This window comes from Triticum urartu, chromosome 3 (genome assembly GCF_003073215.2).
Source record: "Triticum urartu cultivar G1812 chromosome 3, Tu2.1, whole genome shotgun sequence".
NCBI classification, from domain to species: Eukaryota; Viridiplantae; Streptophyta; class Magnoliopsida; order Poales; family Poaceae; genus Triticum; species Triticum urartu.
Window position 1 is genome coordinate 666,722,182 of NC_053024.1, and position 72,089 is coordinate 666,794,270.

At 46.5% G+C, this 72,089-nt stretch overlaps 2 protein-coding genes across 6 annotated transcripts; one reads left to right on the forward strand and one right to left on the reverse strand.

Moving 5' to 3' along the window:
* The first annotated feature begins 24,450 nt into the window (after window positions 1-24,450).
* LOC125545785 lies at window positions 24,451-40,872 on the forward strand. Of its 5 annotated transcripts, none has more exons than XR_007300226.1 (4): window positions 24,457-24,842; window positions 29,630-29,807; window positions 31,086-31,222; window positions 33,338-40,872. XR_007300226.1 is itself a non-coding variant. In XM_048709819.1 (2 exons), the coding sequence occupies exon 2, from the start codon at window positions 26,191-26,193 to the stop codon at window positions 27,676-27,678; it is 1,488 nt and encodes a 495-aa protein (XP_048565776.1). In that variant the 5' UTR covers window positions 24,451-24,842; window positions 25,066-26,190; the 3' UTR covers window positions 27,679-28,599. The 5 variants fall into 5 exon arrangements, 2 of the variants coding, with proteins under 2 accessions (XP_048565776.1, XP_048565777.1); XR_007300227.1 differs by lacking the exon at window positions 33,338-40,872 and adding an exon at window positions 32,329-32,464; XR_007300225.1 differs by lacking the exon at window positions 33,338-40,872 and having other exon boundaries at window positions 24,460-24,842; window positions 31,086-31,240.
* On the reverse strand, window positions 30,490-56,921 carry LOC125545786 (MADS-box transcription factor 51-like). The gene is made up of 5 exons (XM_048709821.1): window positions 56,565-56,921; window positions 32,956-33,037; window positions 32,544-32,593; window positions 32,355-32,460; window positions 30,490-30,857 (listed from the first exon to the last, which is right to left on the reverse strand). The coding sequence occupies exons 1-5, from the start codon at window positions 56,747-56,749 to the stop codon at window positions 30,762-30,764; spliced, it is 519 nt and encodes a 172-aa protein (XP_048565778.1). The 5' UTR covers window positions 56,750-56,921; the 3' UTR covers window positions 30,490-30,761.
* Window positions 56,922-72,089: the final 15,168 nt, after the last annotated feature.

Genomic DNA, 72,089 nt, shown 5'->3' on the forward strand with positions numbered 1-72,089 from the left:
TTGCCCCCATTCCCGTTCCCGTTCTCTCTTTGTCTAGATCTTGCATCTAGTTTTTAGGGGCAATAGGCATTGTTCTTCTCGTCTTTTGGCCAAGGCGAGGCTTGAGTAGGATGGAGATGGCTTCTAGGTCCTGTGGATTGAAGTTTGGTAGGTTTGTTTTTGAATTTGGCATCTCCGGTTGTGCCGGATCTGTCCATGGCAGTAGGGAACCGCCGTTCCCCACCTGGCGCGGTACTACCGCCCTCCTCGAGCGGTACTACCGCGCAAGCAGTACTACCGCTGGATGCCCAGTTCCATCTTTTCCTACCAAGTTTGATCCTTGTTGTTTTGTTTGGTGGCTTGTGCTCTTTTCTTTCGTGTTGTTTGTTCTGCTCGTGTGTTTGGTTCCAGGTGGTGATCATCCTGAGCAGCAGGCCCGCCATGTCAACCCCGGTCGTGCCACGTCAAAGCACTACCGCACTTCTGAGTCAGCCGGTGGTTCATCTAGTGCTCAACCGCCGCCAGCAGGCGCAACCTCAAGTGCTCCACCGCCACCTCAGCACACGAAGAGATCTGCAAGTAAGCCAAAGGGAAAGACTATGACTGAGATGACTGCCAAGGAATTTTGGGCAAAGCGTCGCCGCAACCCCTATGAGGAAGACCAAGATCCCACTTTGGTCAATCGCCCGTTTTGGAACCGCTTTTAGTTCGCCATCTTTTTTGATGTGATCAAGGCTAAGAAGAACCACTTTGTTGATGTCCGTTCCATCGACACCGATCCTATGGAAAAGGACCCTGAGTATTTTGGCGAAGCCCTTCAGATGTGCACTCATTTGAACATTCTCAGAATCATGCAGTTCAACAAGGACTTTGATGCCGACATCATATGCCAATTCTATGCCACTGTCCATCTTGGAAATGATGCAGAAAGGACTTTGACTTGGATAACAAATGGCAAGTTGCTCTCTGTCATGTGGAAGGCCTTCATGGAGTTACTTGGGGTGGAAGATCACGGGCTTGAGAATCCAGTCAGCTTCCGTCCTCACCGCAATGTCACCTCCACTCACAAGCAAGCACTCTGGCCCTACTGTTCTCAGAAGGTTAACCCCAAGACAAAGAAGGTAACGTATGAGCTATCTACCTATCTGGACATCCTTCACCGTGTCTTCCGCGAGACTCTTTTCCCGCGCATTGGGAATCTGGATATGGTCCACTCCTATTGAGGGAGTCCTGGATTAGGGGGTATCCGGACAACCGGATTATATCCTTTGGCCGGACTATTGGACTATGAAGATACATGATTGAAGACTTCGTCTCGTGTCTGGATGGGACTCTACTTGGCGTGGAAGGCAAGCTAGGCAATACGGATATGTATATCTCCTCCTCTGTAACCGACCTTGTGTAACCCTAGCCCCCTCCGGTGTCTATATAAACTGGAGGGTTTTAGTCCGTAGGACAACATACAATCATACCATAGGCTAGATTCTAGGGTTTAGCCTCTCCGATCTCGTGGTAGATCAACTCTTGTAATACTCATATCATCAAGAATAAATCAAGCAGGATGTAGGGTTTTACCTCCATCAAGAGGGCCCGAACCTAGGTAAAACATCGTGTCCCCTGCTTCCTGTTACCATCCGCCTTAGACGCACAGTTCGGGACCCCCTACCCAAGATTCGCCGGTTTTGACACTGACATTGGTGCTTTCATTGAGAGTTCGTCTGTGACGTCGCCGTAAGTAAGGATGCCTCGTCTCGTTGTTAAAAACAATATTACCGCCGGGGGAGCTTTGGCTGTCAGCCAAACTCTCCGGCTAGGCAGTTTTGTCGTGACTGCCTGTTCGGCCGCTGCACCGACGATGACTTCTCGGGTCATCAAAAACAGCCTCCATGTCGGCTCGGAAGTCGCCGAGCAGATGGATCCAATAGAGCTCTCTTCCCTAAACGAACTCTTGGATCGCATCGCCTCCTTGGGAGTCGCTACGGACTATGATCGGATTGGGCTTAAACCCGATCAAAGGGAGATTAACTCCATCGGTCACCCATCACGTTGCAGTGGTGGAGGAACAATGCGGCAACTCTTCCTCTATTTTGAGGACTAACTATGTCCGGATTCCTGAGGTCTCCGAGCCGGATACCCGCTTACGGGAGGACATCACCCAAGCCCTGAACCTAGAATCAGGCAGCGGGCCAGACTTATCAGGTAACACTCCGGAACCCAAACTTCCAAGATTGGAAACTCCTCGGCCCCTGGGTCTCAGATCGGGTAGGGGTTCGGACTCAAATCCACCCACCCACCCAGACATAAACGATCTTTCCCACATCAGGCAAGAGCCCCATGAAACAGTACATCATTATTGGGCCAAATTCCTCCTTATGATGAACAAGGTTAAGGACTATCGCGAGGAAGATGCAGTATCACTTTTCTGCAATAATTGCACGGACAAGGGAATTCTTAATGCCTTAAGTCACCGTGACATATCACGCTTCGCTGACTTGGCGTCCATAGTATGAAAGTACTATGCGATGGAAAACGCCTGGAAAACCGAAACAAAATTTTGGGATAATCCGGCTTCGAATACACACCCAGTCCGAAGTAAAAGGGTGCACTATCGTAAGACACCCGAGCTAGTTGCAAAGAAACAAAAACCCTCTACAGGGCATGAAACCATACTGGAGGGATGGCTTAACGGACCCTGCAAAATTCATAGTACAGCGGATACACTACCAACGCACAGCCTTAGAGCATGTTGGATACTCCGGCAGGTGGCCAAAAGTGGTGAGCATCTTCTTATCCCAAACGCCACAGAGCACCATCCCATGGATAACAATACGATGTTAACAGTCTTCGAGACCTTTGCGTCAAATAATAGGCACAAGCAAACACTCCGCAGCATGGCCGAAATCTGCCACGTAGCAGCAATAAATCCATGGAGTGACACGACTATTACCTTCAACGCCAGTGATGAACCTAAATTCCGAACAGCCCGAGCACCAGCCGCACTGGTCCTCAGTCCAATTGTGGACGGCTTTCGACTCACCAAAGTACTCATGGACGGCGGCAGCAGATTAAACCTCATCTATGAGGAAACTCTTCAAAAAATGGAAATAGACTGGAACCGCATTGAGCAAAGTAGCACAACCTTCAGGGGAATCATACCCAGTCGAGAGGCACGATGCGCTGGGAAAATCACACTAGATGTGGTATTCGGTACGCCAGAGAATTATAGGTCCGAAGAAATTACATTTCAAGTGGCCCCGTTCAGCAGTGGATACCACGCCCTTTTAGGACATGAGGCATTCATGATCTTCCAAGCCGTACCCCATTATGGGTACATGAAGCTCAAAATGCTCGGGCCCAACAGAATCATCACCCTCACCAGTGATCTGGACACAACACTTCGCGCCGAAAACAAAACAGCCGCACTGGCCCTCGAGGCATTATCCGAAGCACTCTCGACAGAGGAATTAGCCACGCTACGCTCCACAGTGGACAGGGACGACGTGATACTCGATAAGAGACCCAAGTCCACCTCTTTTAAACCAGCGGATGAAATAGTCAAATTCCAAGTCCACCCAACGGACCCTACAAAAACAGCCTCCATCGGGGCACAGTTAAACCCTGCCGTGGACACCGCACTACGAGAGTTCCTGCGCGAGAATTGGGACATATTCGCCTGGCACCCCTCAGACATGCCAGGAATCCCATGCAGGATGGCCAAGCATAGCCTCAATATCATAAAGGGATTCAAGCCGGTCAAGCAAGCTCTTCGGTGTTTCTCCGAACCTAAGAGACAGGCCATGGGAGAGGAACTAGCCAAGTTATTGGAGGCCGGATTCATCAGAGAAAAAAAACACCTGGACTGGCTAGCAAACCTGGTGATCGTACCAAAGAAGGATAAATCCTGGCGCCTTTGTGTCGATTTCAAGGACCTCAATAAAGCTTGACCAAAGGACCCATTCCCCCTCCCCCGCATCGATCAAATTATCGATGCTACCGCAGGACACGAGTCATTGTGTTTCCTCGACGCATACTCCGATTACCACCAAATCAAGATGGCGGAGTCCGACCAAGCCGCAACGGCATTCATCACACCACACGGTCCCTTCTGTTTCAACACAATGCCTCTTGGGCTCAAAAACGCCGGCCCAACATATCAGCACATGATTCAGACATGTCTGGAGAAACAAATCGGCAAAACAATAGAGGCATACGTAGACGATGTGGTCGTCAAAACCAAACACATCGACTCTTTGATAGACGACTTGAGGCTCACGTTCGACAACCTCCGAACATACGACATCAAGCTCAATCCAGAAAAATGCGTTTTCGGCGTACCAGCCAGAAAGCTCCTGGGCTTCATTGTCTCCAGTAGAGGTATTGAAGCTAATCCGGCCAAAATCCAAGCTTTGTCACAGTTGGCTACCCCAACAGACCACAAACAAATCCAGAAGTTAACAGGTTGCGTGGTGGCTCTAAGCCGCTTTATCTCCCGCTTAGGAGAAAAGGCTTTACCCCTTTATCGCTTCCTTCGGCGCACCAAACACTTTGAGTGGACGGACGCTGCCACAGCCGGATTGGAAGAAATAAAGGCCATTTTGGCAACCAACCCAATCCTGGCCATGCCAAACATCGGCGAACCAATGCTGTTGTACATTGCGGCAACTCATCAAGTTGTAAGCGCAGTGCTCGTCGTCGAACGAGAAGCTGACGGACATAAATTTCCTCTTCAAAAGCCGGTATACTATGTATCCACTTTCCTCACTCCATGCAAATCACGGTACCCACATTATCAAAAGATAGCCTATGCGGTATTCATGGCATCCCGGAAGCTGCGACACTACTTTCAAGACTGTTCGACTACAGTAGCCTCGGAAGTGCCACTTAATGATATTATAAACAACCGCGATGCTACGGGCCGGATTGCTAAATGGGCCATTGAGCTCCTCCCGTTCGACATAACATACAAACCTCGACGAGCTATTAAGTCACAAGTATTGGCCGACTTTGTCGCCGAATGGACGAAGGCCGAACTCCCTAAAGAGTACAGCGCATACTCCAATTGGATCATGCACTTCGATGGTTCTAAAATGTTGGCTGGTCTAGGGGCTGGCGTCGTCCCGACGTCCCCAACCGGAGATACCATTCAGTACATACTGCAAATATTGTACACAGACTCCAAAAACGCAGCCGAATACAAAGCTCTGTTGCATGGTCTTCGGATGGCAGTCTCCATGGGCATTCAACGCCTGGAGGTGTGTGGGGATTCAAACCTTGCAATATCCCAAATAAATGGAGACTTTGACGCCAAGGATCCCAAAATGGTGGCCTACCGAAACGCTGTCCTAAAAATGTCAGCTCGGTTCGAGGGGCTCGAATTTCACCATGTGACTCGGGAAAACAATCAGGCGGCGGATGAAGGAAATATGCCCTAGAGGCAATAATAAAGTTATTATTTATTTCCTTATAATCATGATAAATGTTTATTATTCATGCTAGAATTGTATTAACCGGAAACATAATACATGTGTGAATACATAGACAAACAAAGTGTCACTAGTATGCCTCTACTTGACTAGCTCGTTAATCAAAGATGGTTATGTTTCCTAACCATGAACAATGAGTTGTTATTTGATTAACGGGATCACATCATTAAGTGAATGATCTGATTGACATGACCCATTCCATTAGCTTAGCACCCAATCGTTTAGTATGTTGCGATTGCTTTCTTCATGACTTATACATGTTCCTATAACTATGAGATTATGCAACTCCCGTTTACCAGAGGAACACTTTGGGTACTACCAAACGTCACAACGTAACTGGGTGATTATAAAGGAGTACTACAGGTGTCTCCAAAGGTACATGTTGGGTTGGCGTATTTCGAGATTAGGTTTTGTTACTCCGATTATCGGAGAGGTATCTCTGGGCCCTCTCGGTAATGCACATCACTTAAGCCTTGCAAGCATTGCAACTAAATGAGTTAGTTGCGGGATGATGTATTACAGAACGAGTAAAGAGACTTGCCGGCAACGAGATTGAACTAGGTATTGGAATACCGACGATCGAATCTCGGGCAAGTAAACATACCGATGACAAAGGGAACGACGTATGTTGTTATGCGGTCTGACCGATAAAGATCTTCGCAGAATATGTAGGAGCCAATATGGGAATCCAGGTCCCGCTATTGGTTATTGACCAGAGACATGTCTCGGTCATGTCTACATTGTTCTCGAACCCGTAGGGTCCGCACGCTTAAGGTTACGATGACAGTTATACTATGAGTTTATGCATTTTGATGTACCAAAGGTTGTTCGGAGTCCCGGATGTGATCACGGACATGACGAGGAGTCTCGAAATGGTCGAGACATAAAGATTGATATATTGGAAGCCTATGTTTGGATATCGGAAGTGTTCCGGGTAAAATCTGGGATTTTACCGGAGTTCCGGGAGGTTACCGGAACCCCCCGGGAGCCATATGGGCCTTATGGGCCTTAGTGGAAAAGAGAAGGGGCAGCCCAAGATGGGCCGCGCGCCTCCCCCCTCCCCTAGTCCTATTAGGACAAGGAGAGGTGGCCGGCCCCCCTCTCTCTTTTCCCCCTCCGTGAATCATATTCCAACTAGGATTGGGGGGGAATCCTACTCCCAGAGGGAGTAGGACTCTCCTGGCACGCCCTCCTTGGCCGGCCAGCCTCCCCCCTTTGGTCCTTTATATACAGAGGCAGGGACACCCCAAAGACACACAAGTTGATCCACGTGATCTATTCCTTAGCCGTGTGCAGCCCCCAGCCACCATAGTCCTCGATAATACTGTAGCGGAGTTTAGGCGAAGCCCTGCTGCTGTAGTGCATCAAGATCGTCACCATGCCGTCATGCTGACGGAACTCTTCCCCGACACTTTGCTGGATCGGAGTCCGGGGATCGTCATCGAGCTGAACGTGTGCTCGAACTCAGAGGTGCCGTAGTTTCGGTGCTTGATCGGTCGGATCGTGAAGACGTACGACTACATCAACCAAACGCAAGTGAGTTGTGGGCGATACAAGTCATACTGCTACCAGCATGTCATACTTTGGTTCGGCGGTATTGTTGGACGAGACGACCCGGACCAACATTACGCGTACGCTTACGCGAGACCGGTTCTCCCGACGTGCTTTGAACATAGGTGGCTTGCGGGCGACTGTCTCTCCAACTTTAGTTGAACCAAGTGTGGCTACGCCCGGTCCTTGCGAAGGTTAAAACGGAGTCAAATTGACAAACTATCGTTGTGGTTTTAATGCGTAGGTAAGATTAGTTCTTGCTTAAGCTCGTAGCAGCCACGTAAAACATGCAACAACAAAGTAGAGGACGTCTAACTTGTTTTTGCAGGGCATGTTGTGATGTGATATGGTCAAGACATGATGCTGTTTTTATTGTATGAGATGATCATGTTTTGTAACCGAGTTATCGGCAACTGGCAGGAGCCTTATGGTTGTCGTTTTATTGTATGCGATGCAATCGCGATGTAATGCTTTACTTTATCACTAAGCGGTAGCGATAGTCGTAGAAGCACAAGCTTGGCGAGACGACAACGATGCTACGATGGAGATCAAGGTGTCACGCCGGTGACGATGGTGATCACGACGGTGCTTCGGATATGGAGATCACAAGCACAAGATGATGATGGCCATATCATATCACTTATATTGATTGCATGTGATGTTTATCCTTTTATGCATCTTATCTTGCTTTGATTGACGGTAGCATTATAAGATGATCTCTCACTAAATTATCAAGAAGTGTTCTCCCTGAGTATGCACCGTTGCGAAAGTTCTTCGTGCTGAGACACCACGTGATGATCGGGTGTGATAGGTTCTACGTTCAAATACAACGGGTGCAAAACAGTTGCACACGCGTAATACTCAGGTTATACTTGACGAGCCAAGCATATACAGATATGGCCTCGGAACACGGAGACCGAAAGGTCGAGCGTGAATCATATAGTAGATATGATCAACATAACGATGTTCACCATTGAAAACTACTTCATCTCACATGATGATCAGTTTTGGTTTAGTTGATTTGGATCACGTGATCACTTAGAGGATTAGAGGGATGTCTATCTAAGTGGGAGTTCTTTAATTAATTTGACTAATTGAACTTAAATTTATCATGAACTTAGTACCTGATAGTATCTTGCTTATGTATGTTTGATTGTAGATAGATGGCTCGTGTTGTTGTTCCGTTGAATTTTAATGCGTTCCTTGAGAAAGCAAAGTTGAAAGATGATGGTAGCAATTACACGGACTGGGTCCGTAACTTGAGGATTATCCTCATTGCTGCACAGAAGAATTATGTCCTGGAAGCACCGCTGGGTGCCAGGCCTGCTGCAGGAGCAACGCCGGATGTTATGAACGTCTAGCAGAGCAAAGCTGATGACTACTCGATAGTTCAGTGTGCCATGCTTTACGGATTAGAATCGGAACTTCAACGACGTTTTGAACGTCATGGAGCATATGAGATGTTCCAGGAGTTGAAGTTAATATTTCAAGCAAATGCCCGGATTGAGAGATATGAAGTCTCCAATAAGTTCTATAGCTGCAAGATGGAGGAGAACAGTTCTGTCAGTGAGCATATACTCAAAATGTCTGGGTATAATAATCACTTGATTCAATTGGGAGTTAATCTTCCAGATGATTGTGTCATTGACAGAATTCTCCAATCACTGCCACCAAGCTACAAGAGCTTCGTGATGAACTATAATATGCAAGGGATGAACAAGACTATTCCCGAGCTCTTCGCGATGCTAAAAGCTGCGGAGGTAGAAATCAAGAAGGAGCATCAAGTGTTGATGGTCAACAAGACCACTAGTTTCAAGAAAAAGGGCAAAGGGAAGAAGAAGGGGAACTTCAAAAAGAACGGCAAGCAAGTTGCTACTCAAGAGAAGAAAGCCAAACCTGGACCTAAGCCTGAAACTGAGTGCTTCTATTGCAAGTAGACTGGTCACTGGAAGCGGAACTGCCCCAAGTATTTGGCGGATAAGAAGGATGGCAAGGTGAACAAAGGTATATGTGATATACATGTTATTGATGTGTACCTTACTAATGCTCTCAGTAGCACCTGGGTATTTGATACTAGTTCTGTTGCCAATATTTGCAACTCGAAACAGGGACTACGGATCAAGCGAAGATTGGTTAAGGACGAGGTGACGATGCGCGTGGGAAACGGTTCCAAAGTTGATGTGATCGCAGTCGGCACGCTACCTCTACATCTGCCTACCTTCGGGATTATATTAGACCTAAATAATTGTTATTTGGTGCCAGCGTTGATCATGAACATTATATCTGGATCTTGTTTGATGCGAGATAGTTATTCATTTAAATCAGAGAATAATGGTTGTTCTATTTATATGAGTAATATCTTTTATGGTCATGCACCCTTGAAGAGTGGTCTATTTTTGTTAAATCTCGATAGTAGTCACATATTCATAATATTGAAGCCAAAAGATGCAGAGTTGATAATGATATGAGAGTGCAACTTATTTGTGGCACTGCCGTTTAGGTCATATCGGTGTAAAGCGCATGAAGAAACTCCATACTGATGGACTTTTGGAACCACTTGATTATGAATCACTTGGTACTTGCGAACCGTGCCTCATGGGCAAGATGACCAAAACACCGTTCTCCGGTACTATGGAGAGAGCAACAGATTTGTTGGAAATCATACATACAGATGTATGTGGTCCGATGAATATTGAGGCTCGTGGCGGATATCGTTATTTTCTCACCTTCACAGATGATTTGAGCAGATATGGGTATATCTACTTAATGAAACATAAGTCTGAAACATTTGAAAAGTTCAAAGAATTTCAGAGTGAAGTTGAAAATCATCGTAACAAGAAAATAAAGTTTCTACGATCTGATCGAGGAGGAGAATATTTGAGTTCGAGTTTGGTGTACATTTGAACAATTGTGGAATAGTTTCGCAACTCACGCCACCCGGAACACCACAGCGTAATGGTGTGTCCGAACGTCGTAATCATACTTTACTAGATATGGTGCGATCTATGATGTCTCTTACTGATTTACCGCTATCGTTTTGGGGGTAGCTCTAGAGACAGCCGCATTCACGTTAAATAGGGCACCATCAAAATCCGTTGAGACGACGCCTTATGAACTGTGGTTTGGCAAGAAACCAAAGTTGTCATTTCTGAAAGTTTGGGGCTGCGATGCTTATGTGAAAAAGCTTCAACCTGATAAGCTCGAACCCAAATCAGAAAAATGTGTCTTCATAGGATATCCAAAGGAAACTATTGGATACACCTTCTATCACAGATCCGAAGGCAAGACTTTTGTTGCTAAGTTCGGAAACTTTCTGGAGAAGGAGTTTCTCTCAAAAGAAGTGAGTGGGAAGAAAGTAGAACTTGACGAGGTAACTGTACCTGCTCCCTTATTGGAAAGTACTGCATCACAGAAAACTGTTTCTGTGACACCTACACCAGTTAGTGAGGAAGCTAATGATGATGATCATGAAACTTCAGAACAAGATACTACTGAACCTCGTGGATCAACCAGAGTAAGATCCGCACCAGAGTGGTACGGTAATCCCGTTCTGGAAGTCATGCTACTAGATCATGATGAACCTACGAACTATGAAGAAGCGATGGTGCGCCCAGATTCCGCAAAGTGGCTTGAAGCCATGAAATCTGAGATGGGATCCATGTATGAGAACAAAGTATGGACTTTGGTTGACTTGCCCGATGATCGGCAAGCAATTGAGAATAAATGGATCTTCAAGAAGAAGACTGACGCTGACGGTAATATTACTGCCTATAAAGCTCGACTTGTCGCAAAAGGTTTCCGGCAAGTTCAAGGGATTGACTACGATGAGACCTTCTCACCCGTAGCGATGCTTAAGTCTGTCCGAATCATGTTAGCAATTGCCGCATTTTATGATTATGAAATTTGGCAGATGGATGTCAAAACTGCATTCCTGAATGGATTTCTGGAAGAAGAGTTGTATATGATGCAACCAGAAGGTTTTGTCAATCCAAAGGGAGCTAACGAAGTGTGCAAGCTCCAGCGATCCATTTATGGACTAGTGCAAGCCTCTCGGAGTTGGAATAAACGCTTTGATAGTGTGATCAAAGCATTTGGTTTTATACAGACTTTTGGAGAAGCCTGTATTTACAAGAAAGTGAGTGGGAGCTCTGTAGCATTTCTGATATTATATGTAGATGACATATTATTAATTGGAAATGATATAGAATTTCTAGATAGCATAAAGGGATACTTGAATAAGAGTTTTTCAATGAAAGACCTCAGTGAAGCTGCTTACATATTAGGCATTAAGATCTATAGAGATAGATCAAAACGCTTAATTGGACTTTCACAAACAACATACCTTGACAAAGTTTTGAAGAAGTTCAAAATGGATCAAGCAAAGAAAGGATTCTTGCCTGTGTTACAAGGTGTGAAATTGAGTAAGACTCAATGCCCGACCACTGCAGAAGATAGAGAGAATATGAAAGATGTTCCCTATGCATCAGCGATAGGATCTATCATGTATGCAATGCTGTGTACCAGACCTGATGTGTGCCTTGCTATAAGTCTAGCAGGGAGGTACCAAATTAATCCAGGAGTGGATCACTGGACAGCGGTCAAGAACATCCTGAAATACCTGAAAAGGACTAAGGATATGCTTCTCGTATATGGAGGTGACAAAGAGCTCATCGTAAAAGGTTACGTTGATGCAAGCTTTGACACTGATCCGGATGATTCTAAATCGCAAACCGGATACGTGTTTACATTAAACGGTGGGGCTGTAAGTTGGTGCAGTTCTAAACAAAGTGATGTAGCGGGATCTACATGTGAAGCGGAGTACATAGCTGCTTCGGAAGCAGCAAATGAAGGAGTCTGGATGAAGGAGTTCATATCCGATCTAGGTGTCATACCTAGTGCATCGGGTCCAATGAAAATCTTCTGTGACAATACTGGTGCAATTGCCTTGGCAAAGGAATCCAGATTTCACAAGAGAACCAAGCACATCAAGAGACGCTTCAATTCCATCCGGGATCTAGTCCAGGTGGGAGACATAGAGATTTGCAAGATACATATGGATCTGAATGTAGCAGACCTGTTGACTAAGCCTCTTCCACGTGCAAAACATGATCAGCACCAAGGCTCCATGGGTGTTAGAATCATTACTGTGTAATCTAGGTTATTGACTCTAGTGCAAGTGGGAGACTAAAGGAAATATGCCCTAGAGGCAATAATAAAGTTATTATTTATTTCCTTATAATCATGATAAATGTTTATTATTCATGCTAGAATTGTATTAATCGGAAACATAATACATGTGTGAATACATAGACAAACAAAGTGTCACTAGTATGCCTCTACTTGACTAGCTCGTTAATCAAAGATGGTTATGTTTCCTAACCATGAACAATGAGTTGTTATTTGATTAACGGGATCACATCATTAAGTGAATGATCTGATTGACATGACCCATTCCATTAGCTTAGCACCCGATCGTTTAGTATGTTGCTATTGCTTTCTTCATGACTTATACATGTTCCTATAACTATGAGATTATGCAACTCCCGTTTACCGGAGGAACACTTTGGGTACTACCAAATGTCACAACGTAACTGGGTGATTATAAAGGAGTACTACAGGTGTCTCCAAAGGTACATGTTGGATTGGCGTATTTCGAGATTAGGTTTTGTCACTCCGATTATCGGAGAGGTATCTCTGGGCCCTCTCGGTAATGCACATCACTTAAGCCTTGCAAGCATTGCAACTAAATGAGTTAGTTGCGGATGATGTATTACAGAACGAGTAAAGAGACTTGCCGGCAACGAGATTGAACTAGGTATGGGATACCGACGATCGAATCTCGGGCAAGTAACATACCGATGACAAAGGGAACGACGTATGTTGTTATGCGGTCTGACCGATAAAGATCTTCGTAGAATATGTAGGAGCCAATATGGGCATCCAGGTCCCGCTATTGGTTATTGACCAGAGACGTGTCTCGGTCATGTCTACATTGTTCTCGAACCCGTAGGGTCCGCACGCTTAAGGTTACGATGACAGTTATACTATGAGTTTATGCATTTTGATGTACCGAAGGTTGTTCGGAGTCCCGGATGTGATCACGGACATGAAGAGGAGTCTCGAAATGGTCGAGACATAAAGATTGATATATTGGAAGCCTATGTTTGGATATCGGAAGTGTTCCGGGTAAAATCGGGATTTTACCGGAGTACCGGGAGGTTACCGGAACCCCCCGGGAGCCATATGGGCTTATGGGCCTTAGTGGAAAAGAGAAGGGGCAGCCCAAGATGGGCCGCGCGCCTCGCCCCCTCCCCTAGTCCTATTAGGACAAGGAGAGGTGGCCGGCCCCCCTCTCTCTTTTCCCCCTCCGCGAATCATATTCCAACTAGGATTGGGGGGGGATCCTACTCCCAGAGGGAGTAGGACTCTCCTGGCGCGCCCTCCTTGGCCGGCCAGCCTCCCCCCTTTGGTCCTTTATATACAGAGGCAGGGACACCCCAAAGACACACAAGTTGATCCACGTGATCTATTCCTTAGCCGTGTGCGGCGCCCCCAGCCACCATAGTCCTCGATAATACTGTAGCGGAGTTTAGGCGAAGCCCTGCTGCTGTAGTGCATCAAGATCGTCACCACGCCGTCGTGCTGACGGAACTCTTTGCCGACACTTTGCTGGATCGGAGTGCAGGGATCGTCATCGAGCTGAACGTGTGCTCGAACTCGGAGGTGCCGTAGTTTCGGTGCTTGATCGGTCGGATCGTGAAGACATACGACTACATCAACCAAACGCTTCCATTGTCGATCTACTAGGTATGTAGATCACACTCCCCCCCTCGTTGCTATACATCACCATGATCTTGCGTGTGCGTAGGAAATTTTTTGAAATTACTACGAAACCCAACAGCGGATATCCTCGCCCGCATCAGCGCAAAACGCGATGCGGTTCCCCCAACATCTTTCTGGAAAGGTTGTTCAAGCCATCCGTAGTATGGGAAGGGGACACCGGTAACAATAGTCCGGACCCGGCCAAAATGCCCGATACCGAACACACTGACACAATCGGAGGCTCCGCCACCAAAATAACACCTTCAGCCCACGTAATAATGGCCATCATAGCCCCGTGGACAGAATCATTTCTGGCCTACCTAACTAGGCAGGAACTTCCGGAGGACCAAAATGAGGCACGCTGCATAGTGCGGCGATCTAAGGCCTACAGGGTCCACGAGGGAGAATTGTATAAAAAAGCACTACCGGAGTCCTTCAAAGGTGCATCTCCGAAGAGGAGGGGCGGAACCTTTTGGCAGAAATCCACGCCGGACTCGGCGGTCACCACGCCGCAGCCCGGGCTCTTGTAAGCAAGGCCTTCCGTACAGGATTCTATTGGCCAACGGCCCGGGCAGATGCACAGGACTTGGTCCAACGTTGCGCCGGTTGCCAGCTCTTTGCAAATCAAAGACACATGCCACCTACCGCCCTCCAAACAATCCCCATTACGTGGACCTTCACGGTCTGGGGGCTTGACATGGTTGGACCCCTTAAAGCGGGAACCCACAAGAAAAAATACTTACTGGTCATGGCGGATAAATTCACCAAATGGATAGAGGCCAAACCTGTTAAAACAACCGAATCCGGACCAGTGATAGACTTCATATCTGGGGTCATACACCGTTATGGCGTCCCACATAGCATCATCACTGACAACGGCACAAACTTCACAGCCGATGAGGTCAAACTCTGGTGCAGCAAAATGGGCATCAAGCTCGATTATGCTTCAGTCTATCACCCACAAACCAACGGCCAAGTCGAGCGAGCAAACGGTCTTATAATGAGCGGCATTAAACCCAGATTAGTGTGTTCCTTAACGGAGTCTAACACGCACTGGGTAGAGGAGCTCGACTCCGTACTCTGGGGCAGTGGACCACGCCGAATCGTAGTACCGGATACACACCGTTCTTTATGGTATACGGCGCAGAGGTGGTCTTGCCCTGTGACATAATTCATGACTCACCTCGAGTGCGCATGTACGAAAAAAGAGAAGCCGAGCTCGATCGGCAGGACAGTCTGGACACCCTGGAGGAGGAGCACGACGTAGCCAAAGCCCGTTCCGCATTTTATTAGCAACAGGCTCGCAGATACCAAAGCAGAGAAGTACGGGCCAAAACTTATAACGTTGGCGAACTAGTTCTATGCCTACCGGATAATAAAACGAACAAGCTCGAGCCCAAATGGGAAGTTCCCTTCATTATTGACCAAGTTCTGACCGGTGGAGCATACCGACTGCGGGATGCATCGACTAGTCGACTCGAGCCGAACCCATGGAACGCGGCCAGGCTCCGAAGATTCTACGCCTAGCGCCGGACTCTATGTTCGTCCTCTCCCTTTGTCCATTTTTTACATATACATTATCTGTCTTATTTTTCTTTCTTCCTTTCTTTTATTCTTTCTCTAGGCCTTCAAGGGCCAACTTGTGCCTCGCTTGCACATTATAGATGCGCTAGCCGCGCTCATCATACCTGGGGGCTTCTTTCATAGAAGCTTAATTATTTATCTGGTCCTCAGGCCCCGCACATGTGTCATGCTTCCGCATGTACCTTTTTTCGCCATTATATGCATCGATATGACTTAAGTTTTGGCCAAGCTGGGTTGCCTGCCTCTTGTATTTATGCCCTACGTTCCCGTTAATTCGGCTAGGGCATAAGGGGAGTACCTCTGCGATTGTTATTGCCGGGTCAGCCGGATGTGTACCTCAGACTGGGTGAAGCCGAAAGCTAGCGTTCTTAAGGGAATATTCGGTCGGTGAACAAAAGATGATTTTTATTTATTGTCCATATCTGCCCCCAGATGTTTTTCCTGTGTTTCATATCGCAGTTTAGACATGCACTTTAGGGCATGCTTACCCAGGGAAAGGAACCCCTAACGGAACTATTCTCCCTGGAAGATGTTTCTTACTACCCATGTAATATAACATAACTAGTTGGGCACTTGTCTGTTCAAGCACTAATGACCCCTACGCCTGGTCTCCACGCATTCCCCGGTTCTTATATAACTGAGCGGGTATTTGGATACACTCCGGACTATCGGGTCCCGAGGTTGAAGCGAAAAGGTCTGCCAAGACAAATGATATACAATCCGGTTAGAAGGCATTATACATGTCACTTTCATTACATAGTCATGCAGACTGACTAAATTCCTCTTCTATACCATCCAATAGGCGGTCTAGCTTACAATCCTATTGAGAATACTTTGTGGCTAATTCTACTTGCCCATAAACTAAGCTAATGGGGATCTCTTTTCCTTCGGGCCCCACAGGTCCGACCTCGGCCATGTGATTTGGGTCTGCCTTAGTGTACCGCGTCTTCACCATGGCCCAGGCTTCTTTGGCACCCTGTCGACAGGCCGATATCTTCCATAATCGGAAGCGCCGCCGTGCTCCCTTGAGTTTCTCCGCAAACTCTGCAACGCCCTCTGGCAGGGAGACGGACGGCCACAAGGCCTGGGCAACACCTTGCATCACCTGCCGAACTTCTTCGTGCAAATGTGAGAGCTCGGATAGAAGATCACCCGCAGACCCGGGCATTTCCTCCGCAAGACGACCCGTCAGCATACCTACAGACATAACGCTATTAGTCGGCTTCTTCGCCGAACTCCTTTAAAAGGATTCGTTCAAGCACTTACTGAAAATGCCGCGCCGAAGCCGCTTATTCTCCTTCTCGGAGTCTGCAAGCTGGGCTCGGACGTCTTTTAGTTCCACGCTCAGCTTGATATTGGCGTCTTGGAGATTGTTTTTCTCCCGCCTAACCTCAGTCAGCACGCGTTTGCCAGCCTCTAGCTGTCGCATAACATGCTGGTCCTCCGGATTTTCTCCGGATTCATCTGCAACATATATTGTTAGATCTGCAGCCACGCCGCACACTATATGGTAACCATCATTCTTTAAAGTAAATGTTACCAGCGGGTGACTTTTTCGGTTCCTGCAATGCGGCAACAGCGGCCCGCAGTTGGGTCTTGCATTCCTCTAGCTCCTGTGACAGCCTAGTATTCTTCTCTGTAAGAACCTGCACAATAAAGATGATCCTTAAATCAGTTCTGCTAACTATTTCAAGTCTCAGGGGCTACTGATACATATAAATCGTCAGATTTACTTACCCGTACATCCTTTACATACTGATTCGTGGCTCTGGCTAGACCATCTTGAGCAGCTCGGAGATACGCCTCTCCAGAATTGAAGGCATCAAATGCCTCTGGTGAGAAACAAGCGTCACGGAGTACGGCCCGGCGATGCCTATGATTCATGGCGCTTTCCACTTATGAGTTTGTAGCGGATAATCTATCTGCATCCTCTGTAGGGGGATTATCCGGCGCCCTCCCCATATCGGCTTCCGCCTCTATGTCCGGTCCTGGCGCCCGACTGGTGGAAGCGTGATTAGTAACATCGTCGGACATATTCCGGCGAGCGTTTTTCTGTTAAAGAAACACGGGCGTCATTGTATTTTGAGAAAGACGACAACCACGGAGCGGGGTTTTTGTCATACCTTTGCGCCGGCGTCTCTGTCCTGACCGCCTTCCTTTTTGGCCTACCTGGCCTCGGTGCCTCTTGTTGGCGTGTTGCTGCGGGTTCGGCAGGGCGTCCCGAATGCCTTCCCTATAAAAATGCCATGTGTATATGGTGGGTGAAGTGTCTAAAAAGGGATCCTAGTTTTTGGAGTAGGGATTTTTGGCTTTTCTTACGTGCGATGCAGGGAGCAGTCCGGGATAGTCGGCCGTAATGGCCACCATGGCATCATCGCAGCTTAACTGATAGAACTGCCGGTCTATCAGCTCCACGAATATAACTGAATCTTCTTCAAGTCCGGAGTTGAGGGCCCAATCAGGGTCCTCTGATTGTGGAGAAGGGCTGTTGACCTCCTTTATGGCTTTTCGCAGTTCCTGCTGCAAAGTCGCAAGGTGAATACTTACGACAAAGAATGAGGGAAAAATGGGAGTAGGAAGATATAGCTTACCCAGCTTGGAGGATTGTACATGGAGAATCCATCCCGTGGCTTGATGTGGGTGAACTCCTCTTCCTCACCCTTGAACAATTCGGACAGAATTTTCGCTAAAGCGGCAGCATTGTCCGGACCCTTACGCCCGCAGCGGGTGGCGTCATCCGCCCCGTTAAAACACCACAAGGGGTGCCCACGATATTGAAGTGGTTGCACTCCCCGCATTATGCAAATCGACATAACTTGGATTACTGTCAATCCTGATCGAGCCAGTGCTTTAATCCGGTTCATCAGATAGAGTACTTCTCCATTGTCTTCAGCCTAGGGGCTCCGTGGGCGCCAACTTCAGCGTTTCTTCAGAGGAGCATTGTTGAACTCAGGAAGACCCCGCCAAATAGGGTCCGGAAGGGGAACGTCCTCCATATAAAACCATTCTGAAGGCCAATCTTCAGACGACTTCTTTGGGGTACCGGACAGGTATCGGTATCGGCGATGCGCCATATTTCGGCTCCGCCCACTTGATAAAGTGACCCCCTCGGTGTGTGAGGGACGAGGCAAAATAGTCTTTTCCACAGCTCGAAGTGAGCCTCGCAGCCCAGGAACAACTCGTAGAGAGCAACATAGCCAGCGATATGTAGGATGGAGGAAGGGGTGAAATTGTGTAATTGGAGGCCGTAGAACTCCAGGAGCCTGCGGAGGAATGGATGAATTGGAAATCCGAGTCCCCTTAATAAATAGGGAACAAGGCAGACCCGTTCCCTCATAGAGGGACAGGGAAAGCTCTCCGCTTGCTCCCCGCCATTGTAGGTGGCAAGACCGGCTCGAACGGGCACCATATACGCCGGAGGGAGAAATCCCTTAGTCTGCAGTTCGACTAATCGACTGTGAGGGACTGAACACCTCTCCCCATCGCCGGGCTTAGGGCTACGGGGGCAGGAGGAGGAGCTACGGAGGTCGGCCATGCTGTAATGGATCTTTCCAAACGCACTCTGATGGATTCTCGCTGGGGGAGGATGGTATGGATTGGATCTAAGGATCCCCATCCCTTTAATAGACAATTTATTTATCTGGCTGGGGGGTGAATGTAAAAATGCCCTGGCGCCTCGTATTCATTCGACGCATGGGAGATATCCCTTATTGGGCACAGAAGCCAAGAGGTCCAAATATTTATGGGACCAGACACTGCTTTACAAACGTTCGGAAGATGGAGAAGAACCCGCCTTGCAATGCCGAAGACAACACTGCGTGTCGGATTCATCGTCATTGAAGCCTGGTTCAGGGGCTACTGAGGGAGTCCTGGATTAGGGGGTATCCGGACAGCCGGATTATATCCTTTGGCCGGACTATTGGACTATGAAGATACAGGATTGAAGACTTCATCTCGTGTCCGGATGGGACTCTACTTGGCATGGAAGGCAAGCTAGGCAATACGGATATGTATATCTCCTCCTCTATAACCGACCTTGTGTAACCCTAGCCCCCTCCGGTGTCTATATAAACCGGAGGGTTTTAGTCCGTAGGACAACATACAATCATACCATAGGCTAGCTTCTAGGGTTTAGCCTCTCCGATCTCGTGGTAGATCAACTCTTGTAATACTCATATCATCAAGAATAAATCTAGCAGGACGTAGGGTTTTACCTCCATCAAGAGGGCCCGAACCTGGGTAAAACATCGTGTCCCCTGCTTCCTGTTACCATCCGCCTTAGACGCACAGTTCGGGACCCCTTACCCAAGATCCGCCGGTTTTGACACCGACACCTATCTTGTGGACATGCTTCTCTTCTGCCAGCATGAGAAGGAAGAAACCACTAGAGAGTCCATGGACATTTCTCATGTTATGTGGTCTGAACTTCTGTCTGCCATTTCTAAGCGCAAGTGCCCGATCTATGGTCCTTTCATCATGCTGCTCATCGAGAAGGCCTGGGCACATCATTATCCTAGGGCTGCGGTGGAAACTGGAGAGTTGATTTCTCATGATATCAAGCGTCTGAGGAAGAATGACAACTGGGGCACCCAGGCCCCTCGATCTGATGCTCCACCTTCTGAGGCTGACATGGAGTCCGAGGACGAGGCTGAGGCCGACAAGGGTGAGGACTATGAGCCCTTCGGTGTGGAGCCCTCATGGGCTAAGAGGATTAAAGCGCAAGATGAAGAAACTTTTCTGCATGGAGTCTCTTGGCCAGTACATGTCTCATGTCTCTGAGAAGAAGGCCTGCAGACGTCACAAGGAGCTCATGCGCCAGTTGGGTGCCATTGTTAACAGCGGATCTGAGGAGAGGATCACCGACGAGGAGGAATGGGTTCAGCAGCATTGCCCATGGACCGATTCAGACGCCGAGCAGTTTCCGACCGACGACGGCGGTGCAGACGATCCCGCTGAGATGTGATGTTCGAGATCCTCAGCTTGCTCTCACCTGGAGCCGTAGCAACGCTCTTTGCCCTTTTGGTGTCTCGCTGCCAAAGGGGGAGAGAGTTTAGGGATTTGTGTTGTTGCCGTGTTGCGAGTGTGTCTTTGTGGTTTGTGGTGTCTTGTGTTTTCTCGTCGTTTTGCTTGGTTTGGTTTGGTGCCAGTGAGACCTAAGTTCTAGACATATGGTGTGAAACATATGCTACCTTATCTTTACCTTTATTATCTATGTCTATCTAGCTTTGTGGTATCTTATGAGTTGCATGCTTTTCCTGTTTTATACCCTGCTCTCATGTATCCTATGCTTAGAATTGTTGGACTATAAAATATAGGGGGAGTGTTGATCCTAATGTGTGTGTCTTGCATTCCAAAGGCACTACCAACTAGGTGCACACATTCAGGGGAGCCGGTCTATATTTTGTAGTTCTAAGTATCTCTACTTTCATGTCTTATCCCTATGCAAATCCCTGGTTGTCATCAATCCACCAAAAAGGGGGAGATTGTTAAGGCATATCTCTCTCTATGTAGTTTTGGTGATTGATGACAACATGTTTGCGGACTAACCGTGTGCTTTAAGCTTTTCAGAGATCCATCCTTGGCACGAGATGATTTCTTTCCCCTCAGAGTGTTTTTCAAGACGGTATAGCTCTTTCGTTTCTTGTTTGGTGGACTAGTTTCGTAGGAGTCACCGTACTATCAAGAGGGGGTCCGCTTTGGTATGGCTAGGGTGGAATCATCACGTACACTTCCATTTCACACCCTCTGGGCCTTCCCGCGTCGTTGGAGGTTTGTTTCCCTGCTGGATGGGCAGTCTTTGGCCCCAGCGGTAGTACCGCGGTGCCCAGCGGTAGTACCGCTTGAGGGTCCTCAGCGGCAGTACCGCTGCGGTACCAGGCCACTACCACCTCGACTCGAGGGGGGCACATCTCGTGTCGGGTTGAGCGGCACTTGTAGCGGTAGTAGGTGCGGTAGTACCGCCCTACCACCGCGGCAGTACCGCGCTGGGCACGGTCCCTCCTCTTTCTTCAAGCCCTCCCTGGTTGGGCGGTAGTACCGCAAGGGGGAGCGGTAGTACCGCTGCCCCCTGCGGTAGTACCACCCTCTGCGGGGCTGCTTTGGGGGTAACGGTTGGATGGGGCCCTTTAGTATAAAAGGGGGTCCCCTTCTTCCTCGTTGACTTACCTCTTCCCCCATAAGCTCCATTAATGCTCCAAGCTCCATTTTCGCCCGATCTCTCTCCCTAACCAATCATACTTGTTGATTTGCTTGGGAGTGGTTGAGAAGGCCCCGATCTACACTTCCACCAAGAGAAATTTGATTCCACCACCAATCCCTAGCGGATCTTGTTACTCTTGGGTGTTTGAGCACCCTAAACGGTTGAGGTCACCACGGAGCCATAGTCCATTGTGGTGAAACTTCGTGGTGTTGTTGGGAGCCTCCGATTAAGTTGTGGAGATTGCCCCAAACTTGTTTGTAAAGGTCCGGTCGCCGCCTCCAAGGGCACCAATAGTGGAATCACGGCATCTCGCATTGTGTGAGGGCGTGAGGAAAATACGGTGGCCCTAGTGGCTTCTTGGGGAGCATTGTGCCTCCACACCGCTCTAATGGAGACGTACTTCCCCTCAAAAGGAAGAAACTTCGGTAACACATCCTCGTCTTCACCGGGTCCACTCTTGTTTATCTCCTACCTTTACTTGTGCAAGCTTATTAGTGTTACTTCTCTTGATTGCTTGCATGTTCATTGTTGTTGCATCATATAGGTTTCTCACCTAGTTGCACATCTAGACAACCTACTCTGATGCAAAGTTTAATTTGGTAAAGAAGAGCTAAAAATTATTAGTTGCCTATTCACCCCCCCCCCCGCTCTAGTCAACCCTATCGATCCTTTCACATTGGAGCAAGATCAAGAGTGGAGATAAAGGCGCGCACAACCGAACAAGAAAGGAGTTTTCAGCCCTTTGAAGCCCACATGATGACATACAAGGACATGGACGAAATATACAAGATGCCCCTTTGCAAAATTCGTCCATGGCATATTATATGTGTTGCGCCACCTTATATCTAGGCCAGGCCCATGTAATTTTGAAATACCTCTTGTAGGTTGTTATTAGAGTCTGTATCGTAAGGGAAACGACTCAGGAGGTATTTTTAGTCCCACCTTGCCAAGGATGGACCAAATTTCCTCTCTTTTCCCCTATAACTACTTCCCTTAAGGCACCACTTAGACATGGATTTTGTTTAGATTAAATTTCACCGTAGTTGCAACTCGCTTTCTTCATTTGTGTTCAACGACTAGACAAAGACATTATAGAACCCCACTTTGATAAAGCATTTCTTATAAATTTACAATATCCAGATTGCAATCTCAATTTCTAGCTTATTGTTCCTTTGCATGCGGGAAATAGACCCTCGTGGTCGGGCTGATCATACTCTGGCGTGGTCAATAACCTTCCGGAGTTGGTTTAGCAATTGCTAAGGTGCAATGTCTTTGCACGTTCGTAGTCGGATCGTCAATGTCAACTTCCACCAAAAACAGTAGCTACCTCTCATCGAAATATCGGGACACCTTCGCCTCTATCTGCCCGTGCAGCTCTTAGACCTTTTTATAGTTGGATATTGGGTGATGGCACCAAGATTTTGCTTTTGGCATGACAACTAGACAGGTGGTTACACCTTGAAAACTCAGTTCATGGATTTTTTTTACCAACAAACTTGTAGTGTGCCTCGGATTTGGGATGTGCAGGATCTCAAACTCTCATTTAGGAGGTGTGTAGATGCTAAAATTATGAGTAGAATCTTACTATAAGACGGTCATTTGTGTGTGTGTGGGGGGGGGGGGGGGCTACTCTATGCTAGAAATGGCTCTGAAAATTTCATATTTTTACATGGTTGGATGTTAAGAACAAGATACTCACTAGAGATAGTCTATTGAAGAGCCAACATGTGGAAGACCGTACATGCTTATATTGCCACGAGCTTGAATCTGTTTTTCATCTCATGTTTGAATGCATTTTTGCTCAAGCTATTTGGGAGGTGACGGCTAGAATTTTTTAGTTTTCCTGTTCCAAGCTCTGTTTCTAATATCTACAATATGTGGTACAGTTTGGTTTGGATGCTTTGTTGCCCCCTTTTTAATAAAATGGGGCGGGGAAACAAAATTCATCTTCTACTCCCAAGCTCATTTGAGCTCGGGATGAACACTGAAATCAGAAAAAAAAATATGAAAAACATTTTAAAAAAATCTGAAATTTCTTTTTGGGCGCAAACATTGACAAAAGTTTTACGTGCCCATAAAGTTTCATCTTGAAAAGATATTTGTGAAAGTCGTGGTAAAAACAAAACAAATCGGCACCCCAAAATGCTTTCGAATTGGAGCATCAATTTTGTTTTGTTTGCCACGACTTTCATGAATGTGATTTCAAGATGAAATCTTGTGAGCACGTAAAACTTTTTTCAATGTTTTCATAAAAAAAATTGATTTTTTAAATCGGATTTTACTGTTCACCGGGCTCATTTGAGCTCGAGCTAATAACTCCGCTTACGCGTGGAAACCCCTTTCGTCACAAATATGGCAAGGGCAGTTTTGCATACGGACAAAACTTCGGCTGGACCAACGACTCACACAAATCATCTCTGTCTCCGAGATTTCACATGAAGCCCATGCTGCCCGCTGGACGCAGGAGGCAAAATTTGGTGTTTTGGTCATTTTCTAAAAGTTAATCGAGATCTGATTGTAGTTTGTAAAATTTCAGGATTTAACCCTTTTGCTACCACTAGGGTCCATGATAATAGGGTGTAACAGCCTACCGCCAGGGACCTTGGCGGTAAAAAACACCCTACCGCCAAACAGGTTGACGGTAGCCTGTACAACCTATCACCAAGGTGCCTGACGGTAGTTGCGAGCATGCACTGTGTTTCATACTTAGGAAAATTTTACGGTAGAACATGCAACCCTATCGTCAGGCCTCTCGCGATAAAGAAAATGGTCAGATCACAAATTTTTTGCAAGGCAGGATCAGATCTCCATCAAATTTTGGAAAAGGGTCAAAACACGCCACTAGCCCCACTAGCAGCTACTCGATGCATTGCACGGAGCATCCCACGAGCCGCCGCGTGCCCCAGCGACAAACTCCCAACCCGGCGTACCTCGCGTGCCTGCATACGGCGCTGTGGAGAGGCGTCAGGGGCCGCTGGCCAATGGTGGGTCGACACGCCGGCCCGCGTTTGCTTTCCTCCCGGCCGTGCCGCGACGTGGTACTACCCCACTCCGAGCTATAAAATGCGGCGGAAAACGCCAAGGCCTGCCCCCCTCTCTCTCTCTCTCTCTGCTTGAGGCTGCGGCCGGGAGGCAGCCAAATGGCGACGCGCGCCTCCACTCCGGTCCTCCGGGAACCTGCGCTGCGCACACACTGCATGCCTCCAGGCGTCGCCGACTGAGTGGTAAGAAAAATATCTTCTCCTCCCTGTTGTTGATGGTTTTCTTGCCGCCTTGCCTTGCTTTTTGTCACCTTCCTCCTCCCATTTCCATCTGCTCTGCTCTTGCCTACTTTCGTTTTGCCTCGGTTCGTTCATGTCTTTGCCTTGATTTCTTGGAGAATCATCGAGGTCGTGTTCTCTTGCATCGTTTGCCGCCATTGGTTCCTGAACTTGCTGATCTATCTAGATGCAGTCCGGGATTACAATCAATTGCAGCAAAAGAAGAAGAAAAGCTGGGGCAGATCTCATATTGTAGAGCGTGCGTGCTAGGTGGGAGGCGCCGGGAGGAAGGTGGAGAGAGGCGCAGTGCGGTGTGGTGGCCGTCGTCGTCTTGGGTGCCAGCTTAAATGGGCAAGCAGACTTTGAAGTAATGCCGGGGATCGAGTCCGGCGCGCTGGCAGATGAACCGGATGACATCCCACCGCTCCGGCCACCGCCGCACGGGCCCTGCCTAGGATGCAAAGCACGTCCGCGCCATGGGCTCCGGCGTTCCGTCGGTCCGCGCTGCGCAGGTGGCGACGCATGCAGGCCGATCAGGCGTGTTGCCGGACCCCGGACGTGGCCTTCTTGCTTTTTCGAGGCTCTTCTGTCGTGTTGTATAGTATGACTGGCCGGCCCAGAACATTGTAGAACATGCCAAAGATTCCCGCGGTTTTTTCACCCTTGCTTGCTTCTCTCTCCGCGTGCATTCATCAGTACCTGTCCAGTCCAGTCTAATACTTCAACGAGGAGTAGCTGCTTGACCCCCGGCACAGCCCAAGGGGCACCCACCGCCTTCGCCCGCCCTGCAAAGGTGGGCGGCCTCTTTGGTGAAAGGCCTGTCGTTTAGTGACCCGAGGGCATGCCCGATATGGGACGGACGTAGCACAGTGACTCTCTGGCCGGTCGAAACGTATGCCTCTTGCACTGCACCTGCCACGCACGTGGGTGCGCGTGGGCAGCGAGCGGCGCGAGATCCTAGGCTGCTTATTAGGGTATCTCCAGCCGCGTCCTCAACAGGCCCTTCTCAAGCGATTTTGTCACGCCGGCGTAAAAAAAAAGCCCAGTCGCGCCTTCAGAAGCCCGTTTTTCGCTAGCTCGGGCAAAAACTGGTGCCGGCGGACCCAGGCCGAACCCGGCGCCCTGGGGGACGCTTGGGGAGCCGGCGCAAGCGAAAAAGGCGCGTGGGCCCGCCCAGGCGGCAACCCGAGGGCCTTTTCCCGCCGTTTCTTGACGCTTTTCCCTCGCATCTCTCCCGCTCGCTCGCCTTCCTCCCGCCATTCTCTCCCTTTCTCCCGCCAAACCCCCTCCAGCTCGCCTTCCAGTCGCCGCCATGCCGCCGAAGAAGTACGCCATGCCGCGCGCGGCGGCAACCACGACTGGCACCGTGGCCCAGCCGAAGCAGAGGAAGCCGATGGCGCCGCCATCGAAGCCACCGGGCATGTCGAGCGCCGAGTGGAGGGTGGAAGTTCAGCGACGCGACGCAGTCACCACCGACCGGCGGAACAGGGCCATTGCCAAGAAGGCCCGCGACAACGCGGCGCGTGCGGCGGCGTCTTCCTCATCGGTCGACCACGCAGGGATGATGAATCCATCCGCCGTCAGCCACGCCCAGTACGCGCCCTGGGGACAGCAAGGCGTCGGCTCTCCATGGGGATCGTCGTCGCCCGGCTACGCCGACGGCGACGCGCACGGGGGGTTCAACCCAAACGTGACCTTCCCCCATGGCCACCCCGCGACGCGCACACCCTCGCCCGCCTTCGTCGGCGTGCAGTACCCTCCATACAACTACTCGCCGCCCGCCGCCTACGCGTCCACACCGACGCCCCATCTCCGACGTGGTCCGCTGCCCTTCTCGCACCTCGGCGACGCCGACGACACAGGAGCCGACATGGACAACATCATCGCGACAGGATCGACCGCGGCCGCCGCGTCTCCCGGGTTTGCCACCCAGGACGAGGTAGTGGATCTCAACGGCGACATGGAGGTCGAGCTCGGCTACGTCTACGGTGAGGACGCGCACGAAGCACAGGAACCCGAGGAGGAGGAGGAGGAGGAGGAGGAGCCGGCTCCTGTTCCGATGAAGGGGCGCCAGAAGAAGAAGCGGGCGGCTAGGTCAGGCGAACCGCGCATCAAGTGGACGTCCAAGGAGGAGGAATGCCTCGCCGAAGCATGGAAAGTCGTCTGCCTCGACCCGACCACCGGCGCGAACCAGAGCTTGGAGACGTACTGGGACTGCATCAAGGCCGAGTTCGACGAGCGGAAGCTCGTCGACCCGTACTTCAAAGGCGTCTACATGCAGCGCGGCTCCAAGGCGATGGCGAACCATTGGGGGCGTATCCAGTTGGCATGCAACAAATGGCATGGAATCGTCGAGGAGGTCGCGGCTCGCCCGGAGAGCGGCGCCAGCGTTGAGGATCAGCTACGCACGCTGTTCGCCCGCATATCTTCGTCGGCTACGCCCGCCGCCCGCCAACTGTTTGTTCCTCCGCGCAGCTGCTGCGTATGTTCGCCATGTATCGGGGCGACAACCAAGACGCCGACTTCAAGCACCTCAACGCCTACAAGCGCATTGACAAGTGCGAGAAGTGGGCGGAAGTCCGACGTGCCCTCGACAAGGCCAAGGAGACATACAAGCCGGACGCGACGACTCCGGGCGCGAGTGAGGGGCGGCCGGACGGCCACAAATTGGCAAAGAAGGGGAAAAACGCCGACGTGGCAACCGCGCGAGTGCAGGAGTCCATCGAGCATTGCCTCGCCGACGCCCAGGCCCGGGCCGTCCTACGTGAAGAGAAGACCGAGGCGCGATGGTCGTCGCTGATGAAGAACAGCGCCATCAAGCTCGACCTGCTCCGGACGAACGTCGCCGCGAAGAAGAGAAACACCGACATGGCTTTTCTGATGGGCGGGGCGGACATGCTCCAGAGCGACGACGAGGAGCTCAGGGCGTGGTACATGGCGGAGCGCGGCCTCATCCTGAATCAGATGCGGACGGCAACGCCGACGACGCAAGCTCCCGCGCCCACGACCACACGGACGCCAAGCCCGAACGACGCCTCTACGTCGCCGCCCAGCAGTGCCGAAACCGCGCCGACACAGCCCAGCACCGAAGCAGCTCCGACACCGCCGAGCCCGAACACGCCGACTCCGCCAACGCTTGGAGCCGACCCCGCCGAGTGAATCATGCACGCGAACTTGCGGCGTGCGACGCTCTGTTTTTTGTAACGCCAGACTACGTCCGATCGCCGGATTTGTGGCGTCTTTTGAGGGCGGGAACGACCAAGTTTTAAATTTCCCGCATCCTGGGGCCGGCGCTTGGGGGCGTGACTGGGAGCTAGGTCGCCCCCAGGGGCCGAACTAGCGCCGGCACGCCCCCAGGCCGCTCTATTTAGGCGCCCTGGGAGGCCGAACGGCTGGAGATGCCCCCGTTGTGCCCCCCAGTAGGCGTTTTTTCGGCCTTCTAGGGAGGCCTCCGTGAATTTTTTCTTTAGGGGTGAGATTTGTTCCAGTCGTCGCCCCACCCACACACCTGCCCAGTCCACGTCCGCGCCGCTCCGGCCGCGCCCACGCCGTGTCGTCCGCCAACAACACGCCCACGCCGGAGTAGAATAGCTGGAGGAACTGGCTGGATCGGTGGGTGGAGGAGAGGTACATTGATGACGAGAAGAGCAGAACAGCCGGAGCTACACGACGATGCCGGACTCGCCGTCCAGGGACTCGACGACGGCGCAGCAGTACGTGCCCAGCCCGTCGTTCTACGCCTACCGGCGGACCTCGCGGGGGAGCTCCGCGTGCCACGGCCACGCGCGCAGCCTCTTCGGCGGCTACTCCTCGCCCGGCCACGCACGCTCCTCCTCCGCCCCGCCCACGCGCGCTCCGGCCGCGCCCCCGCCTCGCCAGCTCCGGCCAGTGGCCTCCTCGAGCTCGCTGTATGGCGGCTCCGGCCAGCGGCCTCCTCGAGCTCGCCCTGCGGCAGCTCCGGCACGCCCGGGCCGGCGCGCGACGAGCAAGGCGGCAGCGCGCGGCGCGCGGTGAGCAGAGGCCGGCGCGCGGCAAGGAGGCGGCCGGGACCAGCAGCGGGAGTGCCCGCGGGATCCAGCCGGAGTGGCACGGTGGAGCCTGGCGGGGAGGGGGCCGGAGAGGCGGTTGCCGGCGAGGGAGGGAGAGAGGATGGGAAGGGCCGCGGCGAGGGAGGGAGAGAGGTTGAGGAGGGTCGCAACGAGGTAGGGAGAGAGGTTGGGGCGGGCCACGAGAGAGAGGTTGGGGAGGGCGGCGTGGGAGAGAGCACGTGGGTGGGGCCTGGGAGAAAAAGTATACAGAGCCGAGTGGAAGGCTGACGGTGGGCCAATGACATGCAAAATCTTCTCTCTCCGCCCCCAACAGCCCCCCGGTGGTCTGGATTCGCCCTGAAAGCGCCGGCTGTATTTTTTATCAAATCCGGCGAAAAATAGGATCTTGGGGGCGTGGCTGGGACGATTTTTAAGCGCCGGTGTCAAAAAAATGGTCTGGGAGGCGTTCCTGGAGACTCGGCTGGAGATGCCCTTACTACGCGCCGTGCGCGGCACGGAGAGCGACTCTTTGGCCGCTGGTCTGCTTCCTCTCTCCCCCCGCCATTCCGTTTTGCTGTTGCTGCTTTTGGACTTTCTCCTCCCCTGCCCCTGTTTTGGACGACAGTATCTACGAGTTCTCGCTGCATCGCATGGCTCAATGCGTGTGCTCGAGTTCTTTCTTGCTGCTTTGGCTGATTTATATTACACTATTGCAATGTACAGCGGGGTCAACTAGCAAACATTAGCGACGGCCAGGAGGGAGGAGGACGTTTGTAGCTCCATTGGGCGTGCCGCCGTTGCCGGTGCCGGTGGTGACCGGCACTAGCTAGCTGGAGGCCGGATGGGCGTTCGCGTCGTACGTGGGGGCCTGGCCGTTCATCTGAGGTGCGCCGCGTGTCAGGTGTGTTTCGCTCCTGTTCTTCCATTCCATTCCATGATCAACATGCTTTATGTACAGCATTTACATCGATTTAATAAACACTAACATCGAGAGGACGAGAACAAGGGAGTAGCTCAATGGTTGGGTTCGCAGTGGTGCCACCCAGCAACCAGAGTTGGACTCATGTTGGGACAAATATATAATTCTCGCTAAGGAGGCGTCAAAATAAATTGCCATTCCAGTTTTTTTTTCCGTCCGCAATTACCTCCTCCTCCGCCACCGATTCCTTCTCTGCTCGCCGCAGCTCCCGTCCCCGTCCACTTCTCAAAGCTGCGCCGATCAAAGCTTGGCCACCCCAGAAATGGTACATCAACAGGCCCAGCCCAAAGCCCACATGTACACCAACGATATAGAAGAACAAAGAGAGGCTGCAAATATTCTGTGCATCCACAAAGGCTACTACTCATATATTCTCACTTGTCTCGTAAACAAAACTTATATATTCTCACATAGGCATCGGCATCATGAAATCACAAACAAGCCTGATACTTTGCTTAATGCACACATGAATGTGATTTTTTTTCCCAACCAGGCAATGCCCCTTTTCATTAATTGCTTAACAGAAATACAGACGTCCGTCTCTGCAGTTAGACATGAATATGATCCTCACCAAGTTAACAGGAAACATCTGCATTCCGTTATATAAAGTGCATCTGCATAAACTGATTTCCCATTCAGTTGCTTTCTTTTGAGACAGAGATTATTCCGTTCCAGATAACAGGACTTGTTGACAACAGAATGATAGGTTGGCATAAATATATCACAGAGTCCGAACGAGGCACAAGGCAACCTTTTATTGAATTTGCAACCTTCTGCCTTGAGTCATACAAGCTGCAGCCCTGACAACTCTTCGATACCCAACAACTGGGGAAGAGTTGCATCTGCAGCAGAGCATCCCTTGTACAGAATGCAGGCTCAAGTCCTTCCTCCTTCCAGTCCCCTAGGGCCATTGGAGTTCTGGGCGCAAGCACTTGCACTCGTGCTTGCGCCGCTATTTAGTTGCGCCAACATCTGCAGAAACAAAGCAAAGCTTGTAAATACTCTTTGTACATGGATTCAGATGATCTATTTAGATGCTTACATTTTGTCTTGTTTAAATTTATCAACTATATTGCCTTGTAAAATGTCATTGTGTAGATTTAACTCTCCAACCAGGTTCTGTTTCAACACCTAATTTCCTGTTTGCAGGTAACTGACAGGAGATCTATACTGATGTCTCCATTTTGTCTGTCATTTCAGGCAGTCTGCAATACGACCGGCTTACTGATGCTATGGAATAAGCTAGACAATTCGCAGAATAATTGAATAGGAACCCACTTGTCACTGGCCTACTAAAACAAAATTCCTCACAAGGATTTCATTATCTTCGGCACGAGGTCAGATTTCCCTCTGCATACGTGTGTCTGTTGCTTGAATTATATCCACAAGTACAGTTCTACAGACACACACACACACAAAAGTACAGTTCTACACAATCAAGGGCTGTAGCACACAAACCTTTATGCCCTGTTTGGAATGGATATAGCTTTTGTGTGGGCACCAGTTTGAACTAAATACCTATCAGGATCTTGGTAGGTTGGTAGGGGAATTTGGGAATTGTCCTGACCAAAAAAGGGGAATGGGGATCGAAAGATTGAGGCGGATAAGCTAGGGTTCTAGTACAGGGAAACGTAAAGAAGGTCACATAAGAGTTTATAAAGAACTCGTGTGGTGAATCACAGGTAGTCTCAGTTACAGTTTACTGGAAGGGATTAATACAAGACTGAAATGAATTGAAACAGGGAAAGGTAATTTGCCCAGATGGCTTCTGGCCGTTGGATCTAAAAGTTCCTGACTGTCCGATTAACATAACTCTTTGGAGGTCCAAGAATACGTCTTCTCCTAGATTTGACGCCTTCTCCCCTGTTTCCAGACTGAACTTACTGTAACCTGGCGCTTTGATTCAGACCTGCATAATTTGGGATACTGACAATACCGATGCCCACACATACATCCATTCCAAACAGGTCCTTATGCTGAATTTAGAAAATCTAGTAGTAGCAGTTAACTCCTGAGTTATGATGAAACTATCATAGGCAGTCACATGCATAGTAAAATATCCAGTGAGCTCTTTTTGCTCTGCCTATCATTTACCAACACGTAGGAACTAATATAACACACACATTCAGCCCATTATCTCAGGATGCAAGTACTTGATTGAACTTTTCTATAGTAGAATTGATTATCAAAATGGAAACTACATACCCTACACCAGTAGATAATAAAAATATATACTCAGTAGGAGAAAATATTTCCTTTAAGAAACCGAGAGGAATTAATTATGTCTAGTTAGAGCATCAAGATAGTGATGAAGCACTAAGCTGCTGAATTAGTGAAAGAGGGCCCTTGATGAAAATAGCTGAAAGCAGAGCCATTTTTCTGATGGAGCAAGGGTCTAACAGGAACCAGAGACTTGATGCATTGACACAAAAGTTAATTGCAGGTGTCTACAGAGCCACTGAAGTGTACCTTCTTGGATTTTGTATTCCTCAAAGCATCTGTCAAGAGTTTCTCCAGTTTCTCCAGTTTCTCCAGCTTAGTGGCATCGGAGTCATCAGCATTATTTTGAAGAGACCTGCAGAATTGCACATAACCAGCTTAGGAAAAAACACAGTAAATAACATACCAGGAGAGATTATGAAAGGTCTCGATGGCTACCAGGAAGCGATGTCTTCAAGCCTTGACTGTATGTTTGAAGGATCACCATCCTGGTTCAGAACCAAAATATCATGTCAGAGATATGTAAGTATATAAACAATCATATGATTTGACTACCCTGGATACAAAATGATGTAAGTACAACCTAGTCTTAGGTTATAGAATATAGATGGCTTATTTGGATAAACTAGTAGCTACCAAAAATAATCCATATTTGTATTCATTTTGCTGGTCCTGTGCATAGGCGACATAATCCTTGATTACAAATGCTTCATCATGCTAAGGATATTTCTATGGAAACTTCAGAAATATAGACTGATTGAATCCACACTATAATGCTTGGCAGTTATACAATTTACACCTAAACAAGCTCTAAGATATGCAATAAGAAAAGCTATATAGATTAATTTACATTTTTGTTCCTTGCATCGCCTCCATTCACGTTCATTCCGGGTCCCGCAAATCTCTGATAGCGATCATATGTAGCTTCTATGCTGAAAACAAATGTAGCGCATTAACGTTTGGAAACTCACTGTAATAAAGCTGAAAGACTCTGTTCAAACAAAAATTCTAAGTATTGAGAAGAAACAGCAAAATATAATTAATTTCTTTCTCTTGAATAATTTGGTGAATACCTGCATATAGGTTCATCATATCTTTTACCTGTCAAACAAAGTTCACACACTTTTATATTACTTTTCTCCTTATAAAACCAGCTACTTTTGGACACTTGTTTAGAAGCTGAGATATATTTAGGCCTTTTTCTTAGCCCGTTTGTTGCCCTTCAAGTGCAGTGCTGTCATAATGAGGACATCAATTCAAGGGACGAGTAAAGCGACGGCGATACCATTGAGATGATGGAGTTGATGAATTTAGGCATGTTTGTTGAGGTTTCATTGAAGTGACATAGTAGAAAGGACTGAATACTGAACGACCTACATCTTTATTTGTGAGAAATAATTAAATGTTTAGTTAGTGACTTTTCAGACGACTCAAAGTAATGTTAGTGTTTTTTCAGACGACTCAAAATATACTATATATAGGGATTAACGAATATTTGCCAATGAACATTCCGTTTTAGGGTATTTGTCGAGATTATTACAAATATAATAGTTGTTGTTATATTTTTTTTGAGTCATATGAAACGTCATGTAGTTCTAGTAGATTTTTTTGTTTACCAATTAAAAAATTCAGTTATGAAAACTAAAAAACAACTATTTCCTGCTGTTTATATTTGAGGTGTTAGCCGATTCAATATTTGACATGACAATTCTCTAAAGGGGGGTTGTAAAGTGGTATGAAATGTTGTAGTAGTAGGGTTAGGTAGACATAGGTGGAGAGTTCACTCCTCCGACTGAATCACCCCTCCATGGGCCCGAGGGCTCTTTGCCTACCCCAAGACGTTGTCTCCTCGGGGTTCTCCAAGGTCTTATCTCAAGAGTTTGGGCCTTTGGGGAAGGTGTATAACGCTACGGCTGCTGCCACCGGTTCCTGGTTGTTATGCCTATCGGTATCTAGACTGGACCCACAGACCAAACTAGTCTTTTCTACGCACTTTGTCTTCACTCATGCTCACCCGGGAAGAACTTCTTAGTCGGTCATCCTTCGTCAAATTACCCCAGGCCAGGCATGCTTAATCTAGAGGTTCTTTGGAGATGAGCTTTCGGAAAAGAAGATGCACCTTGCTGATATGCGTAGTCTATCATTCGTATTAAGCGTGGATGTCACATACACCCCCACTCAGAGGAATCGACGTCCTCATCGGCCTAGCAATGACTGTTCTCTTTGGCAAAGTCTATGCGCTCAGTACCAGCACATGTGGCATGTCATGTGCCATGACAGGCCACACATGCCCGTGCCCCTGAGCCACACACGCTCGTGTAACCGCAAGGGCCGGCTCTGATACCATTTGTAACACCCTGACAACCATCAGTGGTCTTGGTCGTTATGCCAGGTGGGATCAGCAATGGCCCCGCAAGTAGTCTTTCCTAGATACTTTGTCCTCACTCGTGGTCACCCGGGAAGAACTCAGCGGTCGGTCAACCATCCTCAAATTACCCCGTGCCAAGCACGCTTAGTCTGAAGGTTCTTTGGAGATAAGTATCCAAAAAGAAGGTGCACCTTGTTGATATGAGTAGTCTACCATTGGTATTAAGCCAGGATGTCACAAGGTGTTTGACCTAGAGTACAATACCCAACCAGTATAGTTACTTGCCCCCTTCAGATACATTTTTTCGAGTTTTAAGCTAGGAACCACTATAAATTCCTTTTGAACAATATTATTATCTTCCTTTTAGATTTAAGAGTGTTTCATCTTCACAAGCCCTTGCTCGATATTTTTCTTTTGTTCCATAACATTTGCACTATTCTTCGAGAATCGCTAGAACAACTAGAAAAAACAGGAACCTCAACAAGACCTCCCTCTTATCCACCTAAGAGATAGTTGATCTGGAGAGCTAAGACGGTAAGGATGCCCTTATTTCCATTCTTGGCAGAAGAGACCAATAATTTCGTGTAGGCCAAGACCACGGAAAAAGTCAATTTGCCTAACAGAAGCATAATCCATACTATAGGGCATTACTTGGTACAATTAACAGAGTTGTGACAAATAGGTTTGTGTCACGAAAAAAGAGCCAACCTTGATTATCGAACTACCGACTCGGTTCATCATGGATTCAGTGCGATGAGCTCAAAGATGGTGATAGGCGATTCAAGCAAAAGGGAGGCATCTATCCTTGTAGTGGGAGGGGTCTCTATACTCCGAGGTGGATCAGGCACAAAAATTAGCTTAGACCTCCACGAAAGCCTCTACATAGCTCGAGAAATAGGCCTACATGATGGCCATTATGTCTAAATGGGTGGTACAAGTATACAACTAAATATGCAGCAGAATATGTTGATATCCTTAAATTTCCTACTTCAGTATGACCCGTTACAAATATTTTATCAAACACAAACACATCTATATCACCACAATGAACATGGAAGCTTCCCTAGGTCTCGAGCCTCGCCTTAATGGAAATCAGTTTTGCACTCCTAAAGCCTTAACAAGAGCACTTCAAAGGTGTAAAAGGGTTGACGCAAGAGCTTGTTCTTGGATGTGCTCGCCCACCATGCAAGCAAACTATTGGGTAGCATGGATATGGTTAGCTCATGATAATGATCCTCATCATCATTTGTGCAAATCCTGGATGAATGTGAGCCACAAGAAAACCAAATCCATGCAAAGACACTTTAAGCACTTGAGAAAGGACTCATGAGTGTATTGTCACGGTTGGGAAGCATCATCGCCGTCATGGCCCATGAAGCATCCTATCAAGGGAGTCTTTGAGAACACCCCAAAAGGAGTCGTAAAGGGACACACTATGGGAGTAGTGCTTCCACACTTCAGAGGTCATTGGTGACACTGAATGAATCCTTTTTCTCCACATCTTTCTATAGGAAGGCCTCCTTATTGGTGGCATACCAATGCTTGTCCATAGTTGGACACATGCAAGAGGAAAAGGATGAACTCTATCTTAAAAGATAAATTCTAGTAGATGAGAAAATACACTAACAGTGCATATAATCTAGCTAAGGAGTTTTGGTGATTAATGGCGAGACAAACAAGGGTACTAATTATTTCATATTAGGTCACTATGCTAAGTGGAAACAAAAATTGGCAACTCCTCATAAAGAAGTTTGCCCAGAGCTCAAATAGTTTGTAATTTTCTAGGATTTTAGTAGATCTAATATTCCACATTGAATCTAAGGAGTACCATACAACCAAGAGTCACACACATTATAACTAGAATTAACACTTACAAATCTTCAAGCAATCCCTCGTGGTTTAAACACTTACTATCTCATGACAAACACTTTACGCTTTCCTGATACCTTCGGGCTAATCGTTCAAAACCACCTAACATAGTGATTTGTGTGAGTTGTTGACTAAACTAGTTGTTTTCCAAAGTTTCTTTTTGAAACTACTTAGTCTTATCCATAGCAGATAGGCTATGTCGTTATTCAGACTTCTCTGTTAGGCATGCTTCCCTTGAGGTTTTCCCTGTCTAGTAGTTCCAAGCTAGTAAGTTTTGCTCCAACCACAATATAACTTTGGCACATTTGAGCGATGCTTTTTTGGAACCTCCAATTGGGATTTAGCCTTCCACCAAGATGTTTTCAGAGGGTGCTTTGTTAGGTCAAATACCTCCATGCAAGAACTATTCGGTATTTCCAACTGCCTCCTTTATGGCTAGACCATGTTTTTTTAACGTGTGGCACCTCTAAGTTATCTTCATCTGATACCTTCAGCTAGTTGGCTTCCAAAGGTAATTTTGGACCACCTGGCTCTCCATTTAGCAACGGAAGGCCTTTCATTCCTTAATATTTTGTCATTTCTGGTAGTCCAAATATTCCAACATGCAATAAAAATAACCTAGACAGAAAAGGCTTTGCAAACTCCTTCCTGGCCTTGTTAGCAATAGCACACATATCATTTCCACCAGGCCAACAGACTTGTAGATAATTCTAGATCCTCATACTGAAATTACACATGAAGAAACAAAGATATGTGTCCTCTCTGGCATGTGTTGGGCATAGAATGCAATCCATTACACCAGATATATTCCAGGGCCTTCTTTGCAACATGTCCTTCATATTTAACGTGTCCATTATCATCATCCATGCAAACACTTTGATATTTATGGTGCAACAATTTTTGCAAATCACAATAGGATGGAATTGGAAATATTTGGAGAATGAACCAAATCATAGTACATTTTAGGTGTAAAACCATCATAGTTTCTCCAAAGCAAACATCATTTTTATCTGGTTGCCTATTCAGAGAGGATAGCATCTGCTGAATATCATGCAATTCCTGATAAGCAACATCAGATAGGGGTAGATGAAACAATGATAAAATGTCATCGCATTCCAACACCTCCTTCATAGTGATGTAAGGATCTTTAGCATAAGAGAAAAGCCTCACAGTGATGTAAGGATCTTTAGCATAAGAGAAAAGCCTCACAGTGATGTAAGGATCTTTAGCATAAGAGAAAAGCCTCTGGAAGCTTTGTTGTAAAGGAATAACAGGCCTGGAGTGCTGCAAGAAATCATTCCAGAAAAGTATTGTGTCACCTTTGTTTACTTTTACCCATGTGACATTCCTGAAACCATCAACCAAGTTGAGAATGTCCTTCCACCAGTGAGAACCACAGGCAAGAATAAAGGCATGGAGGACACGGCAGAATTAAGCAGCTGCAATCGCCACCTTGGTCTAAGAAGGATGAGCTTGCAATCAACCTCCTCTACATACAATCAACCAAAGGCAGCAACTCCAAAATCCTAGGCCTAGTAGTGCCCACAAAGAGACCTAGATAAGTAAAAGGCAGCTTTCCTAGTTGGCAACCAAAAACTCCAGCAAGCCTTGAAGCCTCCTCTTCATTAATATTAATTGGCAGTAATGGAGATTTATGATAATTAACTGCAAGGCCAGTAGATTTGGTCAATGTAGCTAGCAGTTTCTTCAAAGCAAAAAAGGTGAGAGTCCACAACAGGCAGGATTATAAGTGTGTCATCGACATATTGGATTATGCGAAACTCTTTGTCATGGCATGGTATGGGGAGATGCGGCTCACCCCTTCGAAGCATCATGTTTACGATAGACTGCAATAAACCAGCAACAAGCACAAAAAGAAGGGGGTAGAGGATCTCATTGCCCGACCCCTCTATGCCATTTAAAATGCCTTCCAGGTGTAGAACTGCACGCACCAGCCAGTTCACCCAAACGCTCAAGCTGGTGGAGAAAGGAGGGCTATGCATTTATACGTCAACACTCCCCCTCACGTGTTGCTCCCTCAAGCCTAAACGTGGACCGAAAGTGGGCTGCAATTTAGTTGCACCAGCTGGGTCTTGAACTCAAGACCACTTGGCTCTGATACCATGCAGAACTGCACGCACCAATCAGTTCAGCCAAAAGCTCAAGCTGATGGAGAAAGGTGGGCTATGCATTTATATGTCAACACCAAGTACACCAATAAGTAGTATTGATGAGGTTTCAGAAGCTAGAAATTCCTTAATCCATGAGATCCACCTGAGATCAAAACCCCGAGCTTGAAGGATTTGGAGGATGGCCTCATGTTTAATTGTGTCAAATGCCTTCTCAAAATCAAGCTTTAATATCACAATGGGTCTCTTAGACTGGTGTAGATATTCCAAAGTCCAGGACAAACTGTCTTGAACAGTTTTAGACATTATAAAACCATACTGATTCTTGTGCATAGTCCATGATGACACCCTAAAGCCTTCAAGTTCTGGAGGAGCCAATAGTTTGTACAAGGCCAGAGATCGCCTACTCCGTGAGGAGACCTACCCCGAGTTAGGCTTGGACCGGGTGTCCATGGTCATGGCGATAGGTGGGCTTTAGACCTTGGCGGTTGGAAATCAAGGCCTTTGTGATCTTAGGACTTAATTGGTGTTTGATCCTCCACCAATGTGGGCGTATGATGATTGCACCAATACATCTTCGTGTTTGGAAGCCCTATCTCTTGCCCCCTTTACTTGTTGCAAGTTTTGCTTCCACATTACTCTCTTAGATACATAAACGATCCTACATGTAGCCCAAATGTTATAGCTTGTGTTGCGTGAGCGGAAGTAGGTTCAAATTGAGAAAATGTAAATCTACTAACATGGCAAGGAAAACTTCCCTCCATCAAGTTTTGTACATAATGGCACAATAGAATTATGTCCTTAGGAACTAAGAAGAAATACACCTAAAGAAATCGCCAATGGGCATGGCAGTTGATACACACAAAAAGTGGCTAGGGGGCAACATCTTGTAAGATAGCCTTGAACATCCCCTCATGAGCCAAGGTAGGTCCACATTTTGCAGAAATTAAATTCCTTTTTATATACCTCCAGGCATTTGTTTGTTTGTAAGTCTGAGGGCTAATGGGTAATGTTTGCTTCAGAAAGGAAGCATTGTGCCAATCCATACCCATTAGGACTTGAGTTGGGTTTAGGCCTCATAAACTAGGCCATTTCCACGAGGATAAACCAAGTTCCTCAAAAAATATAATTGAAGTAGCATTACATCAAAAACCATCACACTCTCCAAGGCCCTCGTAACCTACGAGCTCAGGTTGCCCATTGGCTCCTTTGATTGTTGGTGTGCCCAGACAACCTGGTGAATGTGCACACTAGCATACTAGAGAAGAGGGGGGGAGACCATGACCATGTGGGTAGCTGCAACTCAAGGACCTCTTCACCTTATTGTACCATGCGTCATTGTGGATCCCTTGAGCATTGAAGGAGAGGACATCAAAGCACAAGAATTATGACAAAGCAAGTATTATGGCAAAACTAGATGACTTGAGAAGAGGAAGGGCGCCATGATGACATGGGTGGCTACAACTCGGGGGCTTTGAGGTGGTTTCATCACACACACACACACACACACACATATATATATATATATATATTGGACGCCACAATCATGAACAACAAAAATGGTTCTAGTGTCAAAGATATGAGGGTATCCAAGATGAAAGGAGTAAGAACACAAAATATGATATGTGACAATGGGTTCTACTTGAGATAGAATCATTTGGTGGAGGGGGTTGGCGTAAGAATGAAGTTTGCCACAAGACACAAGTCGAACTTACAACCTAAATAAAGACATGACTTAAATGACCAAAAGTACACCTTAAACATCACAATGTCTTGTCAAGTTACCTTCTGAAGTTTGGATCGAAGTCTACATTAGATTATAAGAATATATAGACTAGAATTGCTAAGGAAAACCATAACATTTCATCAACACAATATATCCTAACACTGAAATTTCTCCATATAAAAGACTAAAGTTTAGCTTTAAATATGCAGGCTTGGGGACAAAACCCAATAAAAGCTTTATCTTTCCTAATCAATAGGTTCGTATTTTTATGAATGCATAGAAATACATGAAAAAACACTTAATTATATTAACATGAAATTTGGTGAAGGGAGTGAAAATTAGTGCAACACCATATATTCTCTTTTATAAAACAACTAATTCTTCATATATTATTAAAAGTTTACTTTGTGGTCAATATTGAAAAGCATAGATACACTCGGGTGACTCTTTATAAGGTAGAATATATTAAAATTTTGTATGTATCACTAAAGTTATTTTCAACCAAGTAAAAGGAACATCTTACGAAATTAAACTTCAAATATGAAAGGAGTTCACACTGAAGTACTAAAAATTGCAATATTCACTTGAAAAGCTAGTTTACAAAGGAAAAATGTTCAAACGAAATCAAGTGTCTATATATGAAAGAATCATGCGAACAAAGAATATTGGTACATGATAATTATATATCATTGTAGGCACCATCAAGACGATATGAAGCAAAGTTCCTGTAAATCCTGTTGTTGCAGCAATTTCCACTTGAGAGAATATTTATCGCGTAGAATTTCCTATGACACCTTTTAAAACGAAGTTAGACCGAGAAATGCAAATGAACCATCAAACTTTAGAAATCACATTACCATAAAAATCACCAACCAGCAATCAGATCATTACATGCTATTGTAATACATCTTTGCGCAAGATGTTCCTTTTCAACAATTTCCATAAAAGATTTTGAAACGACTACAAAGTGACATCCAGTCCATAATTGAAGTACTAACAAGGTCAAATAATTTCCGATGCACTCGCCTATTTTCAATTCATAATGTAAAGTTTACTTGCTACAAATTATGTACTAAATTTATAACTCTTACTTTCAAAAAATTCTTCTAAATATACATGTATTTACATGTAGAAAATATTTGTGTTCATTAGACATGCACCAAAACATTTTGCAATATATATTATAGTGTATAAACAATAACCGCATGTCACATTTAGGAAAAATTAGTCAAGTATCATAGCATCATCTATCCATTTGCTCAATTGCCAAGCACAAAAGTTATAACACCTGCTAGACACAAAGAATAGGCTTAATGTAGACATCTTATAGGTAAACACCACTTTTTATTGAGCTTGCACGAATCTAATTGGATGATAGAATGATCTATCTGCATTGGATATCTAGACAATATCTAAGATGATATGCGACATCATCCTCTCCTTATAATTACCCGTTACATAGACAAATTTGATATGGAGGCAAAGAAAACAGTGTAAGAGGTGAAACATCATCCTCTCTCCTCATCACCATGCCTATGTAGACAAAAACGTTAATGTGAAAGTCTAAGAGATGGCACCGAATGTAGGGCACTAAGAGAGGCCATATTTTGACACACTCTCCCTAGCCCAAGTCTTTTTCCAATGATAAATATTCCTTATGAAAGTTCACTATGGGGTCTTTCCATGGATATAAGGTCATTTTAGATAATTTATTGACTAGATTTTATTACCATGAGTAATTGGGATAATCGTGTTTGATAGATCTATTGTATTTTATTATTATCAGCACATCGAATTGGCGCAATCAGTATTTAGTCAAGAGGACATGCCTATGTTGTTGGATGGTCAGTGTAACTCGATTGGTTGAAGTCTCGAGAAAAGTGGTCATATTGTCATGTGAAATCTTAATGCATAGTTCTAAAAAAAGAAATCTTAATGCATGTGTAACATTCTTGAGGACTAGTGAGTTCTTCAAATGGATTTGAAATGACCTACAAAGGTTATGATTGTGATTTTATAGAGTAATGTGGTTAGCTTCTTGGGAATCATATGATGGAGAAATGTGGTTAGCTTCTTGTGCACTAATTAATTACATGAAATGCTTGATTAATGATGTTGACCTGTTCATCCTACATGTTGTTTGTTGGAAATGTTGTATGTATAAGGGTATGCTACTTCGCATGATTGTTATGACAGAAGGACATTATCTATTCACCTAACAATGGGTGTTGACTTTGTGGATACTGATGTTAGAACTTGTATCTATTCACCTAACATACAAGACATTTTCTTTGAGTTTTGGTAGAATTTCATCAGTTCAGACTTTTGGTTGCGTTGGCTAATGCATGAAGCTTAACATAGTATCAAAGCCTAAGGTCTTAGTCAAGTCCTGGCTTTCACAATTTATCCAAGTGGATTCACATAATACGATATAATGTGATACTATGCATAATTTGTTTTTGCAGCATTGATGTGTATGGTATGGCCCATTATGTATGTGATGCATGTGTGTATTTTTCATGACATGCGAGTCATGAGTACCTCACCCAGGCTAAAGCCAATGAGCTATCATTAATTGTGTTAACGCCCTATGTGTCAACTTGTGATGAATCCATTTTTTCTATGTAATTTATTACTATCTGTTAGGGGTAACAACTTGTATTAGTACTTGGAGGCACATTGTACATGGACCATACAGATGGAGATCATCATGGAGAAGTGGAACAATGGTGATGGAGATCACCCCAATAATGTCAGGTGGATTTATTCATGTTACTTTACTCATATGCATGTTATATGGTAGAAGCAGAATGGCCCCTCGCAAAATATTAAGTAAAACGGATGCCCTCCCAATTAAGAACCTATTAGGCAACCCTCTGTTCCTCTGAATTCAAAACTCCACTGCTCATTTATCAACTCCCAACTCCACTAGCATATTTTAGAATTTGGAAAAACGTTCGACAATCAAGTCCAACTCCTTACCTGCATTTTTGCTGACGGGACCAAAAATATTAAAGTATTGGTATTGTTCAACAACCATTGTTCAACCAAGCTTCACAGTTACTCAACACAATGGAATGTGCACTAGAGTTCGACAGGAAAATAGGCTTGGGTCCTGACCTTGACAGAAGTGTGTATGAAGGCGGTGCCCTGGTGACAGAAAGCTATGCCTTAGTTGTGCTAAGGGTGTGCTCGATTTTATTAACTCTGTCCCAAGGCCTTCAAATCTTCTTTTTCAACATAGTTGACTCAGGGCCAGGTTTGATTCCCTGAGGTCCACCTTAGTCAACCTTGAGTCACACAACTCAATCTTTGAGTTTATCAAGATCATTGGTCGCCATGTCAAGGCTCTTCTTATCGCAACCGATAACGGCCTTCCTGCATCCCCAGACAATGGTGACCCATTCAGCACATGGATCTTGAGGCAAGAGTATGCATAGTTGGGCATGACCATGAATTTGAGTGTCAGCCGTCCAAGTATGTGGTTGAATGTTGTCTTGAAGTCCATGACCATCGAAGAGCACCTTCTCAGTGAGGAAATTGCGCACAATGGTGAAAGAAATGGACAAGGTAACATGTCTGATAGGTTTGGTAGAAGATCCACAGACTTCATTGGAAGAATTGCCTACCCAGCTTGATTGACAACCTTGGCATTTATTGGCCATCCAGTGCGCAAGTGAAAGTGACGCCAAGTGAAATCCTTCCGTCAATGAGCACATGGGCGAAGATTTAATTAGCTATCACTTGGGTGAGACTAAAGGGAAACACCTGGACTGAATTGAGTTTTCGGGGTTGTTCTCTTGATCAAAGATGATGGCGGTGTCCGATCATTTGGTAGCTGCTTTTGGGAAGTCAATGATGGCTAACAACTGCCTTTCGACAACCTTGTATTGCTTTCTAAACACGTAGGAAGCCGAGCCTCCTGAATAATATATGGACCAGAATGTGGTTCAAAAAAAGGGTTGGTGTTGTCTCCTAATTATGTATCCACCTTAGCGATCGCCAACTCTTGGCCTCTTTTTATAATGATTCACTCCGTTCGAACTACCTCAATGTAGGTGCAAATTTCTTGAGATTATGCTTGTGAGTTTAATGCACGAGGCACCACTTGTCAAAGTCGTCCTAGCCCCATGGTGTGAGTTGGAGAGCTACAATAGGGGTTCTTGGCCGATTGTATTCAAGAGGGGGGAAAGGGGGACGCACCCTCCCACTTCTTAGCTTTTCATGAATGGATGAAGGTCATGTGTTCCCTATCAGCTGATGGAGAACTTCACGATCCGACACCTTATCTAGCCCAAAAAAGATCTCGAGCTACTTGGCCTCTGCGACCTAGCGACATTTTTTGGCTTATTAGAGTGCTCCTTATGGATCGATGACACAGACTCCAACGTCACCAGCCCTTCTGATGCGAACGGTCATGGCCGCTTCTTTTAGCCGCTCTTCCCCTTCTTCCTGGCTTTGGCCTTCTTTGCCACGAAAACCATCGGGAGAAAGGGTCATCCGAGCATTAGAAAAATTCAGTAGGAGATTCAAGGTTAATGTTTTTCCTAGATCCAAGGTGTTAAGCCCCTCAACGAGCAGTTTCACAGCCATCTCGGGAGTTGGGTTAAAGTCTATTGGAGTTTCGTTCCGACAACGACGTCGAGGAGACGGCTAGATTGTTCAGATGAGCACGTGAAGGGGAGGTCGGAATGGTAGATGGGATGTTAGAGAGAATTTACATAGGTTCGGGCCCTCCTTGAGGGAGGTAATACCCTACTCTTGCCTTTGTTATTCTTCTCTATTCGAATAAGTTATCTCTCTCATGATTACTAGAGTGCTTCTTATAGAAGAAGGCTCATCCGCTTCGCATGTCCCTAGCTCCGCCTTATAAACCGGTGGGACTAGCGTTGCATTATGGTCCCTAGGATGGGCCCAGGGTCAACTACTCAGGTAGCATCATCTTGGCCCCTTTCGGGGAAGGGTGACGCGAGAGTCCTCTGTATCTAGGAGGAGAGGACCACCATCCAGAAAAATGTCATCCATGGCATCAAGGGCCGAGCCCTGTCATCCTTGCGTTGTGACCTCATCAGTAGCCCCCGAGTGTCAAGTGATCTCCTCCTGTGTAGGTTACCCGGGACTTGTCAGAATTTCCTTAGGCGCCTCCCGAGTGTCCTTGGGAAAGTCGGGGCGGTCATGGAGGTAGCAAGGGAGGGATGTCCGTGTCTTCGACTTTTCTTTAGAGGATCTCTCCCCCCACCCACCTCTTGTCCAGGGTATCCCCTTGTCCTTGTTCCCACCTTACCTATCCTATAGGAAGGAGCTCGTCTCGAGAATCCGAGGTCAGCCCGTCCTTTCTATCTTTGAGGTTATAAGGCCTTTGGGTATGGGAACCAAATTTGGGGATTTTCCTTTCGGGGGCCTCCTTAGTGAATTCATCCATGGTGGTACGGGATCTTGGCCTATTTGTTAGTAGTATCCCACGTTCCTTCGGAGCGTGACATGGAGGCGTCTTCCCACAAACATGTTATGCGCTACCAAATAGGCTCATCCTATATCAAGGCATCAATGTGGTTGTGGGAATTTGTGAGGGAGGGTCACAAGAACTTGACCTTCAACCTCCACCGCCTCGAATGGTTGTTTCGGGTGTGCACCCGCGGAGTATCGGCTAGGGACCTCGCTGTCGAGGCGCAACCATGTTGGCCTGAGGTGTTGGCTTGTGTTGGTCTTCATAAGGCGAGAGGGGCCTCCCTTGGGAGTGTCGGGGATCCTATGTCGTCAAGATCCTTTAGTCCAATATCGATCTTGTGGGCAGGGTGGCGATTCATTGCACTCGGGGTAAGCGAATCGCCTGATAGGTGCACCCATAACTAGTTGATTTCATGTCGCCTTTATGAGGAGTTGTTTCGAGTCTTGTCTTGTAGCGTTGCTTCGGGCGACGGTTGGGTTTTCATTCTCCTATAAAAGGCGGATCGTTGCTTCAAGGCCAGCGATTGGATTCTCGTTCGCCTATAAAAGGTGGGTTGTCATGGGGGAAGGGCACAATCTTCCCCCTTCCTCTTTTCCCATTGCCCTCGCTTCTCATGGGCCCGTGACAACTTTGCCTCCCTTGTGGTGAATGGACCCAACCAAGGGTCCGACGCTGGCTCCTGTGGCATGCTTTGATGCGGGGGAAGACGATTCTCGCTTTGATGCAATGAGGACAAAGTATCACATGAGAGCAACGATGCATGGGGCATTATTGAAGCGAGAGCTCATGTGCAACGAGGTTGATGAGGACAAGGGGCGGTTGGCTTTGACAATCATCTCCTGATAGATCGATGATGCGATGCTGATGTGAAGGTGGTTCTGTACTGGTTCCTTACAGCTATAAATAAGGGGAACACCCAATCGGTTGCAGTTATCGCAACACCAAAATGAAAGAAAAAATAATTTAGCTATGTGAGGCAACAAGTCACCAAATAGCTTGTGGAATTGTAAGTGTTCTGTGTGTGTGAGAGAGAGAGAAGATGAGTGATTTATTTCCAACACTTCAGGGTTGGAGTCTAATTCGGATTATGATCCATGTAGACTGTCTAGACGTCTATATCAAAAATGGGGTCAGGGGGGCGTTTATCAATCATGGTAAAACTTGGTAGATGGCGACTATATATCAGATTAAGCTCATTGTGTTTACTGACACTTATGTTGACTAAAAGTTTCTCTTGCTACTTGCAAATATTTTACATTATTGTCCAATGTATTTGATCAGCAGTACTTTTGTGTGTTTGCAAATGGATATTTCATAGTTTAAACCTTACTCTATTGGGCTCATTGCATATTAAGTTGGTCACTAAAGATATCTGACAATTCTTGCAATTTTTAATAAGTTAACCAAAGTTATGAAGTTAAGAACAAAGATATACCAAATGAACATGAGTACTCTATACTAAAGTTCGATATATGTGTATGTATGTGTATAGGTACATGAAGGACCTCACGGAAATTGGCAATGTCATGGATTATGATAACCTCATTTGGCTAACGAGTTTTTCTATTAATATATTTGACTAACCAACTTTTCCTTACTTCCGCACCTACTTGCTCGTGGTAAATTTCAAAATAAGTCCACCTAGTGACATTTTAGTAATTGGAACTAAGCATAAATAGTATATATATATATATATATATAATTTAATAAACTTACTGTTGAAGACTCTCCATTTCTTAAACAACTTCTGATTTGAGTTAATCATATTAGTGTATTACAACTAGACTGATACTATTTTGAGATTGCGTGACTAAGTGAATATATGGTGATACATCTTATGTGTTACCGCCGCATGGCAGCACAGTGGTGACTCAGGTGTAGTGTCACAAAAGAATGTGGTATCACAAGATATTCTCATGTGACATTGTATTTGGCATGAGATTGGGTCATGTTAATCCTAATTGCATAAGTAGTTTTGGCTTATTTTATTGTTTGGCTCATAGTTTTTATGCAACCTTTTCAAAACATGTTGTGGAATTAGTTTACCGTGGTGTATCAACCAAACAAGAAGCGAAATAAAACAAGGAATTTCATATACTCTTGTTATTTTCTTTATATATTCAATACAAAGATTTTGTATCAAAAATTTATATTTTAACGAATGCCTGATGGATGGCTACTATTTTTGTAGGCTTGTGACTCACTCTACATTGATAAACCTCATTGGCTAAACAATTCTTGCCTAATGTAATGTTTGACTGCAAACTTTCTGTTTTTATAGCTACTTTTCAAAACAAACACATTTAGCACCATACAAAATGAGCTCTAAGAGCATGGCAACCCGCCTCTCCTAAATATGTCCTCTACACCCCTTTTAGGGGGGGGGGACTCCTTACTTTGGAGACCCGTTTGTTTTGCACTCCAACCATCTCCCCTATAATCTCCTCCATATCTCCTGTTTTTCTCTATATTGAATTAAAAAAGATAAAGAAAAAATGGTGAACAGCGAACAACAAACTCCAAATAGGGTTCGGTGATTGGTGGTGGCTCCAATGAACTCCGGAAAAGCTCGAGTGAACTTCGCCAGGTGGCCACGATGGCCGACGGCAAACTCCGACGAGTGGCCATGGTAGTTGATGTCAAACTCCGACAGTCGATGGCGAGAAGGATTGTTCATGGCAGTTGGTGGGTAAGGACGGAGGAACCCCACTATTGCTAGCATGTAGGGACAAAATGGAGTAGGAAGGGGAATTGTTGTTTCACAGAGGTGAGTCGCGATGGAGTGAAAATTTTGGCATTTTCCCTGAAGTAGGTGACACAACGTGCTAGGGAGTGTCTTTCTCTAATTGGCTTTTGCAACCAAACATTTGATTTTTTTCCGTCTCATCACTAGTAAAAAAATTGATGAAGGTGCATTGTCTCTCAATTATTGTTTTGGTGTTGATGGGAATAAGATTAGTGGGATCTAATGTCGTTTGTCAAGATTATCTCAAGATACTGGACTGCTGGTGATTGTCTACGAACATTAGTGAGAAAAAGGTGATGGCTTACAAAGGCTCTGAAGTTTTCCGGTTTATTAGTCGTAGGAAAGCCACAATATTAAGAGGGGTTGTGATGTTGAGAGTGTTGGGGAAATCCATATCATCATATACATTACCTTCCCCACTAGCCTTCGGTGAAATTAGGGAAACCCGAGAAGAAAGCACGTGCCTCTGGTTGACCCGGGTGCCCGGAGGGAGGGCAACCTCTTTGCATACTCAGGGTGCCCAATCTTCTCCAGGTGTTTCACCTCTGAGTAGTCCAGGTGCCCGGGCCTTAGCCTCGGGTACCCAGAGCCCCCAGTGGGGTAATGGCTCTTTTGACCTTAGGGGGGGCAGCAAGTATATATAAAAGCCCCCTTCTTCCACCTCTCAACCTAACCATTGTTCAAGTTGCTCCAGCATTCCCCAAACCCTAAAAGCTTTATATCGTCCATTCCCTCCACCCAAACACTTGATTACTTGGGGATTGGAAGAAGTTCACTCGATCTGCACTTTCACCAAACAAATTTGTGTTTCCCCAACTAGTTCACCAACACTTGTTACTCTTGGAGCTTCGGTGACTAGGTGGTAGTGGTTCATATGGAATTTTCCTTACGAGTGTTGTGCTCCGGAGACGTATGTAAAGAAGTGGTGGTCGCCTTTAGGACCCACCCTAAGTGATTCAAGGCTTATCGGTTGGGGGTGCTCGAGGGAATATGGCGAGCCACCCGGTGGTGTTTCGGTGCCTTCATTCTGGCACCACTCCAACAGAGATTAGCACTTACCCAAGGAAGTGTGAACCGCGAAATAAAATCCGCATTCCCGACTCACTTGTGGTTAATCTTTCACGCACTTTCCTTTGCTTTGTTTGCTTGTGGGGTTGCTAATTAGTTTATTGGCTAGCTTACTTTGTTTTCAGCTTGCTTGACAGTTGTGTTCATCTAGTTGCATATCTAGATATCCTACTTTAACCACAATTATGTAAAATTGGTAACTAAGCTTCAAATTTGTTATCTCCTATTCACACCCCACCCTTCAAGTCGACTGAATCGATCCTTTCAACGACCATTAGTAGCGGTCCCTGAAAGCACTTGTGGCCCAAGAGATCGAAGCAACCTATCATACCCCCATGGAAGGCGGTTATTCTTGTTACAGGGAGAGCCAGAGGCGGTTAGAATTTTGAAACCGCTTGCATGAAAGATTGGAGTCCGTTGGCACTATAAACATCCTTTAATTTTACACCAGCACAGGTGGTTTCCCTCTAGAGAGTGTATGCAGTTTGTGAGTACCTCAGGGCACAACCTTCCCCTTCGCCTTGTGAACGGGTTCTCATGCACCACGTTAGTCATTTTTCATCTAGTTTCCTTCCCTTGCACGATCCAGGGCCAACCTCTAGCACCATCGTTGCAACATTCACCTCGCTAAGCATGCCACATTTTTTGCGCTTCTTCGCTGGTGATCGCCGGTAACCTATTCCTCCATCGACTCATGGCAGCACGGTGACAGAACGACCCATCCGCATGGTAGGGGGCATCAGATCCGCTCATCCGCAGCAGTGGCAGATCCAGTACGGTAGCGTAACTCCCAAGTGTTACCGCCTTCGCAACAATGAATTTTTGTAGGGATAGTTGATGTATGCTTATAGATTATTTTATATTGTTAGTTGCTGCTTATAGAAGTACTTTTAGGATTAGAGTTAAATTATTCTAATGGTGTTGCACTAGCCAATAGACCGATGATGAAAGCTATAACCTTCAGGCATGCCTATGCGTTGAAGAATAACTTAAATTCTTTAACATGCTAGCCAATGCAGTTATGTCTTTGATGTAGAAATTTAAGGTTCATTATGTTGTCTGACGTTTGAATGTTCTATGTATCTCTAAATTAATTACCAGTCTAGCTGAAAACTAAATGACATGTATTCTCTTAAAATAGATATTCCTTTTTAGTTCCATTGCACACAAAAACTGGCTCTATATTAGAGGTTTTGAGAGAAAGATTTTGTTGGATCACAACAATAGAAGAAACCAACATAGTCCATTAGGTTTGCCTCCACCACATACTTCTTGGAGAAGTCGGGAGAGTTAGCAAAATGCATTTCTTTCCCTTGAGTAATTGAAAGGACACTCAGGAAATGACGAACATGATTTGGACAAATTTGAATGATGTTTGTCCTCATGGCACCACTGCCTAAGTTGGGTATTATCTTCTTGACAAAATACATCAAACAAATAAATATCATGTTTGTGATCTTAACATTTATGTATATCATAGGGTGTATTATATTTTAGTTGCATTGCACACAAAAAAATAATAGGATTGGAGTATGTACAAATGACTTCTTCATTGCACTAGTCATCATATTTTAAGGTTAACTAAGTCATCCGATTACTTATTAATAACCAAGTTTGCTTGCATTCGATTTGAAATCAGTTAACCATGTCTTTTATATGTAGATCAATTTTTAGCTGCGCTGCACAAAATGAACAGGCGGTTATTCAGCAGTAGGTTTTGTGGGCAATGTCACCACATAAGAAGATCGTCCGTGGATACGAAATAAATCAAGCCAGCTAGTGGCCGCATATGTCCACACCCTAGTGTCGGGGAAACGACACCTATGGGATCACGTGGATCCCTTCTACGGTTCGGGAGGGAAAGAAGTGTGCACCAAGAGCAGATCCAATGATCAACACGATAGATTTTTACCCAGGTCCGGGCCACTGAGAAGCGTAAAACCCTAGTCCCGCTTTAGTGCATTGAGAGTTCTTGAGCTCTGGCTAGCTGCTACGCATGAAAACTGGGCCAGAAAGTCCAAAAGTCCGTCTCTGTATCGCCTTGGGCCTCCTTTTATACCAAGGGGTTACCATAGTGGCGTACAGTGCATACATGAGGAGTAAAGTTGCTACAGTGCACATGCTTATCCCTGACGTCTTAGGACAAACACATTTAATGCGCTATTTACGTGTCCCTAACTTTCTTGGGGACGGAAACAGAGCTCGTCCCGTCCGTCGCCGCCTCACCTTATCTCGACACGCATCCAGGATGACGAGGCTCGGTGGGGCCAGGCTGGCAGGCTAGTCGCTGCACTGGAGCGGTGGCAGGGCGGTGGGATCTTTGCTGTATGCGAGTCTTGCCGAGGCCTCGCGGACATCTTGCCGGGGCCTCGCAAACATTCCCGTCAAGAATCTTGCTAGGAACTTTGCCTTTTGGTCTTCACAAAGATCTGCATGCCACCATGCAAACGCCCCTGGATCTTGGTCTTAACATTGTCGATGGTGTCAAAGCTCTCAACCTCAAGGGGGGTGGTCTTGCCGGGGCTTCGCTTCGCAACCCATCCCGGCAAGAACCTTGCCGGGAGCCCAGCTTGTGGTTTTCTTTGGTCGTCCCGTATTTGCTTCCAGTTGTCCCCGTCGGGCCTTGCCGCGGGTACGGCTGCAGCTGCCCGTGCACAAGTATGGGGTACTAAAGGGCCCAAACTTTAGTACACCGACACATAGCTATTGTCTTTGCAATGGATTAGACTTAGGCATGATAGTTTTTATGTACATGCATTTAATCAATCAATTACTATCTTATGTTGTCTTTGACAAATTTTGTTCTATGCAAAATTATGTTTTGGTTACACTGCACAAAAGAAGATGAGCAGTGACCCTGCAAATTTACCTATTGGAGTAGGTGTTTTATACTTTGTTTTTAGGTGTTTTTTAGTCTGCTTAGCTTTATGTCCTACACAGGAAGGCGGGGTGGCCGCGACTCTCTTAAGATGGAATAATGTTCTCCCTGCCTAGCCCTAGTCCCGGCCGTGCGTCCTCGTCGTCGGAGGGTGTGTGGAGGTGTGTATCTAGTGGATCTCATAGGATTCAGTTAGTGTTTGTCTTCGGTGGATCCGGGTGGACCAGTCTTCGCTCGTCTATGTTTATGTGTCTACTGGTTGTATCCTTCCAATCTATACTTTTGTTTATCGGCGGTGGTTCGTGTTCTGGTGTGCTGGTCCTCTAGAGTCATAGCAGGACGACTTGTTGACTATCTACCACAACTAGGTGCCTTTGCCTTGCTCCAGTTCTTGTAATTGTCACTAGGTGATCTGCGGACATAGTTATAATTATTGTTACTTATTGTGTTCTTTGTACTGTCATGGTGTTTGATGGATGTGAAATTCTTGCTCCTATGCTTTCAGTAGATGTCGGGTCTCGTGGTCAACTTCGACAAGAGTGAAGTCATGGTGTTGGGCTACTCGCCTACCGAGTACCAGAGCATTGCTGAACGCCTCAATTGCCAGTTGGGCTCCTTCCCGACGTCATACCTCGGGATACCCATTAGTGACTCCCAGCTTTCCCTGGCGGATCTTCATCCCGCAGTGACTAAGCTCCAACACCGTGTTGAACCTTGGCAGGGCCGTTGGCTGTCCAAGGCGGCCCGGACTATGCTCATCAACTCTTCATTCTCCAGCTTGCTTTTGTACATCATGAGCTTCTATAGCCTCCATGAGGCCCTCCACCACAGGATCGCCAAGTATCAGGCGCATTTCTTCTGGGCTAGCGATGGCGACAAGCAAAAGTGCCATATGGTTCACTGGCCCAACATCTGCAAGCGTTGTGGCCAAGGCGGACTCAGGATCATGTCGTCCAGACGCATGAACATTGCCTTGCTAACTCGTTGGTTGTTGCGGATTGCGAATGGGGAGGGCGGCCTTTGGCTTGACATCATCCGGAACAAATATCTCCATGGAAAACCACTTGCCTTGTGTTAGCGGACTGGCAGCTTGCAGTTTTGGCAGTCCATCATCTAGTTACTCCCAGTCCTCCGCAACGGGACCTCCATTGCGGCAGGGTCGGGGGAGACTACCCTTTTCTGGTTTGACAGATGGGTTGGGGATCGCCCCCTCGCCGCCATATTCCCAGACTTGTTCGACATCGCGGTCGAACCTAGGATCTCCATCGAGATGGCCCTTATTGACTTAGGGCGTCTCGCGTTTCAGAGGCCATTTGGGCCCTCGGAACTTGCCGCATAGGAGGAACTCCTTGAGTGCATCAGGTTGCAGTCTCAGGACGTGGATCTACCGAGTGATCACATTTCCTGGCATTTGGAGCCCTCGGGTCGGTTATCAACCAAATCCCTTTATCGGGCCATTGCGGTTGCCTTGCCACCGCGCCCCTAGTTTAGATCTAGGTGATTAGACTACCTCTGAAGATCCAGATTTTCCTCTGGCAATGGATCCGGGGCCGAGCGCTCTTTGGCGTGGAGGTGCTCAAGCGGAATGGCCCTGGAGATGGGCTCTATCCCTTGTGCAGCACGGAGGACTCGAATCACATCTTCACATGTGTGTCGGCACAATTCCTTTGGAGTTGCTTCCGCGAAATGGTTGGTGGACGTTGGTACCACAACAACTTCCTCGACTTCTTTGAGGAAATCCAGGCCTCCCCGCAACGTGTCCGCCACATTAGGTGGCTGGGAATCAGGGTTATCGCCTGGACGCTTTGCACCGTCCGTAATAAACTTGTGATCCAACGTGTTCCTATTCGACGTGCTATCGACGCAGTTTTCGAAATGTGTGGCTATTTGAAGCTCTGGCAGCCGCTTAGCCGCCCTCAGGATCGAGACGCCATCAACATCATCATTGTTGATCTTCGCGTGATGGAACTCCGCTTGGCGCCGCCGCACCCTCCTCCACCCCCTGAGCCGGATTAGCCCTTCGTGGCTTGTGTGTTGCCGCCTTTCTTTTCGTTTTTTATTAAGGGCTTATTGAGTTGTGCCCTCAGCAGAATCTTTTAGCACTCTATTTGTCTGCTATCTTTGCGTGCGTGTGCGATGTTAACATTTGTTGGATCTTGTGGCTCTCGTAGTTTGCTTTATATATAAAGCGGGGTGAAAGCCTCTTTCGGTAATGTTTGATGGATAGACTAACTTTATGAAAAAGAAGTGTTTTAAAGAGTGGGTACGAATGTGCATACGCATCTCGTTATCCACTTATCCTCAGTGTTTATAAATAAATAAAGAAGTAAAAAAGTTGCGTGCATACTTCCAGTATAACGATTTTCATGTGTTAAACGCCGCAAACGCCGCCACAGCGAACCTCCTCCCAGTGGTCCTCCCCTCTCCGCTCGACCCCACAGTGAATGTCAGTTCGCATCGGATCCAGGGACTCGAATGCTCATAACAGTTCGCATCAGATCCAGGACTCGATCACTCACGCCGGTGCCTTCGATCCAGCAACTGGATCACTCACGCTGGCGCTCCAACAAATCAAGCCGGTGCCTTTGATCCAGCGATTGGATCACTCACGCCAGCGCTCCAACAGATCGGGTGGATGCCTTCGATCCATCGCTCGCGGCCGCGCTCCAACTGATCGATCGGGCCGGTGCCTTCGGTCCTAGCGGGCTCTGTTCTGTGGCTCGGGCCAAGTCAAAGGATGTGCCCCCGCATGGTCTGGTCGCAGCCTGCCCACCAGATCTGATGGCGGCCAGGTTCTACTGGCTGCTGGCGTCCAGATCAGACCAGGAGATGTCCGCTACAGCTGGATCTTCGTCATGAAGGATGTCGTGAAGCCGTTGTTGGTGCGTCTAGCGTGAAATTGGTGATGTTACGGGATGCAGCCGGAAGGCCCTTTCGTGGTTTTGGCGGCTCTCGCTCTGGCCAATTTGCTTCGACGGTGAGATGCAATCTACAAATGACAACTTGACGCAGAGGGTATGGTTGTGCAGTGGTGCCAAGCCCCAACATTGCTCTGAGATTGTGGAAAAGTGGTGGCGACAACAGATGATTGACTCCGAGTTGATGGTGCTTCTTGAGTACCTGGTCTCGAGCTCCGGGATGAAAACCCTAGGTCTGACCATGGTTGGTTATGACTGGCAATGACGATGTCTTCCATCGTTACCTTGTTGAAGGCATTGCTTGGATATGCTCGGACCCGTTCTTCTGGGTGAAAACTTAGAATTTGACCTTTGGTGGTTGGATCCGGTGACGATGATGCTTGTGCGGCATTTCCTTTCTAAAGGCGTTGCTGTTGAAGAATCTCGTTGTCTTCGTGGTGTCAAGAGATAGTTGGTGCGGATATGGTCGCTCTTGTAGTTTGTCGATCGCAGTTGTTCGCTTTGGTGTCATTTTCTTTTTTCTCACTTAGGCAAAGCTTTAGTCTTGTATGACTTTGCTACTCGCCTTTGTGTTTTTGTGTGTGTGCATTCTATCTATGCAGAAGTCGGGTGTGTGCTCATTGTGTTTTGTATCCACTTGATGCTTCATTTTGAGTTAATAGAATCCGCCCTTCATCGGGAAAAAAAATGTGTTAAACTCAACAGTATAGGCCTGACGTTAACTTCCGGTGCTTCCACTGTCGGCATCTGGCGATGGGAAATTCGTCACCGGTCAAAGAGGACGCACAAACAAAAATCGTAATCACCAGGCGGGCAGCATGTGTTGGTTGACCATGCAGGAGCCAACAAAAGGCAACAGGCTCAAGTGTCCTAGGCGGAAGAATACGAGCGCACGGTCCACGCCATTAGAGAAGGGTTTTTTTTTTTTTTGCGAGGACGCCATTAGAGAAGCTTCCCCGGCGCAGTGCAATACTACGCTTTTCCCTCGAACGAAGCAAAACGCCATCTCAAAAGCAGAGCACATGCCCCTGCTCACGCTCATGCAAGGTGGTGGTACCAATACTAGCAGTGCACAGATAAAAAAGCCAAGATGCTAGGCAGGTTCGTGCAAGGTGGAAAGCCTGCCGGGGATTGTCTCAAGCATATGGCGTGCGCCCCGCAGAGCAGCCGTCTGCAACCGTTAAGCTAAGGGGAAATCGTAGAAAATCGACCGAGCGCACGCCGCGGTCCGCGGATTCTACCAGGCGAATCCAGAGTACTGGCTTTGAAGAGCAGGTAAAAAAAAAGTGCGCGGCGGCGAGCGTGCACCTGGAGGAGGAGTACTCGTAGAGCTTTCCGGCGGGGGAGAAGACGAGCAGCGCGACATCGGCGTCGCAGAGGAGCGAGAGCTCGAAGGCCTTCTTGAAGAGCCCCGAGCGGCGCTTGGAGAAGCACACCTGCCGGTTGGTCCGGTCCTCGATCCGCCGCAGCTCCACACGCCCGCGCCGCGCCATCTTCCGCCGGGAAAGCAGTCTCCTCCTCCTCCGGCGCCGCTCGCCTCTCTTTTTTCTCGCTTCCTGGTTGGTAGGGGTCGGGGAGTGTGGCGGCCGCGGGGCGGGCAGAGAGGGGAACTCCGGCTCGGGCCACCGTGGGGGAGAGGAGGCGTGAGAGGGACGGGTCGTGGGGTGACGTGGGTTCCATGTGTTGACGGATTGCTGTACACCTCAGACGGGGCTCTCTCGTGGTCCCTTATCTTGGGCTCCCAAGCAGCTGCCTGTCCCCCATTCGGAATCGAGAACGTCGGTATCCCCTGGGCTTTTCTGCTGCGCGCACACAGCCAAGTCGTATTAACATGAACCGACTGATTATTTTTCGGCAATGACATGACTGACGGATAAAAAACCAATACTTTACATGGGGCCACTGGCAACAATATTTTTCGGCAATGACATGACTGGACTAACGATACTTTATGTAAATTTATCCTAATTAAAATTGCATGATACTGCTTGGTGTCCAACAGAGAGAATCCAAGAGACGCTGTTTTGCTTATAAAATTCAGTGATCCAGAGCGCAGCGCACCGTGACCATGAGCCAGGCAACCTTAGTAAATTCCAGATTGGGAATGCGGGGGATGAACCTGGCCCTTTCAATTTCAAACGAACAGGGACGGGCGCGCGTCACAATTCGACTGCTGCTGCACGACCGCTTCCACCCATCCTTATCCACCCGGGCTCCACGCTGGAAAAGAACGGGCCGAGCCAGGTTGGAATGTGTGGACGCGGAGCGCTCCAGCTAGGAATCCCACGCGCTCGATCGAAAAATATCTGCCTGCTCGGGCTGCCGACATATCTGCGCGGGCCATGGGTACTTAGCCGAAACTAGTTAAATTTTGCGAGGATAGACCTTCGGTGTCACCTTGGGGAAAGCTCACCAAAGCAGGATTTCGGGCAGTAGTAGAGGTGGTGAAACTTTAGATGTCAAATGCCACCAATTTTTCTGCTCAAGTTAGAACGTATAGGATACCCTGGAGGGCAAGGGCTGCTTTGCGTCGCGTGGTCCTCGGCCTCACCTGCTTTCCTTTTGTTTCTGCTACTACTACTACTGGGCCCCGGCGCAGGCAAGTACTCCCTCCGTTCTAAAATATTTGTCTTTTTAGTTATTTCAAATGGCTACCACATACAGATGTATATAGACATATTTTAAAGCGTAGATTCACTCTTTTTGCTCAGTATGTAGTCACTTGCTGAAATTTCTAAAAAGACAAATATTTAGGAACAGAGAGAGTATTAGAAAATAGATACCTCAAAGAAAAAGTATATAAAAAACATAAATACTTAAACGCGCAGCTGCGCTATCTGAGCGTTGCGAGCGCACACGTGTAATCTGTGTGATGCATGCATGTGCTGATGCTTTGACTATTTAACACAACAGTCAACAATTCGTGGCAGTGTGTGGGGACTGTGCTAGCGTGCATGTAGATAGCCATCGCCGATGCACATGCATGTGCTAACTTTTCACCGTTGGTTTCCCCGCGATGTGCTCTTCAAAAGTAGATCCCATTTGAATATGTTTTGATGATTTTTTAAAAGTAACTTTCATGCTATATGAGGCAACTTTAGTGCTAAAAATTTGCAACTTTGATACTCCCTCCATTCCACAATGTAGTGCTTCCTCTATCCACGTGTTTTAACTTTGACCGTAAATTTAACTATCGAGACCGATTGCGGCGGGAGTAAAAATTATATCAGTGAATTCGTATTCGAAAGAAGTTTTCAATTATATAATTTTTTTCTTCTGCCGCAATTGGTCTCGTTGGTTAAATTTATGGTCAAAGTTGGACCTCGGGAAGCGCGAGCGCACTATATTTTGGAATGGAGGGAGTACTAAAGAAATTGCATCGTGTGTATAAGTGAATTCACCTAGTAGCCTCCTAATTAGTTGTGTCACTCATGTAATAGGTGGTTATCATGGTCCAGAAACTAAGTTGTAGATTGTTTAGTTGCCTACCATACTGTAAAAGTTGCTTACCATAGAGTGGAAACTTCTCTAACATGGCTTCAGAAACCAAGTTGCCTAAGTCGCTAGAAGTTGGCTACGAGTGATCCATAATTGCCTAAAATACCATGGAAGTTGTCCATAAGGGACCTAAGTTGCCTACAATGTCAAAAGGTTTTTATGGGATCTAAGTCATCTATCATGATTTCAAAATTTAAAACTATGTGGGGATGGATGTGAAGGAAATATGCCCTAGAGGCAATAATGAAGTTGTTATTTATATTTTCTTATATCATGATAAATGTTTATTATTCATGCTAGAATTGTATTAACCGGAAACTTAGTACATGTGTGAATACATAGACAAACAGAGTGTCACTAGTTTGCCTCTACTTGACTAGCTCGTTGAATCAATGATGGTTATGTTTCCTAACTATAGACATGAGTCGTCATTTGATTAACGGGATCACATCATTAGAGAATGATGTGATTGACTTGACCCATTCCGTTAGCTTAGCACGATGATCGTTTAGTTTGTTCCTATTGCTTTCTTCATGACTTATACATGTTCCTATGACTATGAGATTATGCAACTCCCGAGTATCGGAGGAACACTTTGTGTGCTACCAAACATCACAACGTAACTGGGTGATTATAAAGGTGCTCTACAGGTGTCTCCGATGGTACTTGTTGAGTTGGCATAGATCGAGATTAGGATTTGTCACTCCGATTGTCGGAGAGTTATCTCTGGGCCCTCTCGGTAATACACATCACTATAAGCCTTGCAAGCATTGTGACTAATGAGTTAGTTGCGGGATGATGTATTATGGAATGAGTAAAGAGACTTGCCGGTAATGAGATTGAACTAGGTATGAGGATACCGACGATCGAATCTCGGGCAAGTAACATACCTATGACAAAGGGAACAACGTATGTTGTTATGTGGTTTGACCGATAAAGATCTTCGTAGAATATGTAGGAACCAATATGAGCATCCAGGTTCCGCTATTGGTTATTGAACGGAGACGAGACTCGGTCATGTCTACATAGTTCTCGAACCCGTAGGGTCCGCACGCTTCAAGTTCGGTGACGATCGGTATTATGAGTTTATGTGTTTTGATGTACCGAAGGTAGTTCGGAGTCCCGGATGTGATCACGGACATGACAAGGAGTCTCGAAATGGTCGAGACATAAAGATTGATATATTGGACGGCTATATTCGGACATGGGAAGTGTTCCGGATGGTTTCGGAGAAAACCGGAGTGCCGGAGGGGTTACCGGAACCCCCCGGGGAAGTATTGGGCCTTAGTGGGCCTGAGGGGAGAGAGAGGGCTGCAGCCCAGGAGGTGGCGTGTCCCCTCCCATGAGGAGTCCGAATTGGACTAGGGGAGGGGGGGTGCCCCCTCTTTCCCTCTCCCTCTCCCTCTCCCTATCTTTCCTTCCCCCTTCCCCCTTCCTAGTAGGACTAGGAAAGGATGAATCCTGCTCCTACTAGGAGGAGGATTCCTCCTCTCCTTGGGGCGCACCAAGGACGGCCGGCCTCCCCCTTGCTCCTTTATATATGGGGGCGGGGGGGGGGGGCACCCAAAGACACACAAGTTGATTGTTCCAAGCCGTGCGCGGTGCCCCCCTCCACCATAATCCACCTCGATCATATCGTAGCGGTGCTTAGGTGAAGCCCTACGTTGGTAGCAACATCATCACCGTCATCACGCCGTTGTGCTGAAGGAACTCTCCCGTGAAGCTCTGCTGGATCGGAGTTCGTGGGACGTCATCGAGCTGAACGTGTTCTGAACTCGGAGGTGCCGTGCGTTCGGTACTTGGATCGGTCAGATCGTGAAGACGTACAACTAAATCAACCGCGTTCTCATAACGCTTCCACTTACGGTCTACGAGGGTACCTGGACAATACTCTCCCCTCTTGTTGCTATGCATAACCATGATCTTGCATGTGCATAGGGAAATTTTGAAATTACTACGTTCCCCAACAGTGGCATCCGAGCCAGGTTTATGCGTAGATGTTTTATGCACGAGTAGAACACAAAGGAGTTGTGGGCGTAGGTGAAAGAACATGCGGTGCCCCCATGTTTGATTTTGGTAATTGATGACAATCTCTATGGACTAATGGTTGCCTTGAGTTATATTTGAAGGTTCTGTCCATAGGCTTTTCTTGGAGTACATGTGTTGGTTTCAAGGAGAGTTTGTGTCGACCAAGGTGCTATTCAAGGAATTATCCAAAGATTGGTCATTTGAGAGTTGAGCTTATTGCAAGCATGTCTTGAAGAAGAAGATTGTGTGATCATTCATGTTTACCTTCAAGACATCATCCAAACGAAGAGAGTTGGAAAGATTCAAGGTTGATCAAGACTAAGTCAAGAGTGAATCAAGTTGATCAACTCAAAAAGCGTAGAAGATGTATTGAGAGGGATCAAGTGATCCCATGGTTTGGTAAGCATTGTCCATTATGCTTTGTGTACTAACCCATGCTCTATGTGCGAGTTCTACGTGAGGTTAGGTACGTGTTCATGGGCTTGTGTCAAGAGGAAGATATCACTCAACCCATGGAGAGGATGACATCAAGTGGTGATCGTCATCAAGATTGCCGTGTGCAAGTTCAAGTGGATCATCGCGAAGAGATCAAGTGCTTGAAGCTTGCCGGCCATTGTGGTGACAATGGACTTGTGAAGATGTGCCGAAGAGTGGCTCACCCATAGTGGACTATGGGGGAGCAATCATCTAGTCTTCATCGTGCCAACGCAATCAAGTAAGGTGGTCCAATTTGAGGGAGTCAAGATCGTCATCATCTAGCTCAAGTGGACCATGTGCAAGGCAAAGGTTTGCTCTTGATAGGTTTTCTATTTTACCGGTCTCATGGTGGTAGTTTGGAGACCGGGTTATAGGATCGTTTGCCGTAGTCTCATGGTGGTAGTTTGGAGACCGGGTTATAGGATCGTTTGCCGTACTATCAAGGGGGGCTCTCAAGTTGGTAGCTTGATCGTATCGTTAGTAGAGAGCTCAAACCATTGCATCCTTGCATCATCTTTCTTGGTTCTTGTTTGGTTCTCTTTGTGAGTCTTAGAGCTTATGGTCATCTTGATGACAAGCTTGAGTTCATCGAAAACGGAGTTCGCATGCATCTTCTATGATTTCGATGTGGAGGGTTTTGCCGAATTCTTCTCGGTTGAGGTTTCACTCCTCTTTTTGGTAAGGCCATACCTCCCCTGCCTCCGCTGTTTTGATGTCGTCTTGTTTCCAACAAGCTTGAGTTTGCTCAATTCGGAGCTCATATGCAGAAGTTATGGCAGTTCTTGTTTTCTTGAGTGTGGTTTTGTCAGGGTCCCAGTGGTAGTACCGTGGTATCCAGCGGTAGTACCGCTGAGGGGTCACAAGCGGCAGTACTGCTCCGCAGCGGTAGTACCGGAGTACCGGCGGTGACTCCGCAGCAGTACTACCGCTGGCTTACCAGGTCCCTACCGCGTCGCTTCGAGGGGTCTTTTTCTGTGTCGGATTGTGCGGTACCTCGCTGCGGCAGTAGTGCGGCAGTACCGCCCTTCCTCCGTGGTAGTACCGCCCGGTTCCCTCTTTCCCTTTACCCTTCGTTCTGTGCGGCAGTACCGCCGAAGGGAGCGGTAGTACCGCTTAACCCAGCGGTACTACCACCCCAAGGTTCATGTTTTGTTGCTCCTTTTCCCTGTTTCTTCCACCTGAGCGGTAGTACCACTCGTGGAGCGGTAGCACCGCTCGTGTGCGGGCTGAGCACATAACGGTTGGATTTTCCCCCTCCTATAAAAGGGGGTCTTCTTCCCCAATGAACCTTATCCTTTGAGCTCGTGTTCTTCCCCCATTGTTGACCTTCTTCGAGCTTGCTAACTCTCAATCCCTCCATGGATTCTTGCTAGTTTTTGAGGGAAAAGAGAGAGGAGATCTAGATCCACATTTCCACCAATCACTTTCTCCTCTATGTGAGGGGAACCCCTTGGATCTAGATCTTGGAGTTCTTGGTGTTCTCTTTCTTGTTCTTCCTCTCATTTTCCTCCCTAGCATTAGTTGCTTCGGTGGGATTTGAGAGAGAAGGACTTGGGCACTCCGTGTGCCCTTGCCATTGCATTTGGTGCATCGGTTTGAGTTCTCCACGTGATACGTGGAAGTTACAAGTTGAGAAGCTTATTACTCTTGGGTGCTTGGTACCCTTGAGCTTGTTCCTCTTGGGTGCTTGGGCGCCCTAGACGGTTGTTGGTGTTCGGAGCTCAATCATTGTGGTGCAAAGCTCCGGGCAAGCGTCGGGGTCTCCAATTAGGTTGTGGAGATCGCCCCGAGCAATTTGACGGGTACCGATGACCGCCCCCAAGGGTTGCCAAAGTGTACGGGTTTGGTGACCGCCCTCAAGGGTCCCTTGGTGGAATCACGGCATCTTGCATTGTGCGAGAGCGTGAGGAGATTACGGTGGCCCTAGAGGCTTTTTGGGGAGCATTGTTCCTCCACACCGCTCCAAACGGAGATTAGCATCCGCAAGGGTGTGAACTTTGGGATACATCGTCGTCTCCTCGTGCCTCGGTTATCTCTTACTCGAGCCCTTTACTTATGCACTTTACTTTGTGATAGCCATATTGTTTCTTGTCATATATCTTGCTATCACATAGTTGCTTATATTTCTCAGCATAAGTTGTTGGTGCACATAGGTGAGCCTAGTTGTTTTAGGTTTTGTGCTTGGCAAATTAACCGTTAGGTTTATTCCGCATTTGTTCAAGCCTAAACCGTAATTATTTTAAAACGCATATTCACCCCCCTCTAGGCGACATCCACGATCTTTCAGTAGGTATATACATATTGCTTGCCGTCACTAGTTGATTCTTGATTCAGCGGCATCGTTGGATAAAGCGGCCCAGACTGACATTACGCGTACGCTTACACGAGACTGGTTCTACCGACGTGCTTCGCACACAGCTGGCTAGTGGGTGTCTATTTCTCCAGCTTTAGTTGAATCGGATTCAATGAACATGGTTCTTTCTGAAGATCAAAAAGCAATCACTATACCGCGTTGTGGTTTTTTATGCGTAGGTAAGAACGGTTCTTGCTCAGCCCGTAGCAGCCACGTAAAACTTGCAACAACAAAGTAGACGACGTCTAACTTGTTTTTGCAGGGCATGTTGTGATGTGATATGGTCAAGACATGATGCTAAATTTTATTGTATGAGATGATCATGTTTTGTAACACAGTTATCGGCAACTGGCAGGAGCCATATGGTTGTCGCTTTATTGTATGAAATACAATCGCCATGTAATTACTTTACTTTATCACTAAGCGGTAGCGATAGTCGTGGAGGCAATAGTTGGCGTGACGACAACGATGCTTCGATGAAGATCGAGGTGTCAATCCGGTGACGATGGTGATCATGACGGTGCTTTGGAGATGGAGATCACAGGCACAAGATGATGATGGCCATATCATATCACTTATATTGATTGCATGTGATGTTTATCTTTTATGCATCTTATTTTGCTTAGATTGACGGTAGCATTATAAGATGATCTCTCACTAAATTTCAAGGTATAAGTGTTCTCCCTGAGTATGCACCATTGCGAAAGTTCGTCGTGCCGAGACACCACGTGATGATCGGGTGTGATAAGCTCTACGTTCACATACAACGGGTGCAAGCCAGTTTTGCACACGCAGAATACTCGGGTTAAACTTGACGAGCCTAGCATATGCAGATATGGCCTCGGAACACTGAGACCGAAAGGTCGAGCATGAATCATATAGTAGATATGATCAACATAGTGATGTTCACCATTGAAAACTACTCCATCTCACGTGATGATCGGACATGGTTTAGTTGATATGGATCACGTGATCACTTAGATGATTAGAGGGATGTCTGTCTAAGTGGGAGTTCTTTAGTAATATAATTAATTGAACTTTAATTTATCATGAACTTAGCACCTGATAGTATTTTGCATGTCTATATTGTTGTAGATAGATGGCCCGTGCTGTTGTTCCGTTGAATTTTAATGCGTTCCTTGAGAAAGCAAAGTTGAAAGATGATGGTAGCAATTACATGGACTGGGTCCGTAACTTGAGGATTATCCTCATTGCTGCACAGAAGAATTACATCCTGGAAGCACCGCTAGGTGCCAAACCCGATGCGAGAGCACCGCCAGATGTTATGAACGTCTGGCAGAGCAAAGCTGATGACCACTCGATAGTTTAGTGTGCCATGCTTTACGGCTTAGAACCAGGACTTCAATGACGTTTGGAACGTCATGGGGCATATGAGATGTTCCAGGAGTTGAAGTTAATATTTCAAGCAAATGCCCGGATTGAGAGATATGAAGTCTCCAATAAGTTCTATAGCTGCAAGATGGAGGAGAACAGTTTTGTCAGTGAGCATATACTCAAAATGTCTGGGTATAATAATCACTTGATTCAATTGGGAGTTAATCTTCTAGATGATTGTGTCATTGACAGAGTTCTTCAATCACTGCCACCAAGCTACAAGAGTTTCGTGGTGAACTATAATATGCAACGGATGGATAAGACGATTCCCGAGCTCTTCACAATGCTAAAGGCTGCGAAGGTAGAAATCAAGCAGGAGCATCAAGTGTTGATGGTCAACAAGACCACCAGTTTCAAGAAAAAGGGTAAAGGGGAGAAGGGGACCTTCAAGAAGAACGTCAAGCAAGTTTCTGCTCAAGTGAAGAAGCCCAAGTCTGGACCTAAACCTGAGACTGAGTGCTTCTACTACAAATGGACTGGTCACTGGAAGCGGAACTGCCCCAAGTATTTGGCGGATAAGAAGGATGGCAAGGTGAACAAAGGTATATGTGATATACATGTTATTGATGTGTACCTTACTAGTGCTCGTAGTAGCACCTGGGTATTTGATACTGGTTCTGTTGCTAATATTTGCAACTCGAAACAGGGGCTACGGATTAAGCGAAGATTGGCTAAGGACGAGGTGACGATGCGCGTGGGAAATGGTTTCAAAGTCGATGTGATCGCGGTCGGCACACTACCTCTACATCTACCTTCGGGATTAGTGTTAGACCTGAATAATCGTTATTTGGTGCCAGCATTGAGCATGAACATTATATTTGGATCTTGTTTAATACGAGACGGTTATTCATTTAAATCTGAGAATAATGGTTGTTCTATTTATATGAGTAATATCTTTTATGGTCATGCACCCTTGAAGAGTGGTCTATTTTTGATGAATCTCAATAGTAGTGATACACATATTCATAATATTGAAGCTAAAAGATGCAGAGTTGATAATGATAGTGCAACTTATTTGTGGCACTGCCGTTTAGGTCATATTGGTGTAAAGCGCATGAAGAAACTCCATTCTGATGGACTTTTGGAATCACTTGATTATGAATCACTTGGTACTTGCGAACCATGCCTCATGGGCAAGATTACTAAAACACTGTTCTCCGGAACTATGGAGCGAGCAACAGATTTGTTGGAAATCGTACATACTGATGTGTGGTCCGATGAATATCTAGGCTCGCGGTGGATATCGTTATTTTCTCACCTTCACAAATGATGTGAGCAGATATGGGTATATCTACTTGATGAAACATAAGTCTGAAACATTTGAAAAGTTCAAAGAATTTCAGAGTGAAGTGGAAAATCATCGTAACAAGAAAAGAAAGTTTCTATGATCTGATCATGGAGGAGAATATTTGAGTTACGAGTTTGGTCTTCATTTGAAATAATGCAGAATAGTTTCGCAACTCACGCCCCCCCCGGAACACCACAACGTAATGGTGTGTCCGAACGTCATAATCGTACTTTACTAGATATGGTATGATCTATGATGTCTCTTACTGATTTACCGCTATCATTTTGGGGTTATGCTTTAGAGACGGCTGCATTTACGTTAAATAGGGCACCATCTAAATCCGTTGAGACAACGCTTTATGAACTATGGTTTGGCAAGAAACCAAAGTTGTCGTTTCTTAAAGTTTGGGGTTGCGATACTTATGTGAAAAAGCTTCAACCTGATAAGCTCGAACCCAAATCGGAGAAATGTGTCTTCATAGGATACCCAAAGGAGACTCTTGGGTACACCTTCTATCATAGATCCGAAGGCAAGACATTCGTTGCTAAGAATAGATCCTTTCTAGAGAAGGAGTTTCTCTCGAAAGAAGTGAGTGGGACGAAAGTAGAACTTGATGAGGTAACTGTACCTACTCCCTTATTGGAAAGTAGTTCATCATAGAAATCTATTCCTGTGACTCCTACACCAATTAGTGAGGAAGCTAATGATGAAGATCATGTAACTTTATATCAAGTTACTACCGAACCTTGTAGGTCAACCAGAGTAAGATCCGCACCAGAGTGGTACGGTAATCCTGTTCTGAAGGTCATGTTACTTGACCATGACGAACCTACGAACTATGAGGAAGCGATGATGAGCCCAAATTCCGCAAAATGGCTTGAGGCCATGAAATCTGAGATGGGATCCATGTATGAGAACAAAGTGTGGACTTTGGTTGACTTGCCCGATGACCGGCAAGCCATCGAGAATAAATGGATCTTCAAGAAGAAGACGGATGCTGACGGTAATGTTACTATCTACAAAGCTTGACTTGTTGCAAAAGGTTTTCGACAAGTTCAAGGAGTTGACTACGATGAGACCTTCTCACCCGTAGCGATGCTTAAATCCGTCCGAATCATGTTAGCAATTGCCACATTTTATGATTATGAAATTTGGCAAATGGATGTAAAGACTGCATTCCTGAATGGATTTCTGGAAGAATAATTGTATATGATGCAACCTGAAGGTTTTATCGATCCAAAGGGCGCTAACAAAGTATGCAAGCTCCAGCGATCCATCTATGGACTGGTGCAAGCATCTCGGAGTTGGAATAAACGTTTTGATAGTGTGATCAAAGCATATGGGTTTATATAGACTTTTGGAGAAGCCTGTATTTACAAGAAAGTGAGTGAGAGCTCTGTAGCATTTCTAATATTATATGTGGATGACATATTGCTGATTGGAAATGATATAGAATTTCTGGATAACTTAAACGGATACTTGAATAAGAGTTTTTCAATGAAAGACCTCGGTGAAGCTGCTTATATATTGGGTATCAAAATCTATAGAGATAGATCAAGATGCTTAATTGGACTTTCACAAAGCACATACCTTGATAAAATTTTGGAGAAGTTCAAAATGGATCAAGCAAAGAAAGGGTTCTTGCCTGTTTTACAAGGTGTGAAGTTGAGTCAGGCTCAATGCCCGACCATTGCAGAAGATAGAGAGAAAATGAAAGATGTTCCCTATGCTTCAGCCATAGGCTCTATCATGTATGCAATGCTGTGTACCAGACTTGATGTGTGCCTTGCTATTAGTTTAGCAGGGAGGTACCAAAGTAATCCAGGAGTGGATCACTGGACAACGGTCAAGAACATCCTAAAATACTTGAAAAGGACTAAGGATATGTTTCTCGTTTATGGAGGTGACAAAGAGCTCGTTGTAAATGGTTACGTCGATGCAAGCTTTGACACTGATCCGGATGACTGTAAGTCACAAACCGGATACGCATTTTTATTGAACGGTGGAGCTGTCAGTTGGTGCAGTTCTAAGCAAAGCATCGTGGCGGGATCTACGTGTGAAGCGAAGTACATAGCTGCTTCAGAAGCAACAAATGGAGTCTGAATGAAGGAGTTCATATCCGATCTGGGTGTCATACCTAGTGCATCGGGTCCAATGAAAATCTTTTGTGACAATACTGGTGCAATTGCCTTTGCAAAGGAATCCAGATTTCACAAAAGAACCAAGCACATCAAGAGACACTTCAATTCCATCCGCAATCAAGTCAAGGAAGGAGACATAGAGATTTGCAAGACCCGTTGACTAAGCCTCTCTCACGAGCAAAACATGATCAACACCAAGACTCCATGGGTGTTAGAATCATTACTGTGTAATCTAGATTATTGACTCTAGTGCAAGTGGGAGACTGAAGGAAATATGCCCTAGAGGCAATAATAAAGTTGTTATTTATATTTACTTATATCATGATAAATGTTTATTATTCATGCTAGAATTGTATTAACCGGAAACTTAGTACATGTGTGAATACATAGACAAACAGAGTGTCACTAGTTTGCCTCTACTTGACTAGCTCGTTGAATCAATGATGGTTATGTTTCCTAACCATAGACATGAGTTGTCATTTGATTAACGGGATCACATCATTAGAGAATGATGTGATTGACTTGACCCATTCCGTTAGCTTAGCTCGATGATCGTTTAGTTTGTTACTATTGCTTTCTTCATGACTTATACATGTTCCTATGACTATGAGATTATGCAACTCCCGAGTACCGGAGGAATACTTTGTGTGCTACCAAATGTCACAACGTAACTGGGTGATTATAAAGGTGCTCTACAGGTGTCTCTGATGGTACTTGTTGAGTTGGCATAGATCGAGATTAGGATTTGTCACTCCGATTGTCGGAGAGGTATCTCTAGGCCCTCTCGGTAATACACATCACTATAAGCCTTGCAAGCATTGTGACTAATGAGTTAGTTGCGGGATGATGTATTATGGAACGAGTAAAGAGACTTGCCGGTAACAAGATTGAACTAGGTATGAGGATACCGACGATCGAATCTCGGGCAAGTAACATACCGATGACAAAGGGAACAACATATGTTGTTATGCGGTTTGACCGATAAAGATCTTCGTAGAATATGTAGGAACCAATATGAGAATCCAGGTTCCTCTATTGGTTATTGACCGGAGACGAGTCTCGGTCATGTCTACATAGTTCTCGAACCCGTAGGGTCCGCACGCTTAAAGTTCGGTGACGATCGGTATTATGAGTTTATGTGTTTTGATGTACTGAAGGTAGTTCGGAGTCCCGGATGTGATCACGGACATGACGAGGAGTCTCGAAATGTTCGAGACATAAAGATTGATATATTGGACGACTATATTCGGACACGGGAAGTGTTCTGGATGGTTCCGGAGAAAACTGGAGTGCCAGAGGGGTTACCGGAACCCCCCGGGGAAGTATTGGGTCTTAGTGGGCCTGAGGGGAGAGAGAGGGCTGCAGCCCAGGAGGTGGCGCGCCCCCTCCCATGAGGAGTCCTAATTGGACTAGGGGAGGGGGGCGCGGCCCCTCTTTCCCTCTCCCTCTCCCTCTCTTTCCTTCCCCCTCCCCCCTTCCTAGTAGGACTAGGAAAGGATGAATCCTACTCCTACTAGGAGGAGGATTCCTCCTCTCCTTGGGGCGCACCAAGGACGGCCGGCCTCCCCCTTGCTCCTTTATATATGGGGGCGGGGGGGGGGGGCACCCAAAGACACACAAGTTGATTGTTCCAAGCCGTGTGCGGTGCCCCCCTCCACCATAATCCACCTCGATCATATCGTAGCAGTGCTTAGGCGAAGCCCTGTGTCGGTAGCAACATCATCACCGTCATCACGCCGTCGTGCTGACGGAACTCTCCCGTGAAGCTCTGCTGGATTGGTGTTCTTGGGACGTCATCGAGCTGAACGTGTGCTGAACTCGGAGGTGCCGTGCGTTCGGTACTTGGATCGGTCGGATCGTGAAGACGTACGACTACATTAACCATGTTCTCATAATGCTTCCGCTTACGATCTACGAGTGTACATGGCCGATACTCTCCCCTCTCGTTGCTATGCATCACCATGATCTTGCGTGTGCGTAGGGAAATTTTGAAATTACTACATTCCCTAACAGGATGGTATAAGATCTCCGTGCTTTCCTTTTCTAGGGGGGGGGGGGTGGTTCTTCCCGCCAACACTACTGTGCGTGCAAGTATTGGCTACCCATGTTGCGACGAGCTCTTCAAAACTAAACCCCACATGAATATGTTTCGGTGTTTTTTTTCAAAAAGCAACTGTAATGCCAGATGAGGCAACTTTAGTGCAAAACAGAAGCAACTTCACTCCATTAAAAATAACTAATTACCAACAATAAGCAACAAATTAGTAATAGAGAACAACTTCGAAACAAACGCATATGTCATCATATCACCTTCATAAACAACTTCCTTTTTAATAGAGTCAACTTTAGTGCTAAAAATAGGCAACTTGTCTACGTTTTGTGTCCTAATTAATTTTGTCTGGAATTCTCCTAACTTCCTCACCGGTACTTCTAAGTTTCCTATTGCTCATGGTCATAAGTCGTTATTTCTAAATTTTCTATAATACTATAAATGTCATCTACCATTGATACTCTTGTGTCTGCTATTGCTAGTTATGGTAGGCAACTTGGTAGTGAATCGAGGCAACTTCAGAGTATTTGTAGGCAACTTAGAAAAATAATGATAAACCACTTCGCGAAATTGTAGGCAACTATTTCTGCAAAGTTAGGTAACTCGGCAGCAATGATAAGCAACTAACCATCAAAAAATAGATAACTGAGTAGTCGTGATAGGCAAGTTGGATAATGTTAGCAAAATTCACAGATACACATAGTCCAGTGAAGTTGTTCTGTATGGTTTGTGTTTTTTTTCTCGTTTTATGTAAACCAACCTAATAGACAGTCTACTAGGATAAAAAGAAGAAGTTGCTTTAGTGTAGTACTATAGTTGCCTCCATCGCACCCAAAGTTGCCCACACAAAAAGTTTGACGAAACCTACCCATATGAGATCTACTTTTGAAGAACTCATTGTGAGAAACTCAATGGTGAAAATGGAATTGGAGTTCGATGCTTGAATCAAAAGTTATGACTTTTAAGAATTTTTGAACCCCCAACAAATGCATGTGACGACAAGATCTAGGCTGGTTTAACAGGATCGTGTGGGGGGGGAGTATTTTCTTTTTTGGAAGCGTGTGCAGAGTACCGATTGTATTTTCTATATATGGCAGGAGCGTTGGATCACATGAGCAGGCGCCCGAGCGCTCGCTAGCCACGTCCTATAAAAAAAGGTTGGAGATGCGATCCGAAACGGTCCCGGCGCGGCGGCGCCATTGCTGGATGCAGCTGTGATGGTGACTCATGAAAGCATGCGAATTTGATTTGCCGTGCTGATAGAAGCAGCACAAGAAATTTCCTTGTACCCACACAATGCGTAGCCCCAGGGTGATACCCCATACGTCATATAAGAGTAATTCCAACGCGCCAACACAAACGAATGGTGGATTTGTCCGCTTTTTGTCCGTTTGGGCCAGCCGCTCGCTCGGCATCCGCCTTTTTTAAGATTTGGGTCGGCAGTGCGCCCAACGGTTGCGACCCATTTCATGTACGCACGCAAAATTCGAAAAAGGATCGTGGCCATAGATCATGAGAACGGCCATGTCGTCGCCCGAAGTTCATGCTGGCACCATGCCAGCTTTAGAAAAACAGCACGCAGTTCAGCTGGCGAACTTGCCAG

Coding starts and splice junctions, on each gene's coding strand:
- LOC125545785 (XM_048709819.1), top strand. CDS start 26,191: ATGCCGCCGAAGAAGTACGCCATGCCGCGCGCGGCGGCAACCACGACT.
- LOC125545786 (XM_048709821.1), bottom strand. CDS start 56,749: ATGGCGCGGCGCGGGCGTGTGGAGCTGCGGCGGATCGAGGACCGGACC. Junction 33,038..56,564: donor TACGAGTACTCCTCCTCCAG/GTGCACGCTCGC, acceptor ATTTGTTTTCAG/CATAGAAGCTACATATGATC. Junction 30,858..32,354: donor GGAATACAAAATCCAAGAAG/GTACACTTCAGT, acceptor TTGTTTCTGCAG/ATGTTGGCGCAACTAAATAG.